The sequence below is a fragment of the Bos grunniens genome, chromosome 2 (assembly GCF_055505025.1).
Source record: "Bos grunniens cultivar Pamir isolate PY7600 chromosome 2, Bosgru_T2T1.0, whole genome shotgun sequence".
NCBI classification, from domain to species: Eukaryota; Metazoa; Chordata; class Mammalia; order Artiodactyla; family Bovidae; genus Bos; species Bos grunniens.
The window spans coordinates 44,658,060-44,709,386 of NC_141166.1; the positions used below are offsets into that span (position 1 = coordinate 44,658,060).

Below are 51,327 nucleotides of genomic sequence, written 5' to 3' on the forward strand. Positions count from 1 at the left end.
GGAAATCATACATATATATTAAATAGATGGACAAATGACTAAATTCAATGAGGAACAGATGATTCACAAAACTTGAAAGTACCTCCCTATAAACTGTCACTATAAACAGGAAAAGAGTTAACTTTACAGAGGAGAAGCTTGACAGATACCAGCTTAGTCAAGGGATCAAAATGCCTGTTGTCAGTAACATAACAAGTTGAGATTTCGAACCACCTGACAAGATGCAATTAAAAGAAAGTAGCATCGCTTCCCAGAGAAGGCAATGGCAACTCATTCCAGTGTTCTTGCCTGGAGAATACCGGGGACAGGGGAGCCTGGTGGGCTGCCATCTATGGGGTCGCACACAGTCGGCCACGACTGAAGCGACTTAGCAGCAGCAGCATCGCTGATTTTAATTATGAAGAAACACCAGACTGAGCCAAATCAAAGGACCTTCTACAGAATATCTGCTTATAATCTTCGAAAGAGCCAAGGCCATAGAAATCAAGGCTGAGGAACTGTCCGGACCAGAGTTCGCAACAAAGGTGTGACGACTAAATGCAAAGGGAGATTCTGGATAGAATCTTTTGCATAGAATATATTATAAGGATATCTGGAAAAACTTGAATGTGGTCTGAGAATTAGGGGCAGCAATGTAACCATGCAAATTTTCTGATGTTGACGATAGTATTGTGTTTATGGAGAAAAGGGGCTTGTTTGTTACAGGAAATACATACCAGTTGGAGGTGATAGGCTATTAGGTCAAAAACTTAGAACTAATGCCCTATTAGGGCATTTTGGTGGCCTTCCAACTATATGTTTGTGATGGCCTCAATTAAAAAAAAAATGAGAACAGAAAGAACAACTGTTCCAAGCTGTACGACAATCTTTAAGAACGAGGTCAGATTTGCACATGCTGGCTACAGGAATCATTTTCCTCCTCCAAGAAAACAGATATTTTCAGTTGCTGAGTATCAAATGTTTATTCTTCAGCTTCCTAATACTACTAAAATCTATTTCATAATTAGCTCCTCTTCAAACCAGCTTTTATTTCACAGAAATTGTATCCTTTAATAATTCCCTTTGAAACATGCAGGGCTAAGGATGCAGGTGTTTCAGAGTACAACTCAGACAACCAGGAGAAGTGGACCACCTGAGGGCTGTCCTCCCCACTTGACACCCCACGCAGAAAGCCACAAACAATTCTGGGAACACCTCTGCAAAGCCAGCCAGGTTGTCCAACTCAGTAGAACATCGTACTTGATTCAAATTACACATTCAGTACTGTACTGTACATATCCAGCATCACACATGCTTAAAATAATATAAGTATGCATAATGACATCTCAGGTCTCGTTTTTAAAGTAACGATAAGCAGGCAACTACACATTCTAAAACTACTAAATAATCCCTTTTTACCTAAATTGAAAATGTCACATACACATTGGCTGCTTCAGAAGCCTTGGGCATGCAGACAGGAAGTGAAGAAAATATTTCAGCTAAGAATAATCACATGTTATATGTACTTAAGAATCTCTACAGCCAAACTGAAGGCAAAGGAAGACTGTCTTGAAGAGCCAGGGCCAGTTTCCAGGCTGAATGGTTACTAGGAGGGGGGGATCATACAGATGTTTTCCTGACACATCTGTGTTTCATCACAGATCCTGGAGGAAAAGTCAAGCAGACCCACTCTGGTTCCCAGGGTGGCTTCAGCCCCAGGGGGAAGACCACCTGGTTGTCCTGGCTCAGTAGAGTCTCCCAATTCTGGGAATTCCATCCAGGTCTGGATAGCTGCTCCAGGCTGATGGGGGCCACTTCAACCTCTAAAGAACAGCGGCATCATGGCTGAAGCTTGGCAGTGACCTCTAAGAACTGTAGCCTTCTGCTGAATGGATCATGGGCTTTACCTTCCAGGACAATGCTTGACAAAGAAAGATGGTTTTCTTAGTTTGTTCAAAATTTTAGCATGATATCCAAAAACAGGCTGGTTTGTAATTAATAGCACCGTGAAAATATAAAAATAGTAGAAAAAAGTGTCAAAAAATGAATTCACTTTTGATTCTGAGCAGTGCTTCCTACCACTGATGTCAACATGTCAGCAAAGTAAACCATTTGGAAAGTAAACTGAAGGCAAAGTAAATCTTTTTCATAGAATACATTATAAGGACATCTGGAAAATTTTGGGAAATTTGGGAAAATAAGATATCTCTCTGGAGCAAAAATTATGCTTATTTAGGGAGAATACAGGCAAGTTATATTCACTAGACTGCAACTACATATATGTAACTGAGCAGCAGAAGGAAAAAATGTAGACAGTAGCTCCCAACTCTGTATGCCTGTCAAGTAGTTAGGTAGAAGCATTTTTAAAAGGAAAATTGAGGGCAGAAGAAAGCATCTAAATTGTTGGGGCAGTGGTCAACTGGGGTTAAGAAGTTGGAAAAGAGTGCTGTGTACAAACGTATCAGTATGTTATTGTTACACATCCACACCTCAAAAATAAAATAACTACAGTTTTCAAGCATCTTCCTCTACTGCCTGATTATGAAAGGAATGGTCATTCCTACAGAAAGAAAAGGTAGTCTGTAGTGAAATGCAGATAGACTCTGGCTCTCAGCTGCCCATTTGCTTTGCAGATTTGGTACCCCTGACATCTTTAAAACATTTTTGTAGATGTGTTTGTTCTCCTGGCTGGTGCTTTGCTATAAGCAGATGTGAAAACAGGGATTCCATCCCAGTGAGGTCTGTTTGTCGAGCACACATGAGCTGGGCTTTCTATAAAGCTAGTTGCAAGAGGGTATTTGTTTTAAGAGAACTCAACAGTACTAAGGCAGTCTGTTGAAATCCCTATTGACTGACGTAGTCAGTGGTCCAGACTGAACAAAACTCTAGCAGAAGATGTATGTAGTCAAATCAAGTCAGACTCTCTGTGGTCCAGGAAATAGAGAATCTTGCCCTTCAAGTTGTAGAGAACTGGCCAAGGTGGTTCATGCCTGGGTGCCAGGGAGTTCCCAATTACGGGTCACATCTGTAATAGAAATATAGCATAAATTCTTTAAAAGTTCTTTATGTGCCAAGCCCATTCAACAAAACTTCTCCTTTCCTCTGCCTCTTATAAACACACACATATACACACACACACATGCACACACACAGGGAAACATATACCCCTTCTAAACTCTTCTTTATGTTTCAAGATTGAGCACCAATTCTACATTTTCCATGGAGTTTGACCCAACCTCTATTGTAAACTTGGCTCCTACTGCAAACTTTGAGCTCTACCATATTGTTTATATTCAATGAATGAGACAAAGCATCAATTCAGTGAAAATGAAACTTTGGCATTTTACAGAAAATACTAAAATTCTGTCTTAAAGACATCTTCCCTTCTTTTCAAATAAAAAATTAAAATTATAGGCTTCATGTAAAGAACACTCTTCCCTTCCCAAATCCCCGTGTGTCACTGTACCTGTGGGTGCAGGCTTTTTAGCAGTGTTCACCGCTGCCATGAACATATATTCACTGTTAGGGTCATGCACGCTGGTGGGATACTTCTGCAAGAAAAGTCAGAAACGTGGTTTGTCTTCTCCTCGTCCCCATCTCCATTCTTGTGTGTGTGTGTGTGTGTTACTGATTTCTATTCTTTGTTGAAGCAGTATGTGACAAAGTATTAAATGAGACTTAGGCTCTTGACTTTGGGATTCCCTGATAGCTCAGTTGGTAAAAAATCTGCCTGCAATGCAGGAGACCCCAGTTTGATTTCTGGGTCAGGAAGATTCACTGGAGAAGGGTTAGGCTACCCACTCCAGTATTCCTGGGCTTCCCTTGTAGCTCAGCTGGTAAAGAATCCGCTTGCAATTTGGAAGACCTGGATTCAATCCCTGGATTGGGAAGATCCCCTGGAGAAGGGAAAGGGTACCCACTCCAGTATTCTGGCCTGGAGAATTCCATGGACTGTGTAGTCCATGGGGTCGCAAAGAGTTGGACACAACTGAGTGACTTTCACTTTCAAGGGGAACCATATGTGTAAAGGACTTTAAATAAAAGGCTTTCTGCTCGGTATCTTTTCTCATTTATGCCTTTACTTTTCCTTCCGCCATAGACTTAAGACCACAGGACTCATCTTACTCTCTTCCTTCTTTGTCTCTCTTTCCAAATTCCTTTCTGGAAACAAATACACATACTGTATGGCCAATGATCACACTGTGGATGTGCTTGAAGGTGCTAACATCCTTGCATAATACTCAGAATGGTATAATTTCTTTGAGAACCCATTTTGTGATAGATTAAAAAGAATATTCGCCAGCACAGAGAGACTTTCGTTATCGTTCTTTTATCTTTCTGCATAGCTTTTCAGTGATTTTCTTTAAAAGCAAAGAGTCCTAATAACTTACCATGTAAAAAAACTGGCAGTTTCTTTCTCAACTACTGATGGCATCTTCCAAGACTTTCTCACTGATTATTTCTTAATTGACAAGTTGAGGAAAGCTTATAACTGTTTCATCTGCCCTGACTTTGGAAACTTAGAATCAAATTTGCAGTCCACATGGAATAATATTTTTTAAAGTCGGAAGCATGTTTTAAAAAAATCTTTTAAACTTCCTTTTCCCTTTTGGTCTTTCCATGGCCCCTTTCCCTTAGCATTTTGGAATAATAATAATGACATATCTCTCTGGAAGCCACTGAACTCTTCTTGGAATGAAGTGTCTATAAAGTAAATAAGCTTCTGTTCCAAGTTAGTAGTTTAATTAATAGGCACATCTTAAAGAAAAGACATTATCTGTCTGTCAATCAAATTATTCTGGAAAAAGCAATACATACTCTGATGAGTAAAGAACTACTGATATCCCCCAGTAAAGCTAGTGCAAGAAAAGATCGATGTTGCTCACCTTTTTTGTAAGCCAATACATAAGGACACATCCAAAAACGCAGACTGTAACAAAAGCTGCACATCCTATGGGTAACCAGAACTTCAGCTGGCAACAAAGCTCTGATTCTGGGTTGAAAAAAAAGGTTAGTTAGACAAGGAAAAAGTCTCAGAATCAAATTTCCCCTTTCACTGCTGAATTATAAGTTCATTTACTAAATTTAAAAGAGCTATTTAATCAAATAAAGTTTCTATTCAGTACAACCATGAAATGCAGTAAATAGTAAATAAATAATATCATCTCAGTATGATAGCAAGGATCCAAAAATAAAACCAAAAAGACCCCATGTACATATATGTCTACAAATGTGGTTAATGGAAAAGACTTTGCTGTCTATGTTCTTGCAAAACAGTAAGAAAAGTACTGTAGAAAACTATTGTTTTCAATCATCTCACTTAATTCCACACACCCCAACAAAAAACCCAAGCCTTAAACTTTAGGTGAATAGAGGTAATAGCTCTTAAGCCATGGGTTTTGACATTTGTTCTAATTTTTTTCCTGATTTTCAACAGCATGTCTGTTTTAAAGACAATATGACCTATTTCTAACTCAGCAGTTTATATGATACTTGTTTGTTTAACTGTTTTCACAAGTGAGAAAAATGTTAAAATGCATATATACTCTTAAGTCTAGAAGATGAAAACAATATCTTACCATAAATATTCAAATATTCTCTGCTTAGAATATCTACTTGAAAAGGAGGAGGATCAAAAATTGACAATTTGCAGATGTAATAGCTGGCATAAGAACTGTCCAAATTATATAGAAAAAAAGAGACACTATTATTGGATAACTGAAATTTACAGACATTCAGATTCCTGATGGATACTGTGTCTTCATTTCCTTTAGTCTTAGTGAGATCACAGAGTACATTATCCCCTTTCAGCAACTGCATTTTAAATTGTCGAACAGTATCAGGGTATTTGCATAAAATTTGTACACCTCCATTGTGAAATATGAACATCTCAGATGCAGCAGAATCATTGAATTCTCCTGGGCAAAAAAAAGAAAGCAAAATTTTATGATTTTGTTCCTCTAATCATTATATTTGAACACAAAAGTCATCTCTTCATAAAGTCACCATCATTGCAACAAAATGAAAGAACTTCACAACCAAAATATAGAATATTAAGGTAGAACTGTGAATTAGGAAAAAACCTAAACAGAGACTTGTTTATCATACATAAGTACATAATATTTAATATATTAAATAATACGTTTACATAGTATAAATCAAGCAGAAGTGGTTCCTTCCTTTTGGCAGATTTGATATTGGAGACAGATGACAAATAAATATGTAGTCATGCACCATAATTTATGCTAGAAATGGAGTACTATTCAAATATAGGTACATGGGTCCTAATTTTTATTGAAGAATTCAGATAATGCCACTTGGAGAAAGTGACTTTGAAAATTAAAATTGAAGGAGGATTAGCACTTTAGTCAAACAATGAGAAATTCGGGGAAAAACATAGCTTAGGGAAAAAAACTTTTTAAAGCACAAAACAGCTTAAACTAAAAATGAATGATTATGTATAACTATATATTTACACTATATGCTCTAAGAGAGTGAAAGAACAAATGAAAATTATTTTCAAGTGATAGAAACATGTCTTCTCTGAACCTCATCCATTGAGAACTGAATCAAAGTCTGATGATAAAGATAAAGATCCAAATTTTCTATTTACTGTCTCATTTTAATAAACAAATTTGAAGCTTATAGGAAGCCAAAGTTGTTTTTGTGAGCTACATAGGGGATCACAGAAGAAAGAGGCTGAAATGGTTTTGGACCGGTTGCAGATTCTGAGTTATAAGTTCAAACAGCTCTCTGCCTTCCTTTTTCCTTTTTTATTTTTAATATGATTAAATTTCATACTGAAATTGTTTGGAAAAAATTATTACCATGACAGTTGCTAGTTTAAATTTTGAAATCCCTGGTTTTACTCTTGAGAAAACTATGTAACAAGTACAAAGAATTTTTAAGGAAAAAAATTACCTTTTGCTCCTATTCCAGTGAAATAGATATTATCTGTGAATTTTTTGCTCTTTACCTTCCAGATATATACTTATTTTATATAGCAAACGTATTACTTAATGTTCTTCTATTGGCATTTAATATTATAAATGTTCTATTTTTTACATAGTCATAATAATTATCCTTTTTAATGCCTATACAAAAGGCTGAATGTCAATCTAGAATAACTTGTTAAAGCATTCCACTCATGTTGACTGGCTGGGGTTATTTCCAGCATTTTGATTTCATGTAAATATTTCAACATGTGGGAAAAATCTTTTAAAGACTCTAATGACACTCTGCATGGCCATGTTGCTTTTGGGAAGAACTGTTCCACTTTTTAACAGGACTAGCATTATGCAGGAGAATTCACTTGCCACAACTCTGCTTACACCAGTGTGTCAATTTTATTTAAGATTTACCATAGTTACTTACTTTTTTTTAATATCTCTAGGCTTTCTATCTCTCATATTGTTAGGGAATAGATTTTCAACTTGAGGATTTGATTGTGAAAATATATATGAGTGTTCTATTTTTCAGTTATGGCAGTCCAGATTTTTCAAACTAACTCCCACACCGAAATAACCAAAAATGCTTAATGAAATGCCTAAAATTATTAATTTAAAAGATTAAATGGTGAAAATAAAGAAGAAATTACTAGATTAAATTTAAAGAACCAGAATCAAAGGAGAAAAGCAAAGGTTAGAACTTGCTTTTACTTTGAGAGTGTATGCTGTTCTCTCAGATTTATATTTTCGTTTTCATGTCTCAACTTCCAGAGTCTGAAAGTGAGAAATCTGGTAAAAGACATTTTATCAGATTTCTCCTTAGTAAGGTGAAATCCCCAAGGTTTGCATTCTTGGAATACAGGTAAAGCAGAAGTAAACCAGCTTTCACCCAGATTATGCCCCCCCTTCAAATCACTCCAATGGTCCAGAAAAACCTCAATAACTGAACTTTGTTTAAGGTGATTGGGATTACTATTCAGTTCAGTTCAGTTCAGTCGCTCAGTCGTGTCCAACTCTTTGCAACCCCATGAACCGCAGCATGCCAGGCCTCCCTATCCATCACCAACTCCTGGAGTCCACCCAAACCCATGTCCATCAAGTTGGTGATACCATCTGACCATCTCATCCTCTGTCATTCCCTTCTCCTCCTGCCCTCAATCTTTCCCAGCATCACTGTCTTTTCAAATGAGTCAGCTCTTCGCATCAGGTGGCCAAGGTATTGGAGTTTCAGCTTCAACATCAGTCCCTCCAATGAACACCTAGGACTGATCTCCTTAAGGATGGACTGGTTGGATCTCCTTCCTGTCCAAGGGACTCTCAAGAGTCTTTTCCAATACCACAGTTCAAAAGCATCAATTCTTCGGCATTCAGCTTTCTTTATAGCCCAACTCTCACATCTGTACATGACTACTGGGAAAACCATAGCTTTGACTAGACGGACCTCTGTTGGCAAAATAATGTCTCTTTTTTTAATATGCTGTCTAGGTTGGTCATAACTTCTCTTCCAAGGAGCAAGCATCTTTTAATTTCATGGCTGCAATCACCAACTGCAGTAATTTTGGAGCCCCAAAAAATAAAGTTTGTCACTGTTTCCACTGTCTCCCCATCTATTTGCCATGAAGTGATGGGACTAGATGCCATGATCTTAGTTTTCTCAATGTTGAGTTTTAAGCCAACCTTTTCACTCTCCTATTTCACTTTCATCAAGAGGCTCTTTAGTTGACATATTATAATAAAAATCTTGAAAACAACCAGGGGAAAGAGACTGACTTTTTTTCTAAAAAGCAACTGTTAGACTGACAGGTGGTGTCTCAAGATCCACAATAAAAGTTATGATACAGTGGGATTACATCTTATATCTTTAGAGTACTGAATGAAACTGTCAACCTAAAATAGATTGTCTAGGCAGACAGAAAATGTATATGTAACGTGAGACTTTGATAAATGAAGTACACATGTTGTGATTTCTTAATAATGACCAAAAGAATAGAAACAGACCATAAAACCCAAATGAATGTCACAAAATTTAGTACGATGCTTCTGTACAAAGGGGAAGAAGAGTTGGGATCAGGAAAGAAATACAGAGCGGAAAGCTGTCTGTGTGCTGACAGTGTTTGACTTCTGGACCTGTGGTAATTGTGGGAGTAAGGTAGTATGCTAAGTCACTTCAGTCGTGTCTGACTCTGTGCGACCCCAGAGATGGCAGCCCACCAGGCTCCCCCGTCCCTGGGATTCTCCAGGCAAGAACACTGGAGTGGGCTGCCATTTCCTTCTCCAATGCATGAAAGTGAAAAGTGAAAGTCAAGTCGCTCAGTTGTGTTCGACTCTTAGCGACCCCATGGATTGCAGCCTAACAGGCTCCTCTGTCTATGGGATTTTCCAAGCAAGAGTACTGGAGTGGGGTGCCATTGCCTTCTCCGAAGGTAGTATGCTTAGTAGTTATTCATTAAATTGCACATTTTATTTTTTCACTTTTCTGAATAGATGCTTTGTTCTAGAAAAAAAATGGTTTCAAAGTACAAAAAAGAAAACTAATGCTTGTTTCATTTAAAAACTTGAGGGTAAATATAAGCAACAGGCAAAGGGGGAAAATTGATCACATGAGAATAGGTGCAATCTACATTAGATTAAAATAAAAGATGATTTGCATGGGGACTTATTTGTCTGAAAGTAAATTATGTTGCACTACTCTTGCTTTGATGCAGAGATAAAATCAGTGAGCTGGTTCACAGTTTCTTTAGAAATGTTCACAGCAAATTTCCCAAGGACTTTAGAATGGCAGTGTGTAAACCACAAAGGAATCTTGGAACAAAAGTGTCTGCAGCCACCCTTGTGCTCACCCAGACACAGATGCACTTCTATTTCTGAAGATGATTCTGTCCGCACCTTTTCCTCCTTTTATACCCACACTATGACCTATAACCCAACACAACATGAAATATAATGGTTGGTGGTGCAGAGTGAGAGAAGTACAATGCAGTGGTTCCCAAGGAAACCAGAGGAAAATTCTGGCTTTGCCATTCGCAAGTCTCTGTAACAAGGATCCCTCTCTAGACTGTAGTTTCTTCATCTGTGAAATAAGGAACTGGGACCAAGACATCTTAAAGTCCTTTCCAACACTTACTGTCTGTGGATTCAGGATGAGAACATAACCAGATGAGACCATGAACAACCAAGAGAGATTACTTTGCTATTGAATTCTTCAGAGGAGAAACCATGTTTCCATAATCCTCTCTCTGTTTCAGCATCTTACTGGGCTATTCCAGGAAGTCAGGAGAAATGAAAATTAATGAGACTATCTTCCTGACCTATAAAGCATTTAGGTATGGCTAGGAAGACTCTTGAGAGTCCCTTGGACTGCAAGGAGATCCAACCAGTCCATTCTGAAGGAGATCAGTCCTGGGTTTTCTTTGGAAGGAATGATGCTAAAGCTGAAACTCCAGTACTTTGGCCACCTCATGTGAAGAGTTGACTTATTGGAAAAGACTCTGATGCTGGGAGGGATTGGGGGCAGGAGGAGAAGGGGACGACAGAAGATGAGATGGCTGGATGGCATCACCGACTCGATGGGCACAAGTTTGAGTGAACTCCGGGAGTTGGTGATAGGGAGGCCTGGCGTGCTGCGATTCATGGGGTCGCAAAGAGTTGGACACGACTGAGCGACTGAACTGAACTGAACTGAACTGAGGAAGACTACTCAAGTTTTTCTTGAGTGACAGTGCTGAGGGTGTGAGCTCGGGGAGTAACTGCTGCTGCTGCTGCTGCTGCTGGTAGGTTGCTTCAGTCGTGTCCGACTCTGTGCTACCCCAGAGATGGCAGCCCACCAGGCTCCCCCATCCCTGGGATTCTCCAGGCAAGAACACTGGAGTGGGTTGCCGTTTCCTTCTCCAATGGATGAAAGTGAAAAGTGAAAGTGAAGTCGTTCAGTTGTGTCCGACTCCTAGCGTCCCCATGGACTGCAGCCTACCAGGCTCCTCCGTCCATGGAATTTTCCAGGCAAGAGTACTGGAGTGGGGTGCCATTGCCTTCTCTGCGAGGAGTAACTGGAGATCCCAAATTCTCATATCTAGAGACACTTTTTTTATTGGAGTATAATTGCTTTAGAATGTTGTGTTAGTTTCTGCTGTGCAACAAAGTGAATCAGCTATATGTATGTATATATGTATATGTATCTATATATCCTTTCCTTCTTGAACCTCTTGCCCACTCACCCGCCCCCCTCGGCACCCACCATCTCACCCATCTAGGTTATCACAGAGGGGAAAAAACCATCACCAAAAAAATCTACAAACAATAAATGGAGACAGTGTAAAGACAAGGGAACCTTCTGCTAGACACTCTTAATTATTCATTTTATCAATTTTAATATATAAATTGCCTGTCACCTTTTTATTATTAAATGTGGTGGTAAGAAGCCTGACTTAAATGTCCACATACCCAATGCTTGGAGGATGAAATTGCAACCTACTCCAGTATTCTTGCCTGGGAAATTCCATAAATGGGGGAGTGTGGTGGGCTACAGTCCATGCGAGCTCAAAGAGTTGGACATGATTGAGTGACTAAGTGTGCAGACACACCCAACACTTAAACCTTCCATCTGGAAAACCATTTAGTAACTCTTAATCTGCTATTTGAACTTTTTCAACTACAGGAATCAGATAGGGCATGTAATCAATTGCTTCACAATTGCTCTGGATCCTGTAGAACCTCAAATCTCTCATCACAAAATCTCCTCATTCTTTGATGGCATTTGAAAAACAGTATCAAAAGGAGGTCATCCCTATAATCATGACTAAAGCATTTAATGGATATACAGACAATTTAAGAAAAATCTGAATATTTTAGTTCCTTATAACTATAGAAGCAGCTAGAATCTTTTCTCCACATTTCCCAGATGTTATCTTCAAGTCTGGTATTCAACCAGGAGTACTGGTACAATAGCACCAACTTTTATAGTCAGTGTCTGCTTTGATTGGGCATCACATCTCTTTGGTCAGTTCTCCTGCCATGCCAGTGGTGGAAAATTGTGACCGTCTTCCTCATCAATGTCTTTCTTCTCACATACCACATTTTAATATAAAATCATCCTCTAAAGTAGTCTCTTACACTCTCTTTGATATGTTCCTCACACTTGCTAAACCACCATCTCCATTCCCCAGTATGCATAAGTTCTCATATTCACTGTCTGCGCATGTTTCAGGCATCCTGTAAACAGCTCCACCTTCACACTTGTGTTTCCTGTAACATGATTCAACGTCTGCCCAGTATCAGACACAGTCAAACCTAGCAAACATACAAATCATACAGCAAGTCCAATTTTTCCGTTTACAGTCAACTGATGACCCAGACAGATTAGATTGTCTGTCTAAGGTCACACAACCTCTTGGGCACATGAAAGATTTGGGGTACAATCTGAGGTTGAAGTGCCACTAGCAACAACCAGAGAAAGTATAATGGAAGCAGGCAACCACAAGAAGCTTTACAGTGATCACTTCAGACTGAGTCTTAGAGGATCACTGTTGAAATCTGTCTACAGGAAGAAAGTCTAATTTCCTGCACCTCTGTTTTAAATCCAATAGAATCTACCCATTTCTCCATCTAAACTGCTATTGGTCCAAATTAGCAACATCTCTCTCTGGCATGATGAGAGCTTCCAAACTTTCTGTTCTCACTCGTGCACATTCACCATCCATGCTCCTCAGGGAAACCAGAATAATCTTCTTATGTACATAATCCGATAGAGCACTTGCACTGCTAACAAAGCATCCAGGGCCTCCCATCTCAGTTAGAAGAAAATCTAACTCCTTACACTGGTTTCCATGACTTGCATGATCTACCCTGTCTTGCTAACACTATTTAATACCAGTCACTCACTACACTGCAATCACACTGCTCTTCTTTCTATTCCTCAAACATGAGAAGTTGGACTCCAGGGCTTTAAATTTCTTGTTTCTTTGTCTGAAATGTTATCTCTTATTTTCATATGGCTGCTTCTTACTTCTCCAGCAACCACTGACCACTCAATCCAAGTGAAAGTGTTAGTTGCTCAATCATATCTGACTCTTTTTGACCCCATGAACTGTAGCCCTCCAGGTTCCACTGTCCATGGAATTTTCCAGGCAAGAATACTGAAGTAGATGGTCATTCCCTTCTCCAGGGGATCTTCTCAACCCAGGGACTGAACCCAGGTCTCCCACATTGCAGGCAAATTCTTTGCCATCTGAGCTACCAGGGAAGCCCCATTCCAAGTCATGTTCTAGCATATTACCTGAGATAAAGTATCATTATCTGATTTGTTTGTTTACTTGTTTATTACCCAATAATGTAAGCTTTAAAACCAGAGACCTTGTTGATTTTATCCAGTGATCCATCGCAAGTATCTACAATAGCACCTGGTATGTAGTAAGTCACAATAAATATTTATTGGATGGATGGTTGGATGAATATGTAGAGCTCAGTGATATAATAAATCTAGGGAGATAAAGCATAGAATATTAAAGAACCAAAAAGGCTCTTAGAAATGATCCAGTTAACCCTTTCATTTTAAATTTAAATTTATCAAGCCAAACTGGGGTCAGAAAAGTGAGTATATTACCCAGGATTACACAGCTCATAGTTGGGACATGATCCTAGGGTTGTCTTTCCTCTGCAGACAAGTACATGCAAATACCCAATCAAGTACAGAAGATACCTCCTCAACTGGGATGTCAGATTCTAATGAATATTACCTGAGTATTAAAGAAGCATGTTCTTTAAGTACTATAAATATCTACCAGGTTCATAAAGACTTATTTGTAGGTGTGCATCTAAGTTGCTTCAGTCATGTCCAACTCAGTGCAACCCTATGGACCGAGCCTGCAAGGCTTCTCTGTCCATTGGATTCTCCAGGCAAGAATTCTGGAGTGGGTTGCAATGCCCTCCTCTAGGGGATCTTCCCAACCCAGTGATCAAACCCAAGTCTCTTAAGACTCCTGCATTGGCAGGTGGATTCTTTACCACTAGTGCCACTTGGGAAGCCCAGAGATTTGTTTAGATGGTTGACTATTCTCTTGGTTCTTGTATCTACAGAGAGGAAGACAGATTTAAACCTGGTTATTTTTGTATCCTCCAGAGGGCAGAATCATTAAATTTGCCCAATGGATGTCTATGATAGGTGCCTCTGAACCAATAACTGTTCTAATACACCCAGATGTTTCATAACTAGAGCCTGTTAATGATTTGTAATAGAAAGTGAAGTCACTCAGTCCTGTCTGACTCTTTGCTACCCCATGGACTGTAGCCTACCACGCTCCTCTGTCCGTGAGATTTTCCAGGCGAGAGTGGGTTTCCATTTCCTTCTCCAGAGGATTTCCCAACCCAGGGATAGAACCTGGGTCTCCTGTATTATAGGCAGATGCTTTACCATTTGAACCACCAGGGAAGATATTTGTAATAGAAACACAATGCTATCACATTTAGCACTTAATGCATTGTTAAAAACACAAATAGGATAATGCTCTCTTGAACTCTGGTGATGAGTTTTAAAATCTGGATAATAAGACTTCGTTTTTGTTTTGCTACCATATCTGTTCACTTCTTGTTGCTACTCCTAGATTATCAGTACTCTAAAATATAGATACTATACTTAATCACATTGACCACCATGTCTAAAGGGTTCAGTCTTTCCAACAGAGGTTCAAACCTGTTCACTGCTGCTAGCTATGATTTTTATAACATTATCATTGATATTAGTAGACTAAGGTTTTAACAGTAAAATCAAAATCTTTGTATTAGATGATTTCTTTAGATCTTCAAACATTTCAAAAGATAAAATCATTTGCATCTTCTTTTAGGGGCAGCTATTAAGAAAAAGCTCTGAAAAAAAGTTCACCTGAGAATTGCACTATGGTTCAGAAGTTTATTTGCAAACTGATTCTTTTAATATCTGAACTATTTCATTTCTTCAGTGTCAGATTGTCTTGTTAGAACCTGTTCTGCCAGGACTCTTTATAAGGAGTCATATTATACTTGTTTGAAAGTCTTTTGGCAAAAACACTTTAAAAACCCACACAGTGCAGAGGGTGCGAGACAGATCAGCAATTTGACTTAACTCTCCTTAACTCAGACTTTTAACCACAAACCTCCACAAAGATCTGAGTGATAGAAAGATAAGAACTCCTGAGTATGCAATTATTGATAGGCTTATTAAAAATATTTTCTGTAATCCAATAACGATAATCTTTAGCTTAGCATAGCACACAAATGTGACATAAGATGCAAAGTGCTAAAAATGGCAATGTTTATGTTAGGGTTTTGTTACGTTTGGGCTTTTACTAAGAAATTCTAGCATTTATAAAATGTGCTTTCTACCACTTTTTTTAAACTACCACTTTTTTTAAACGACTCATAAGAACACTGTCATTTCTTATACACCTACCAGCTAAAACTTTTAGAATCCTGATTAGCAGATTTTAATATATGCATTATTTCTGCTGCTGCTGCTGCTGCTAAGTCACTTCAGTCGTGTCCAACTCTGTGCGACTCCATAGACGGCAGCCCAACAGACTCCTCCGTCCCTGGGATTCTCCAGGCAAGAGTACTGGAGTGGGTTGCCATTTCCTTCTCCAATGCATGAAAACGAAAAGTGAAAGTGAAGTCGCTCAGTCGTGTCTGACTCTTAGCGACCCCATGGACTGCAGCCCACAGGCTCCTCCGTCCATGCGATTTTCCAGACAAGAGTACTGGAGTGGGTTGCCATTGCCTTCTCCAGAAAAACAGCTGCTGCTGCTGCTGCTAAGTTGCTTCAGTCGTGTCCGACTCTGTGTAACCCCATAGACAGCAGCCCACCAGGCTCTCCCATCCCTGGGATTCTCCAGGCAAGAACACCGGAGTGGGTTGCCATTTCCTTCTCCCATGCATGAAAGTGAAAATTGAAAGTGAGGTCGCTCAGTCGTGTCCAACCCTCAGCAACCCCGTGGACTGCAGCCTTCCAGGCTCCTCCATCCTTGGGATTCTCCAGGCAAGAGTACTGGAGTGGGTGCCATTGCCTTCTCCAATATTTACCTTATTATTCAAAGGCATCCGTAATCTAAAGTAGAGATTTAAATCAGTAGCAAGGGTAGGCAAAATAAGCCCAATCCAAAGTCTTAACATTTGAAGAAAAGGAAGTAAAAAAATTTAAGAAAAAAAGGAGAAAGTTAAAAAGCCAAAAGTGTGTGTGTGTGTGTGTGCGCGCACGTGTGCATACTGACACAAGCATAGATTGTGTGAATTGCTTTTTTCTCCAAGGAACTCTGTAGAGGAGGTAAAACAACCTTTGGTGTTCCAAAATGTGTAATGCTTTTAAATGAAAGATTGGTTTTCTTCTAGTGAAAACTGATGGGAAAATCCCAGAGATGTTATAAACTTTGTCGTGATATTTACAAGTAATTAAAATAAACTCTACTCTCTACTCAGTAACCTTTATCTCCAGCCCACCGTTCCCTTGGCTTAGTTCCTTCTTTCCGGCTTCCTTTCAACATCTTTCTCAGGATGTGCCTGACACATCAAGAGTAACATTTCCAGACTGAACTCAGCATTCACTCACCAAACCCAAACAAGTCCTGTCCTTTAAGGAGTTAGGACCTCAGTCTTCCTCAGGTCTCCCTCTCTCTGATCTGCCTCTCTGACTGTCCTGATCCTATTAGTCACCAAGTCCAGTTGCTCTCAAATTCAGTTGCTCTTCTGTATTCCTATCACCAATCCAGGACTATTTCACAACTTCCCTCATGTGTGGAAGCATCTTCTTGACTGGCATTCTCAACAGCCTCACTCCCTCCAAATCTAGCCTCTATACCTGCTTCCAAAATTGTGTTACTAAAAAGCATGCTACTTCCCGGGTTAAAAATATCCATTACCTTGTTGCTTATGAGGTTAAAAAAAAAACAATTTTCTTGGCATGATACAAAACCCTTTCATGATATTAAGGACCATATAGCTTCAAGCTGCACTATACATTTTGGCCATTCCTTTAACTTGGTTACCTCTATCCCCATAGACTAGAATAGCCTATTACCACTTTATTTGCTTAGAAATCCTTGTTCATCCTTTAAGAACAAGTTTAAACTGGTCTCAGAGACCCCTAGACAAAGATTCCCATCTCTATGCTCTCAATTAATCTTTGTTTACATTGATATGTTTATAATATGTATAAGCTTAGATCATAATTATTTTTGTCTATCTTCCTCATTTAACCAATAGCTTTACAAGTATAAAGATTGTATCATGGTCACTTAAATAATCCCAGGACCTGGAGTATATTAGATACTCAATAATAATGAATGAATGAGCAGATGGATATGAAAAATGAGCACGATTGGTAAATGTCCTTCATTGGGGTGAGGAGGTGATCAAGGAAAAGAGAGCAAAAGATCGTATTTACTAGATAATGGAGAACACTTATTTCCAAGTCCAAAGGCAAAGGCTCAGACTGAATGACTCCCAACTAATTCTCTGAAGCCCAGTGGTTCTGGAGTTATACAAATATCTAAGCCTTCCAAAGCTTCCAAATAATAATAATAATAATTGCAACTTATAAGCATTGCATGTTTCTCATGTATTAAGGTTTTAGATACATTACATTCAATATATCATTTGATGTTTATAACAGTATTTGACATCAGATTTTCTATATTTATCCCTATTTTACAGATGAGGAAACTGAGGCTTGAATAATGGGCCCAGAATGAGGTAGAGCCATGATTTGAACCTAGACAATCTGAAACCAGAGTCACCCTTCCTAAAGAGCCCCTTAGTCCAATAATCTAGCCCAACTCCCTAATTTTATAGAAATTGAAGGACAGAAGCTAAAGAGACTTGCTGAGAAAAAGGAAGAAAAAGAAGTTCTTAACATTAACCTAGATTTAGAAGTTATTTTCAAGTATTTCTTTTCCTTCAAGATGTATTAGGTATATAATTGTTCCAAATACTTAAAGTGGTGTTTATGTTGGTGCCAAGGGGACATTTCATGCACAGATGGGCTTGATAAAGGACAGAAATGGTATGGACTTAACAGAAGCAGAAGATATTAAGAACAGATAGCAAGAATACACAGAAGAACTGTACAAAAAAGATCTTCATGACCAAGATAATCACGATGGTGTGATCACTGATCTAGAGCCGCACATCCTAGAATGTGAAGTCAAGTGGGCCTTAGGAAGCATGACTGAACAAAGCTAGTGGAGGTGATGGAATTTCAGTTGAGCTATTTCAAATCGTGGAAGATGATGCTGGGAAAGTGCTGCAGTCAATATGCCAGCAAATTTGGAAAACTCAGCAGTGGCCACAGGACTGGAAAAGGTCAGTTTTCATTCCAATCCCAAAGAAAGGCAATGCCAAAGAATGCTCAAACTACTGCACAATTGCACTCATCTCACACACTAGTAAAGTAATGCTCAAGATTCTCCAAGCCAGGCTTCAGCAATACGTGAACCATGAACTTCCAGATGTTCAAGCTGGTTTTAGGAAAGGCAGAGGAACCAGAGATCAAATTGCCAACATCTGCTGAATCTTTGAAAAAGCAAGAGAGTTCCAGCAAAACATCTATTTCTGCTTTATTGACTATGCCAAAGCCTTTGACTGTGTGGATCACAATAAACTGTGGAAAATTCTGAAAGAGATGGGAATACCAGACCACCTGACCTGCCTCTTGAGAAATCTGTATGCAGGTCTGGAAGCAACAGTTAGAACTGGACATGGAACAACAGACTGGTTCCAAATAGAAAAAGGAGTACGTCAAGGCTGTATATTGTCACCCTGCTTATTTAACTGCTATCAGAATATATCATGAGAAACGCTGGGCTGGAAGAAGCACAAGCTGGAATCAGGATTGCCAGGAGAAATATCAATAACTTCAGATATGCAGATGACACCACACTTATGGCAGAAAGTGAAGAGGAACTAAAAAGCCTCTTGATGAAAGTGAAAGAGGAGAGTGAAAACGTTGGCTTAAAGCTCAACATTCAGAAAAGTAACATTCATGGCATCTGGTCCCATCACTTCATGGGAAATAGATGGGGAAACAGTGGAAACAGTGTCAGACTTTATTTTTTGGGGCTCCAAAATCACCACAGATGGTGATTGCAGCCATGAAATTAAAAGACGCTTACTCCTTGGAAGGAAAGTTATGACCAACCTAGATAGCATATTCAAAACCAGAGACATTACTTTGCCAACAAAGGTCTGTCTATGGTTTTTCCAGTGGTCATGTATGGATGTGAGAGTTGGACTGTGAAGAAAGCTGAGTGCCGAAGAATTGATGCTTTTGAACTGTGGTGTTGGAGAAAACTCTTGAGAGTCCCTTGGACTGCAAGGAGATCCAACCAGTCCATCCTAAAGGAGATCAGTCCTGGGTGTTCATTGGATGGACTGATGCTGAGGCTGAAACTCCAATACTTTGGCCACCTCATGTGAAGAGTTGACTCATTGGAAAAGACTCTGATTCTGGGAGGGATTGGGGGCAGGAGGAGAAGGGAACGACAGAGGATGAGATGGCTGGATGGCATCACCAACTCGATGCACATGAGTTTGGGTGAACTCTGGGAGTTGGTGATGGACAGGGAGGCCTGTCGTGCTGTGACTCATGGGGTCGCAAAGAATCAGACACGACCGAGCGACTGAACTGAACTGAACTGAACTGATGTTGGTGCCACGTATGTTTTATATGATTGAAAAGGTTATTATACACCAAAAAATACATAAAATTATTTATTGTATATGAAATTACATTGTGTTTAATACACTCATTTCCCTAGACAGCCTTAAACCATTGTGTGTTGAGCTGCCTTGTGTACTTGAACCTGCAACAAAGTCTGGGTCCTTGCTCTAATGAGGTCTAAATTCTTGATAAGTATTGTAACTAACTTGCCTGTAGAAAAGTAAACAGATATATTCACATCTATAAGAAACTCTCATAGTTAAATAAGTGCGAACAGGAACTCCAAGAAGATTTTGCTTCAGTCCTAAATAGTACAAAATGAACAAAGCTTGAATTTGAGAATGGTAGGCTGCAGTCCATGGGGTCACAAAGAGTCGAAGAGTCGGACACGACTGAGCGACTTCACTTTCACTTTTCACTTTCATGCATTGGAGAAGGAAATGGCAACCCACTCCAGTGTTCTTGCCTGGAGAATCCCAGGGATGGTGGAGCTTGGTGGGCTGCTGTCTATGGGGTCGCACAGAGTCGGACACAACTGAAGCGACTTAGCAGCAGCAGAGGTTTATTTCTGTTTCTTGTTGTTTTTTATGAATGAATTTTTTTGGCTCTAAGTCATAGGAGAGTATAATTGCTGGCTATAAAAACTTTGATGTCTTACACTTGAAGAGGTTCCTTCTAAGTGATCGTCTGTTGCTTGTTGGAAGTGCCATGTCTATGGCAGTACACTCAGACAAACAAAAGACACTATCAGAACTAGTGGTTGACTGACTCAAAATTCTTGAGTCCATTACTTTCCTTAAAGACAACCTGATTCTTCTTGGCTTTTCTTCATGCAAAGTAGATCCAGACATCAGTATGTCTGCAAGAGTCAGAGGAGGTTCATATCCTGATTTCTGCCTCTCTCTAAACTTGCCTGTCTGTTTCAATCAACCATACAGGCCAGACTAATGGGAAAAATCACTTGTTGACTAACAGCTCTCATTTGTGTTACATATTTTTTGCATACTTAAGTTACAAACTCCAAAGTGTAATTTTGAATTTTCCTTAAAAGGTGTTGAATGCCATATTCTTATTTTACTTAGAATGACCAAAATATGTCATTTAATAGACTCAATTTATTAGAATAGAAGTAGCACAGAGATGCCATTTATGGAGTAAACGTGGCTTTTTATTCAGGCATTGAAGACAGCAAATGATGTGTGCTGCTGCTGCTGCTAAGTCGCTTCAGTCGTGTCCAACTCTGTGTGACCTCATAGACGGCAGCCCACCAGGCTCCCCCGTCCCTGGGATTTTCCAGGCAAGAGTACTGGAGTGGGGTGCCATTGCCTTCTCCGAAATGATGTGTAAGTGTATGTGTATATACATGTGTGTATATGTATATGTACGTGTATACATATGTTTATATATATACTGAGCTTTGAAATTTTATCTTTTGCATCTTTTATGTATAAAAGTCACGCTGTTAGGATAGGGAGTCAGCATAAGCTATGGGTTTTGCTCAGTTTACAACTGTGAATACTGAGGCCAATTTTTTTGTCAAGCAAGTCTATGGATACTACAGTGAGCAAAGCTTAGATGAGAACTGAAATCCTCCCTACACATTCGCATTTTGTTTCTACTAAGAAATTGGAATATTCTGCTAGCAATTTAAAAACCAAAATATTCCATTTCATCTGAGGAAGTTGTTAATACCAATTGCAAGTTATGAAAGTCATTTTGTTCACTAATTATGAAACAACAAGGATCTCAAGACCTTCATGAAAATAATAAGCATTTCTAGAAAGAAGGAAAAAAAGACAAAGATATGACTAAACAACCACGGGAAGAGAAAAATATCCCAAAAGTTTAAAATAAAGAACTGAAATCTTCAGTTTGAAAAGACTCACTCAGTCTCAAACAATGTTAATGAAAACACTCACAGAATTAGGCATATCCTAGTGGAATTCCAGATTCCAATAAGTCGCTCAGTCGTGTTCAACTCTTTGTGACCCCATGGACTGTAGCCTATCAGGCTCCTCCGTCCATGGGATTTTCCAGGCAAGAGTGCTGGAGTGGATTGCCATTTCCTTCTCCAGGGGACCTTCGCAACCCAGGAATCGAACCCGGGTCTCCCGCATTGCAGGCAGACACTTTACAGTCTGAGCCATCGGGGAAGCAACGAGACTCCAGAGAAATTTTTTTAAGCTACTTGCAAAGTAATGAGAGTCAGACTAGCATGGAACTATTTACCCACAACTCTAGAAGCCAGCAGACAGTGAATGAATATCCACAGACAATTAAGAGAAAAGAGGACAGATCAGGAATCTTATTCCCAGGAAAGATATTAGTTATTCATCAGAGTAAAAGGAAAACATCTTTACCCATGCTGGAATTCAGAGACTTCAAGGTATCTGAAGAAAATAATAGAAGTCTTCTGAACATTGGATAAGAACAGGGATGACAAGGCAGGAGCAGATGGCAAGACTGATGCTGCCATTGAAAAGAGGTGATGTGAGTATAAGGAGAGAATCCTTCAATCAGAGGAGAATTTCTGTTAGAGAAAACTTAGCAATGATCTGCAACTACAAGTTTTCATTTATTTCAACAAAACCCACATATGGGGTGTGCATGCTAAATCACTTCAGTCATGTCTGACTCTTTGTGAGCCTATGGACTGTAGCCTGCCAGGCTTTTCTGTCCATGGGATTCTCCAGCCAAGAATATTGGAGTGGGTTGCCATGTCCTCCTCCAGGGGAACCTTACTGGTCCAGGGATCAAACTCAAGTCTCCTGTGTCTCCTGCACTTTCAGGCGGACTCTTTACCACTAATGCCACCTGGGAAGCCCCATGTAAGGGGCAAGGGTGCACTAAACAGAAAATATAAGAGTGAAAAGAGAACATTGTGAAGTTCCCATGTCACTGCAGGGGGTGGGGGATAAATATGTCAAGCAAGCCTATTGTCATTATTGATTTTATTATGATTTTATCATTTCATTATTAAATTATGATTTATTATTTACAATAATAAATAGATATTCAATTAAGATGCTCTGAATATGACAGTGACTTAGTCAACCAAGAAGTGTAGCAGACCTTTCAAATTACAGAGGGAAGATTTCCTCTGTAGTCTGGAAAAGAAACTTCCTCATTTCAACAAAAATAAAAGAAAATACCACAACCAAGGAAAATCAAAATAAACATAATGTTGAAGGAGTAAAATCAATATAGGGCTTGCTTGGTGGCTCAGCAGTAAAGAATCTGCCTGCAATGCAGGAGACACAGTAGACTCAGGTTTGATCCCTGGGTTGGAATGATCCCCTGGAGAAGGAGATGGTAACCCACTCCAGTATCTTGCCTGGCAAATCCCATGGACCGAGGAGCCTGGCAGGCTACAGTCCATGGGATCGGAGAGAGTTGGACACAACTGAACAACTGAGCACAAACACACTAAATCAACATAGAGTTATTGTACTGAATGAGAAAATGGCGTGAATTCAACTACTGAAAGAAAAATGGACAATTTGGATTTTTTAAATGTAGCACAAACACTGGAAGGAGGAGGCTCAAAGGTTGCCTCAACTCCTCCCCTGAACACTGGGGAGGAGCAGATGCTGGAGACACCAAAGAGATGGTTTTTCTCTCAGATGATGGAGTTGAGGAACCACTGCTTCAATGCCTAGGTGACAAAATCAAGGCTCAAAATGAGCCTGAGGGTTCCCCTTCCAGCTTCCACCCAGAACACACCATGAGACATGCACATTTATTAAACACCACCTGATCTTGCCCATTCACACTTCACTGCTTTCAAAGTGGTCTTTCCAAAACCAGAATTCATCAGATCACCCACATGGTCTCCATTGCCCATAAGTTCTGGAAAGAACATCTTCTAAATGTAGACAGAAGGTCCCACTTTTCCCAAATGCTTCTACAACAAAGAACCTTATTGTTCCAGAATCATTAAAAGAAGATGATTTTGTTAAATTTTACATTGAGATCAATAGAAGACTGAGAATCACCAAGATTTCTTTCCCTCTTAACTCACCAACCAAATAACAAAACTGGTAATTTCTCTTATTTGAGATTCATGTTATTTCTCCACTACTTCAACATGGTACAGAAAGATAGTGGATATTGGAATCAGATGTATTTGAATTCTAATCTTGGTTCTGCCACTAAATACTAGGTAACCAAACACTTAGCCTTTCCTGAGATTCTTCAAACATTATCTAAGAATGCCTACCTCTTCGTGGGATGAGAAAGCCTACCTAGTTGGGAGGATTAAAAATATGCCAAAGGAAGGGAGCTGCAAGAACTTAGTTGACTGCAGTTTTGGTCTTTACTTTGCATTTAGAGTCTTTAAAACAGTAGTTGCTGAATAAATGGATTGTGATGATACTTTGGATATGATGACCTAAATGGGAAGGAAATCCAAAAAAAAAAAAGAGAGAGAGAGAGGATATATGCATACATGTAGCTGATTCATTTTGCTGTGCAGCAGAAACTAACATAACATTGTAAAGCGACTATACTCCAACAAGAATTAACTGCAAGAAAGGCATAGTGATTGCCTTAAATTAGGAGCATAGATGCTCAAGTTCATTTAATAAGGAATGCCTTACCAATGATAAATCCCTGAACCAGCTGAATCAATTATATAAATTAAAGGAGCAAAACACAGCTAGGAAAAAAAATTGTTAAGCAGTTTACTATCTCCATCTAGCCATTCATGCTCCAATTTTGCCACCAAATAGGAAAACAGCTTGTTGTGTGGCATGGTTTTCTGTGTGATGAGAGGGAATGTTGATTTTATTCCATCAAAATTTAAGATATATATCATTCCAGAAGTACAATGTATTAATCAGCTTAGTCTGACAACTGGAAATAATTCCACCTAGGCTGGATCGATCCTTCCACAGTGGTAACACCATTGTTAATTTGAATCTCCTGAGCATAATACCACCACAAGTACCCAGTCGGGTTTGGCGTACTGGGACACTTTCTAACAGTACAAACAACCCCTTCAATGACTTGAACCAAAGTTCTTGGGAGAAAATCCACAATCCTTCATGTGGCACATAAGGTCTGAATAGTCTAGCTTCTGCTTTCCCTTCCAGCCTCATCTTGCACCATCGCCAACTCTTTCCCTCTCTGTCCTCAGGCACATCCATCTTCTTCCTGCTTTCTGACTTACTTCATTCCTTCCTGACACAGGACCTTTGCACTTACTCTTCTCATGATATGAAATGTCCATGATATGAATGTCCCACCATTCTCCCCATTTATTCTTATTTATCCTGCAAATCTCAGCTCAAGGACCACTTAAAAGACTTGAATGAACCCCACCCCCCACCTGCACCTCCATATCCACCCAGTCTACACAAGTTTTTTTTTGTTACATCCCCTGATGGAACTGAGTTCTGTCTGTAATTGTCATTTCATTCACAAAATTATCTGATTTGCCTCTCGCCAGCCTTTCAGTTAGTTTCATGAGAGCAGGGACTAACCTGGTTTTGCTCATCATTACACACACAGAGGCCAGCACAGTACTGCCTACATGGCAAGTTCTTGGTGCTGAATGAATGAACGGCTGAGTGAATGAATGAATGAATATCGATCCCTGTGCTATTCCCTGTTGCTTGTGCAGCTAAAGGATTTCACTGGCTGTAGAAAAGGTATAGTGGTCCCAAACTACCCTTGGGACCTATAAATAATTCCTCATTCCTCTTAAGAGCTTTGGAGCCACCTTGAGCCACCACAAGCTCAAATATTTGATCAATACACTTTTTTTTTTCTTTGAAGATAAAAATAAAGTCTGCTTTTGGTACCACTGCAAAACATTTCTAAATAAAAGTATACCAACCAAAATTCTGCCTGCACTTTTAGTGTTAGTAAAACTTCCCAAAGTAATATAATTTCACTTTGTTTTTTCCCAACCTTGGGAACATGGCCCAGACTTAAAGATAAAAAGAAAATAATTGAAAACATACCCAATAAGAAGTAGAAGAAACACATATTAATTTCATCGTTGGTAGCATTATTTAAAATATTCAAATAGAGTCTGATATACACCATATCAGAGAAAGAATTGAGGACTTCAGAATGGTTTTTTTTTAGTGTCTTCAGAGGCTAAGGACTGTTTTACATTGTCCACTGATCCTTGGCCTTTCACAAGGACCTTGACATTAGTGCTAAAAAATCCCTGTGGCAGCCAGGGCATTTCTGACAAGACCACCCAGATAAGATTAAAATAAAACTCCTTCTTTTCAAAGCCCTTCCATTTTATTTTCTCCCAGCCAAATGCCAGGCCTACTTAATTTTCATTCTGTTGACACAAGTCATTTTGCCTTTCATCTTCCTCTGAGAACAGTAAGCCACTCTTCTATTTTATCCACTAAAAGTTAACTTCAAGCAGGTAATTTAAAATTTTAATGATCTGATGAGACATTTTTCATCTTAAAACAGTGACATAAATGCTGTTAGCCATGGGCTTGGGCTTTTCTGTAATTGTTCTTACTTTCTAAAAAACAAACAAAAACTTTCTATTTGGTGCCTAACTTTTCCACCTTTGATTTTTCTTAATGTTCACTTGAATTATAACTTAATAATGCATATTCAGTAAGTCACTTACCTGCTAGAATTTCAACTTGGATGCAGAAGAGAAAGAAATACCAGAGGTCTGACTTCATGTTTGCCAGAAGCAAATGCAGTTTTCTCCTTCAGTGTTTAAGCCTGACAGTGAATTCACGTCCTTAACTGTTTTCTATTTGCTGGAAAGGAAGTGGGTTTGGTGGGGGTTGATGTCGTGTCACACTTACCATCAAGGCAAGGAGGTGTCTCTGAAGTGATGTCAATGTCAGTGGCATTATTGCTCATGGAGGTTAAGTTTAATTCATGGATTATTATAATTTGTTATATTTATGTATTTGGCTGCACAGGATCTTAGTTGCAGCACATAGGATCTGGTTCCCTGACCAGGGATTGAACCTGGGTACCTCCTATATTAGCAGCATGGCTTCTTAGCCACTGGACTACCAGAGAAGCCCCTTACTCCATGGATTATTGATGATTTGGAAGACAAAGGAAAACTTTGCCCTCATTTCAATTCCAAGAAAACAAATGAAAGAGACAACGGCTGCTATTTTCAGAACCACCCTATTCCCTCTGAATGAATAGTTGTTGGGTATAGCATGACCTAAAATTAACCATATGATAAATAGCATGTATTTTGATGCATTTCTATCTTATGCTATTTGCTCCAGAGATAGAAAACCTTTGAAGTAGGACAAGAAATACATAAAATTACTACAAAACTTCGGGCTTCCTTGGTTGCTCAATGGTAAAGAATCCTCCTGCAATGCAGGAGACATGGGTTCAGTCTCTGGGTCAAGAAGATTCCCTGGAGGAGGGCATGGCAACCCACTCCAGTATTCTTGCCTGGAGAATCCCATGGACAAAGGAGCCTGGTGGGTTACAGTCCACAGGGTCACAAGGAGTCAGACATGACTGAGCAACTAAGCACACATGCATGCACTACAGAACTTTAAATAATGATATCTGAAGGAGCAGCAACACAGAAATCTAAGAAAGAATATTTTTTATGGCATTCATTGTAGATGGTAATTTTCCAAGTGATAGAGTCAGTTTTAATCTAACTTAAACCTTGCCTACTGATGAAAGTGAAAGAGGAGAGTGAAAAAGTTAGCTTAAAGCTCAACATTCCGAAAACTAAGATCATGGCATCTGCTTCCATCACTTCATGGGAAATAGATGGGGAAACAGTGGAAACAGTGTCAGACTTTATTTTGGGGGGCTCCAAAATCACTGCAGATGGTGACTGCAGCCATGAAATTAAAAGACACTTACTCCTTGGAAGGAAAGTTATGACCAACCTAGATAGCATATTCAAAAGCAGAGACATTACTTTGCCAACAAAGGTCCGTCTAGTCAAGGCTATGGTTTTTCCAGTGGTCATGTATGGATGTGAGAGTTGGACTGTGAAGAAAGCTGAGCACCAAAGAACTGATGCTTTTGAACTGTGGTGTTGGAGAAGACTCTTGAGAGTCCCTTGGACAGCAAGGAGATCCAACCAGTCCATCCTAAAGGAGATCAGTCCTGGGTGTTCATTGGATGGACTGATGCTAAAGCTGAAACCTCCAGTACTTTGGCCACCTCATGCAAAGAGTTGACTCATTGGAAAAGACTCTGATGCTGGGAGGGATTGGGGGCAGGAAGAGAAGGGGAGGACAGAGGATGAGATGCCTGGATGGCATCACCGACTCGATGGACGTGAGTTTGGATGAACTCTGGGAGCTGGTGATGGACAGGGAGGCCTGTCGTGCTGTGATTCATGGGGTCGCAAAGAGTCGGACACGACTGAGCGACTGAACTGAACTGAACTGAAACCTTGTTTTGCAGAATATAGCAGAGTCTGTGCTAAGTCGCTTCAGTTGTGTCCGACTCTTTGTGTCCCTATGGACTGTAACCTGTCAGGATCCCCGGTCCATGGGATTCTCCAGGCAAGATTACTGGAGTGGGTTGCCATGCTCTTCTCCAGGGGATCTTCCCAACCCAGGGATCAAACTCACATCTTTTATGTCTCCTGCATTGGCAGGTGGGTTCTTTATCACTAGTTCCACCTGGGAAGCCCCAGCAGAGTCTGTAGAGAAAAGGGATTCTGAATCTATGGCCTCAGATGAAGGCAAGAAAGCTGAAGAGCCTTCCCATAGTGTCTCTCTGTGCAAGGAGATAGAGTAGACAACAGTAATAATAATATAAAGAGTTATGTTTATATGTATATAAATGTTTATATGAAATGTGACATGTGCTCTGTCATGTTCAGCTCTTTGTGACCCAAGGACTATAGCCTGCCAGGCTCCTCTGTCCATGGGATTTTCCAGGCAAGAATTCTGTAACGGATTGCCTTTACCTCCTCCAGAGGCCTCTCCGACCCACGGATCAAACCTGCATCTCTCTAGTCTCCTGCATTGTAGGTAGACTCTTTACCTGCTGAGTCATCCAGGAAGCCCCTTTGTATGAAACAATGCATGTTAATGCAAAACATATAAAATTAAATGTAAAATATGTATTTAATATGTATAAAATATGTAAATACAGCTAATATTATGTTTTTTCACATTGATTTATGTGGATTATTTGCTATATATTTATATAATGTTTTACACATGTATTAATTCATTTAATCCTCTTAACCATCCGATTAGATGGGGACTACTATTTGGAGAAGGAAATGTCAATCCACTCCAGTACTATTGCCTGGAAAATCCCATGGACAGAGGACCCTGGTAGGCTACAGTCCATGGGGTCACAAACAGTCGGACACGACTGAGCGACTTCACATTCACATTCACATTCACACTAATCCTCCCATTGTACAGATGAAGAAAACTGAGGCACAGAGTGGTAAAATATGTGGCCCAAGTCATTTAGTTAGTAAGTGGCAGTGCTAGGATTTGGAGCTTGTGGCTTCAGAATTCTCACTCTTAACCAAGCAGGTGAACCCAGTCATGCCAAGGCCTGCCAAGCTTAACACTCAGAGGTCTGAACCAGCTTCCAGAATGCTGGATTCAGGCTGGGTTTCTAGGGAGTAACAGGGCAGGATCAACCCTCAGTCTACAGAGTTGACACCCAAGTGAGGTGCTGGAATCCACTGGGCAGGGCAACAAAGGGGTCAATCCAAATGTCCAGGCTCTGAAGCAGAATCCAGGATAGACTATAAGAAAGCAATTAAGGATACTGGACCAGAGTCAAGGGGTTCTAAAGGTAAGGTAGGAGGCTGTTCCTATAGTGATTTCCAAGCTGCTGAGGCTTCCCAGATACATTTTTCAGGGCCCCTGAGCCTCCATGGTGGGTATGAAAGATGCTATTCGAAGCTGATTAGCACCAACGGGGCCACAGGTATCTTGGGAATCTGCTACCCCTGTTTCCTTCCTTTCCCTTCTCTCTATCCCAGACAGCATTGCGGGCAGATTCTTCACTGTCTGAGCCACAGAGCAAGACCACAACTAAGTTAGAAAAAGTCAGTTATTCTTCCCTGCTGTCTCTGAGGGCAAGGACTCCAGTACAATGTCAGTGGGACTCTTGATGCTGTCAAGGACAGAGAGAAAGGAAAGGAAGGAGATACAGTTTACTGGGGCTTCGCAGGTAGCACAGTGGTAAAGAATCCTCCTGTCAACGCAGAGGACACAAAAGACACAGGTTTGATTCCTGGGTTGGGACGATCCCCTGGGAAACGGAATGGCAACCCACTCCAGTAATCTTCCCTGGAGGATTCCATGGACGGAGAAGCTTGGCAGGCTATAGTCCATGGGGTCGCACAGAGTTGGATTGCTGCTGCTACTGCTGCTAAGTCGCTTCAGTCGTGTCCGACTCTGTGCGACCCCATAGACGGCAGCCCACCAGGCTCCGCCATCCCTGGGATTCTCCAAGCAAGAACACTGGAGTGGGCTGCCATTTCCTTCTCCAATACATGAAAGTGAAAAGTGAAGTCGCTCAGTCGTGTCCGACTCTTAGCGACCCCGTGGACTGCAGCCCAACAGGCTCCTCTGTCCATGGGATTTTCCAGGCAAGAGTACTGGAGTGGGGTGCCATCGTCTTCTCCGACAGAGTTAGATAGGACTGAGCAACTAACACTTTCACTTTCTTTTCCAACCTAGTTGTGGCCTTGCTCTGGAACTAAGAATGGAGAGACTTTACTTCATTTGATAAAAGCTGCTACAAATTCGAGAGTTCAGATGCAGTTGCACAGAGGAAAATGGGGGTGGGGGATCTAATAATGAACATTTATTGAGTAGCTGGGGATTCCCAGGTGGCTCAATTCCCAGGTGGTAAAGAATCTGTCTGCCAATACAGGAGATGTAGGAGACATGAGTTCGATCCCTAGGTTGGGAAGATCCCCTGGAGAAGCAAATGGCAACCCACTCCAGTATTCTTGCCTGGAGAATCTCCTGGACAGAGGAGGCTGGCAGGCTACAGTCCATGGGGTCACAAAGAGTCGGACATGATTGAACATGTGCACAAACAGTAAGTATTCAGTTCATTGGGTTCAAAAGGTTCATTGGGTTTTTGCATAAAATCTTATGGGAAACCCCCAAATGAATCTTTTAGCCAATCCAATGCTATGTACCAGACACTGTGTGCCACATGAATTATCTCACAACTATTCTCTAAAGTATATCTCATTATTATGCCCATTTCCCAGATGAAGAAACTGAGATTTAGAAAGATTAAATAAGTAGTCCAGGATCACACAGCTGATAAGTAATAGAGTCAGGTCAAACACAGACAACAAAATCCTGAATTCTATACTCTTAATTACCACAATAGGCTCACATGCTGGTCTTCATTTATCTGGCCAGAAATTACTGGTAACATGAATTTTTGGCTTCAGATTTTGGTGGAAGACACACACTTAGGTCCTTGATGAAGTTCCCAAATATCTGAATGCAAAAGAGATTTTCTATAAAAATTGAGATGCAATGTTTCTATCTCAAGGGGAGAAAAGTTACCCAAACTATGGTTGGGTTCTGCTTTAGTTCAACTGAATATGCATATTTTCATTTGATAGGAATCTGTTTGCTTTTTCCCAACCAAATGACTTCTCTGTTTTAAGATTCTTGATTGAAACTGAGCTTGAAGCAAAGCAGGCGTGGCATCAACGATGTAGACGGTACTCATATCAAAGGCCCCTCTGAGGGATCTTTCCCTCACCTCCTCATCTCAAAAATCTCAGTTCAGAAAATAATTACTTGTGGTTTTAATTATTCAGAACTACTTTTCAAGTGCCTGGAAAACAAACTGGGCAGAAATTTCCATTCACCCCACAGGAAGAACTCTTTGTTTGCTTTTACTTTTTTCACTTTTTCATTCCATGACTTAAGAGGGTTTTGATTTGTGTGTGCAGATGCCTAGCATGCGGGTGGGAATGGAAAGTCTGTTACATTAAAGGTGCCGTGTTTATTATTACTTGCTTTGCGAGCACTGGGGTTGGGGAGACTATGTGCTTGCTTGTTTGAAGTTCTGCAGGTGAATACCTTTCTTTTGCTTTGCTTGAAACTTATTGAAAGCAACAATCACAGGTGTAAGACAGCCCACACACCAAGGCCAGTGAATCTGAACAGTGGGGCTGAAAAGGACCCCCAAAGTATCTCTGCTTCATTTGAACTTGGCTTGCTCATCTGAAACAGAAAAGCACTGGAAGAGAAGCATTCTTCCTAATCGAAATTATTTCTCCTCCTGTGTCTCCAGTTGTTGGGCAACGCCGTCGTACAGTCAGCTGGGAACCTGCATGTCAGCCCTCTCTGCTCCACTATTTCACCAACAAGCCCAGTTATTCTACTTTCTTGCTCTCTTCCACATTGTTTTTCTTCCTCGCTTGTCTCCAGCATCTCTCTCTGGATCTTTCTGTCCCACTCTTGCCTGGTTTCAATCTGTCTCCACACTATACCCAGAGTAAGCCATCTTTGTAAAATGTAAATCTGATACAGCTGCTTCCCTGATTCTCACTCCCCCCTAGCCTCCTGCCAGCCTTAGATAAGGCCCAGGCTCCTTACAATACCCTTTACAACAGGGTTCCAGTGCAGTGCCATCTCTTGCCACGTGTCTTCTTTCTTCCTCCTGCACTCAGTGCTTCAGCCACACTGAATGACATATCATTCTCCAAGTTCCCCAGCAAACTCTTCCTCCAGCCACCAGGAGCCTCTTCTTGTCCCCACTTCCTTCGTTCCCACCCCAGCCTCCCTTCTTCTGCCAAAATCCTACCAAACTTCAAGTCTTTGCTTACATGTCCATCAATTTATCGAAGAAGCCTTTCCTGACCCATTTACTCCATAGTTAGAGTCCATTGGGTGGCTTTTCTGCATCTGCCTAAATTCCCTCTGTATCCCTCATCCCAAGACTCATTACACTAGTGCAGTGGCCTGTTTGCTTCCCTGCTGGACTGTGAGCAGCATCAGAGCAAGGACTGAGATATATTGTCTTCAGCCATATCCTCATGGTCTCACACAGTGCCTGGAGCTGACTAGATGCTCCATAACTATTTATTGAATGAGTGAGAGTTTGAAGAATCCTCGACTTTTGAAGAAACTATATTACCTCAGGAACCGTCAGCAATATTGCTCTTAGAATGATTATCTGAGAGCAGAAAGTTAGCAAGATGTGTTTGTATTTCACATTGAAATTAACTCAGTAATATAATAATCATCTTGATTTATCTCTTTTAACTGATCATTTGTCCATCCCTAATCATTAAACAAATAAACATTTCATTTTAATAGCAAAATAATAGCTTCTCATTTAAAAGTTACTAATTCATCCCTAAAGCCCTGAAAACTAAAAGTATATTTCAGTTAATGGCGAAAAAAATCAGTGTAAGATGTGACTGTGAAAGTGAAAGTCACTCAGCCATATCCAACTCTTTGCACCCCATGGATTATACAGTCCATGGAATTCTCCAGGCCAGAATACTGGATTGGGTAGCCTTTCCCTTCTCCAGGGTATTTTCCCAACCCAGGGATTGAACCCAGGTCTCCCCCATTGCAGGCGGATTCTTTACCAGCTGAGCCTCAAGGCAAGCCCAAGATGTGACTATAATGTGATATAATCAATATTTTTGACAACAAAATAAAACCCCACTTAGTCACTTTGGCCTCCATTCTGATAATGGTGCCATTGTCCCAAACATCACAAAGCACTTCTCTAGATCCCAATTCCTCCAGAATCTCCAAGCTTATATTTCTCTCAGTCCCACCTTTCACTCTTGGGTGGCCTTCTATAGCTCCTTCCCTTCTGTTTATAAGTGTGCTAGAATCGCTTCAACCATTAACATATATGTGCACATTTCTTCTGACCATACAGCCCCAGCCATTGACTTCTCTCTCTTCTTTCTTAGTAAAAAGACCTCACTCAGACTCACTCAGTCCCTGTCCTTCTCTAATTCCTAGATGTTCCTCAATCCACTGTTTGTTGGTTTCTGTCTCTATCATGTCATTGGAACTGCTCTCCCTAAGCCTACCCCTGACCTCCACATTGCCAGCTCCAAAGAGCACTCTCCCTCCTTCCTTTCCTTGACCTCTCTGAGTCATTTGATGCCATGCTTACTTTGTGTTGATGTTACACTTACTTTATGTTGAAAACGGTACCATCTGGTCCTGATGAAATTATCAGAACTAAAAATATTCTGATATATTCTGTGTTGAATAAGGTCTAACTCTCAGAAGGAAACTTTAACCTTCCTAATTTCAAACAGGTCATCACAGCCTACCTGTGGTCTGCCTCAAAGTGATTGGTCAGATCATTGCTCCTTACTTTTTAACTTTCATCTCTCAGACCCTTTTTTCCTGTGCCAGTCCTTCTAATTCCTCTCTCCTCCTCAATGTTGATGTTGATGTTGACAGTCCCCAGAATTTGAGCTTCATCCTCTGCTGTCTTCATTCGAAATACTCCACCTAAGTGACCAAGCAGATAATGTCACTGTTATTTTAAAAATTAAATGGGCTAACATACCAGCACCATTTTTCTTGTGTGACTTTTTTTCTTTGAGTGGCTTGACACAATAGAAACTTATTGGCTCGCAGTTACAGAGGCTAAGAGTCTAAAATCATGGTGTCAGCAAGGCCATGCTCCCTCTGAGGCTCTGAGTAGAACCTTTCTTTGCCTCTTCCTGGCTTCTGGCAGTTGCCTGTATCCTTGGTGTTCTTGACTCACAGTTCCATCACTCCTGTCTCTGCCCCTTGTCCTCACATGGCTAGCATTGTTGAAAGGAGTACATAGTCTTTCCTGAAAGACTGAAATTCAAAAGATTTGCAAGCTCATGTGTATACAAGGAGGCCGGCAGATAAAAGAAATGAATGAAGTGGGCCTGGTAGAAGGCAATAGGGAGTGATGGAAACTGGGCCACACAGGAGAGGACGTGGGAGAAGCAGCCAATCAGATCCATTGCTACAAGGAAATACAACTCCAGTAGCCATAGCTTCTGCTTTTTTCCAAATATGTGTATGGAACTCCAGTCTTTGTAGGAAACGTCCCAATTTTAAAATTTTGCAACTTATTCAAAAAATTTAAAATCCATTATGAGTGAGCACTCTGGGGGCGGGGTGAGGGGGCAAACAATACATATCTGAAGATCCACTTTGGTTTAACTCCTCCTCTAAAGGATAACACTCAGTTCGCACTATAAACCCAGGCATACCAAGTCAGAAGACTTGTTCTAGACCTGGATGTGTCACTCAATAACTGTGTGGCCCTGAGCAACAGGCCTAATCTTTTTGAACACAAGTTTACTAATTTATAACCTCAGAGGATTCTTATGAGAAAAAGATAATGGATATAAACGCTCTTAAGAACTGTTACATGATACCAAAAAATCTAGTTACTATAATTTTTAAATTGCATAACTTTTTCATAAGTGTTAGATATTTTTTAAATATATCATATTTTGACTCATCTTGAATTCTTATACATAGGATCTGGATTGTTGACCCTCTTTCAAAAAAATAAGACCTTCTTTGAATGGCTAACTCAGAGTAAGATTTTAATAACCTCTTCCCAGTAATTGATATATTTTTAGAATATTAAAAGCTTATGAAATTCATTCCATTTCAAAACTGTTCTTTTTTCTTTGTAAGCACCTTGAGAGCTTTCTTTGTAAGCACCAGGTCTTCCCTGGAGGCTCACCTGGTAAAGAATCCACCTGCAATGCAGGAGACCTGACTCCGATCCCTGGGTTGAGAAAATAACCTGGAGAAAGGAAAGGCTACAATTCCAGTATTCTGGCCTGGAGAATTTCATGGACTGTATAGTCCATGGGGTCACAAGGAGTCCGACTCAACTGAGTGACTTTCACTTTCACTTAAGGGCAAAGGTCACCTCTTCTCCAGTTTCTATGTAAAACCTAAATACCCTTCACCCAAGGGGCTCAGCTAAGCCAGAATACAGCAATGGAGCTTGATATCAATGGACACTACAAAGAAGTCAAATTACATTAGTTTTCCTTGGTTGGGCTTTGTGTGAATGGATGACACCTACTGGTATAAACTGAAAATTTGCTTTTTCTTTTTAAGAACTAAAATAAATGTTCACCATTTAAGCCAAAATGAAGAAAAGAAATGAAAAGAAAACTATATCCATTAGAGTTCAACACTTTCAAAATGTAATTACCAGAAGTACAAGTCAAGGATTCCATAGAATCATGAGAAAATGTCTTTAGAGTAAGTGAAAAAAGCAAGATATATGTATTACAGGAGTACAAAGTTAATGTTTATTTTTATATAAAAATTTACAAAGAAAAAAATAGAAAGTATACATTAAAAGTTGAAAGGATAGGCGCTAGAATGTTAATTTGCTTGTATTACAAATGATTAGTTTTCCTTTGTGTTTTTCTGCACTTTTGCAAATTTCTCCTATGACCATATATCATTCACATAACAGAAATAAACAAGCACAGTGTGTGTGTATATATGTGTGTGTATGTGTATAATTGTTTCTTTCCTAAAAGTTTTATGAAATTACTTCATGTATGAGAAAACAAAATGCCTAAGACAAAAAGGATGAAAGTGATTAAAAAGCTTAATAAAAAGCTGTAAATTTTGGCCAGGCAAGGCCTCTGATTTGTTTCTTTTTTTAAAATATCCCAAGTGATTTTCCAAGTGAAGCTGAGGGTCATTGTCAAATTTTTACAAGTTCTCCCTGTCTAACCTCCCCACCTCTCAAATTCCTTTGGAATTTTGACTTCATACAGGATTGGGTATTCAGACTTCTGTGTTCCTCATTCTGAGCTTGGGAGCATCCTATAGCCTAGCAACTCAAAGCTTTCATAAACCATTTTATTTTAAAAGTCAAAAGAAAGTTTGACGGATATAAAACTAATCCCAAATTTCTTATCAATATTCATCTTTATTTCTTAATTTACTGTTTCATGTTTTGAGTTAACCTCGGTGACTATAAGAAATTAATTTGTGACAAGAGTTTTCCCCATTCTTAAGAGCTGAACTACTTGAGAAGGGGGCAAAGATATTGCAAAGGCTAATTGGGTCAACAGAAAATTAAAAGAGCAACAATAACTAAGATAGGCAAATGAGTAGCTGTTTTGGACTCAGGATAAATCAAGAAAAATCAGAGATGGCAAAAAACATTTGATGGATAAGATGAAGTGAATACCTTGATGATTAAAGTAGGTAAAGGAGATGATAAGAGACAGAAAATATGTTAATTCACATTTGTATGGTACAGTTTGCATGCAAGGTAAGTCACTTCACTTGTATCTGACTCTCTGCGACCCTATGGACTGCAGCCCGCCAGCCTCCTCTGTCCATGAGATTCTCCAGGCAAGAATACTAGAGTGGGTTGCCATGACCTCATCCAGGGGATCTTACCAACCCAGGGATTGAACCTGTGTCTCTTATGTCTACTGCATTGGCAGGCGAGTTCTTTACCACTAGTGCCACCTGGGAAGCCCAATATTGATACCTACACACGCTTTATATGTTAAAAACCAACGACTTGCTGAGAATAGTTGTTATCATTCCCGTGTTGTAGGGATGGAAACCTGAGTCTCAGAAAATTAAATGCTTTGTCCAAATTCTCTAAGCCAGAGTCAAAACCCAACTCATATAATTAATCATATAATTAGATTAGTGTTCTTGTGTTTAGAAAGAAAGAGAGAAACAAAAGTATAGGCCTTACAGAAGATTATTCTGGAATCTTCATTCTATTTCAGTCTCTCAGACTTTATGTTTTCTGATGCCTAAGGAATGCAGTTATAAATAATCTTGGTCTCAGCCTCATCTCACAAGAGTTAGTCACTCAGTCGTGTCTGACTCTTTGTGACCCCAGGGCTGTAGCCTGCCAGACTCCTCTGTCCATGGAATTCTCCAGGCCAGAATACTGGAGTGGGGAGTCATTCCCTTCTCAGAGGATCTTCCTGACCCAGGGATCAAATCCAGGTCTCCTGCATTGCAGGCAGATTCTTTACTGTCTGAGCCACCAGACCCCCACAAAACCACTGGTTATTTGCCAGGTTATAGATTCACTGGCACGTCCAGACGTATTTGATGTTAGCTTCTCATAAGCAATTTGATGTAAAAATAAAAGCAAAGTTTTGATGGGTGGTTGTAAAGCCATAAAAATTAATTTTACATTTTATTATCAAAACTCCCAACTTAAATGATTAGAATTGTGTCATGACAGTTACACTAGGTTTATTATCCAGACGCTGTGAACCTAGCCTGAACCCTCCCTCAGCCAGAAGATGAGCAGTTTCCTCAAATGGCACACTGAATCAAAATCTTCAGGAAGCAGGGGTGAGGACTATGAGGAAGTTGTCAGAGTGATACTAAAGTTCATCCAAAAGAAGAAATGTTTTTAGACTAGACTTGCCATATATTAAAACATACTATTAAGTTATAACAATTAGATCATTTTATACTGGCACAGGTACAAAGGTAGACAATTCAATGGAAAAGAGTACATATCCAGAACTAGGCACTTGTGAATATAAAAATTTAATACATATTTTAAAGCAGAAAAAAGTGCTGAATGAAGAGATAAACAGATTGTAAATAATTCATAAAAGTTCTATTTTTATTCTTTAAAAAACATTAACTTGAGCAAGACTATCTTAGCATGAGGAAAAGAAAACATATGTACACAATGTTAGAAGAAAAGACAGATACAGATGAGATTTTTTTTTTTTAATTTTAAAGAAAATTCATCTAAGACATGTACCTTTTTAAAATATGGTTCAAATGGCCAGTTTTCTGGGATTCAGGAAATTGGAACAAATAGAAAACTGAATAGACTTATAACCTTGGAAGAAAATGAAAATGCAACCAGGGGACTAGCCTGTACAAAAGGGCTGAACCCCATCTGTTGTACAAGCAAGCTGTTCAATGACTTTAAAAAGTAGATAACGCTCAAGCTCTGGACCACTTGAGATACAGACTGAAGATTTTCAGTTTGTTTTGTGAAACTGAGAGAATGCTGGTAACAAAATCAACTCAAGCAAGGTCCACAGACCAAATCTCATTTATGAGTATCGATACAAATGCTCCAAGCTAAGTACTAAAGAAATCTAACCCAGTGGTTTATTAAAGGAATAACTCACCAATTGGGATTTACTCCCTAAATGCAAGAATTTCTTAATATTAAGAAATCTAAATCTCATTAACTAAAAGGGGGGACATATACAATCATCCCAATAGACGCTGAAAAGAACTTCAATGGATTCATGTTTTTAAAAAGAAAAATTTGAGAAAAAAAAAAGAAAAATCTGTTACTAAAGCAAAACTAGAAGGATGCTTCTTAGCCAGATGAAAAGTTTCTGCCTCATATCACTAGACATTATCATCTTAGTTACAAAAAAGCTGAAGGAATCCCCTAAAGTTTGGAGGAAAACAATATGCCCATGGGTTTTCAATATTCAGTAAGACATTTGAAAGAAACAAGTGCTATATATTTTTTAAAAGAGGAGAAACAATCATCAGATATATGTTCCAATATAACTGATTACTAAGAAAATCCAAGAGAATAAACTATAAAGGTGTTTTGATTAATAAGGAAGTTTAGTAAGGCAGCCAAGAACAAAATGAACATAAGAAAAACATATAGCTTTCTATATGTTATGAGAAAAAAAATGAATGTTTGAAAACTTCAAGGGAAAAATAACAATAAATACATACAGTCTATATCAAGAAAGCTATGAAACTTACTAAAACATAACAAAACGTTTGAATAAATGGAACAGCACACAATCCTTCTGACTGGGAAGACTCAATGTGATAAAAATAGGAATTCCCTCCGAATTAATTTATTGTTGTTGTTCAGTCACTAAGTTGTGTCCAGTTCTTTGTGACCCCATGGACTACAGCACACCAGGCTTCCCTGTCCTTTGCTATCTCCCAGAGTTTGCTCAAACTCATGTCCACTCAGTTGGTGATGCCATCCAACCATCTCATCCTCTGTCATCCCCTTCTCCTCCTGCCTTCAATCTTTCCCAGCATCAGGGTCTTTTCCAATTTGTCGGTTCTTTTACTAGTAAGCAAAGAAAAACAAGATACGTGAAACCATGACATACTCTTTTGTTCTACCCAGTAGTACAAAATACTTTCAAAAAGTATTTAAATAATTTTTAAAAGATATTAATAATATGTTGAAGGTATTAAATAAAATCTAATGTTCAGTTTTGGTAAGAAAATGGGCACTTTTTCCACAGCTGGTGGAAGTGAGCATTGACACAACCTTCTGAAGGGCAATTTGATCATAAAATCAGGTCTTAAAGTGCATCACACAATCCCATGCTCAACCAGCATCTTTCCAGGAAGCCTCCTCTTCCATTGTATGAGACCTTTCCCAACAGGTCAGGACCCTCAGTGAAGCTACAGTGGACTCCAGATCCAAATACAGATGTGCATCTGCATTATAAATTATGTCTTCATAGCCATGTATCAATATAGTCAGCCAAATGATTGGATGAATTTTATTCTTTAATTATTTAGTGTTGGGTGGAAAAATCCTGAACAATAATGTGGCACAATATATACCTACTTCATCTTTGAAAATCTGCTCTGGAAATAGCCTTGGAAACACATTTATGGCCTGAAAGAAAATAATAGCAAAACGAATAGAAAATGTAACAGGAACTATTCTGTGTATCCTTCCCAGACTGAGTGAATGAGGCTCTGGAATACAGTTAATGTAGCTTAAAGATTTATAGGAAACAAGAGCAATTTCTAAGCACACTGTATCTTTCATCACTCCAGTAGCCTTGTTGATATTCTTTAAAAAAAAAACCTAAAAATTATTTGTTACATATTTCTCTGGATGGCCCATAACTGAATTTTGCATTATTTTAGCAAATAAGTGATATTCTTTATAACTGATAGGTGACATCTATTCTCAAGAAAAAAGTGCCAGCTCGCAGCCTGTAAAGTATCTTATTTTTCTGCTAACAAACGTATTTTCAATGACGCTAATCTACCCACGCCTGCAGTGCAACGTGGAATTGAATCCATGCCACTTGATGATAAACAAGATGTATAGAACTCAACATAAACAAATATGTTTGCCAGAAATTTCCATTATAAGTGACAGAAACTCAAACTGACTTAAGAAAAGGAATTGTGGCTTATGTGAAAATTATAAGCCATAATGAAACTAAAACTAAGTTCAAGGGAACTTTAGGTACAGCTAGATCCAAGAATCTATCTTTATTTGTATCCCCTTTCTGCTGTTTCCTGTGTTGGCTTCACTATGAAGCAGTTATTCCAAGGAACACTGAGCTTACAAACCTGTGTTTGTAAACCTTGCAAACCTGACAGCGTATAAAGGCTATATTGTACTAGCAGAAGCCCTACATCTTATGCATGAGGCTGTTATGGAACACAAGAATGTTTTTGACATAATCCCTTTAGCAAAGGAGATGCAGAGCTCTGTTTGGCTAAGCTTAGTCATGTGCCTATTCCTGGAGCCCAGGGACAAGGTCAGCCCCATCCCCACCACTTAAACCAAGAGTTAGGGAAAAATAGCCCCTGGAGAAGGCAATGGCACCCCACTCCAGTACTCTTGCCAGGAAAAATCCATGGACGGAGGAGCCTGGTAGGCTGCACAGTCCATGGGGTCGAGAAGAGTCAGGCACGACTGAGCGACTTCACTTTCACTTTTCACTTTCATGCATTGGAGAAGGAAATGGCAACCCACTCCAGTGTTCTTGCCTGGAGAATCCCAGGGACAGAGAAGCCTAGTGGGCTGCTGTCTATGGGGCTGCACAGAGTCGGACACGACTGAAGTGACTTAGCAGCAGCAGCAGCCCCTAAAGGCTCATCACAAGCGCTTCCCTTGTGGCTCAGCTGGTATAGAATCCGCCTGCAATGCAGGAGACCTGGGTTCGATCCCTGGGTTGGGAAGATGCCCTGGAGAACGGATAGGCTACCCACTCCAGTATTCTGGCCTGGAGAATTCCATGGACTCTATAGTCCATGGGGTTGCAGAGTTAGACACGACTGACTTTCACTTTCACTTTCAAAGGCAAATCAAGGTACTGTTAGCAGGAAAGAGGAAAAGGAATGTAGGTCAGACAAAAACAGCTGAAGTCTGCACAGACACAAACAGGAACATTCTTCCTACATCTTGATGCTGGAAATAAAGTAAATGCCCAAGACACAGTATGAAAACTCACTGTGGTAGGATATATGACAAAACTTTTAGACTAAATAATTGACAGTGATTAAGAGAAGCTTTTTCTTAAGTCATTTCATCAGTCAAAATAGAGAAGGAGAAAAATGGGGGTGTAGGATTAGCACTCATCCTTTGACTGTTCCGAGGCCTTGAATAGTTTGCCTCATGTGTGTGTGTGCTCAACCACTTCAGTCATGTCCGACTCTTTGCAACTCTATGGACTATAGCCCATCAGGCTCTTTGTCCATGGGATTCTCCAGGCAAGAACACTGGAGTGGGTTGCCGTGCCCTCCTCCGGGGATCTTCCCAACCTAGGGATTGAACCCACATCTCCTGCATTGCAAGTGGATTCTTTACCACTGAACCACCAGGAAAGTCCCAGTTACCTCATATGCAATAAGAAATGAAACATGTGGAGTGAGAATGACTTTTTCACCCTGCTCTGAGCTTTGGGAGGCTGACCCTACAGACCACATCAACTTCCTCAACTTCTGGCTTCCAATTGCTTGCAGCTGGGGGAAACAGGAGGGTGGGAGGAAAGTGAAGCTTAGTACTTATTCCCTAGACTACCTCCCTTCAAACCCATAGCTTCTGTCTGGGAGCCCTCCCACAGCTACCCCCGGCTACCCTAGCTCTGCTGGGTTCTGGTGAGCACTCCTTCCCCTTGACCTTCAGATCTAGAGGTGGTAATGGCTTCCTGCTGTTGCTTGCCCTGGGATATTTCTCCATCTCTAATGGTTTTCTTTAACCCTGCTTACACCTTTGCAAATAGTCTCTTTATTAAACTTTCCTCTATTACTCTTGCTTGAGTTCATTGCCTATTTCCCTTGTGTGTCTGTTGGGGGATTTGTGGGGGGTGGGGTGATGCCCCCATTGATCTGAAAACCAATCTTGTAAAGAGATGAATTTAGTAGGTGCCTTGCTACCTATTGTTATTTCAGGGGTGAGACAAGGAAAAAAAAATCTCACACACTCACCACACACACAGCTGTTGATGTACTCATTGACGGGTGAATTTCCTTTAAGTGGAGACAAAGCCTTTCATTACACTATCTGGAGATGACATACCATGCAAATTGCTCTGAGTTAAAATTGCTTCATTATATCAGATTCTTTCTCCAGAGATAGCATAACATTAAATGAAGAGAGATAGAACAGTGAGGCAGAAAGTCTGATTAGTATAAACAAGATGATGACAACATAGTGGAGAAAGGACTCAGAAATAAAAAGACTGTGGGTATACCAAAGACAGACGTTTTCAACTTGTAATTTAGAAAGCTAGCTCTAAAGCTAAGCATCTCTTCTCTACTACCTCCCAACACCTCGGAACATGACTGTATTTGGAGACAGGGCTTTTAAAGAGGTAGTTAAGGTAAACTGAGGTCAAATGGGTGGGCCTTAATCCAGTATAACCAGCATCCTTATAAGAAGAGGAAATTAGAGCACAGAGTAAAGAACCTGTGAAGACACAGAGGAAAAAACAGCCATCTATAAGACAAGGAGAGAAACCTGGAGCAGATTCCTCCTTCATAGCCTTCAGATCAATCCAATTCTGCCAACACCTTAATCTTACACTTCTAGCCTCCAGAATTGTGAGAAATTGCTATTGCTTAAGCCACTCAATCTATGGCACTTTGTTATGGCAGCCCTAGCAAACTAACACACTCACCTCCAAGACTCCTAAAGTAAAGATTTCTAGGGAAAAAAGTCTCCTCCATCAGATCAAGAAAACCAAATCAATCCATTATGTTAATATCATGAAGCTGCAACTTATATATATATATAAATCCTCAGGTGACTTAGCCATTTTCTTGCCTATCTAACCATCAGTATATGCCACCAGATCCATCATCTGGGGCAACAGAATTGTCAGTGCATTTGTTTGTCAGATGTTTTGGGGAATTAGACGATGATTGGACTACTGCCCATCCTACCAAATGTTGGGATAAACCTCCACTTCTAAGCGAGGACTTGGCATGCTAGGACTTAATGTGTTATCTCTTCTCCCACAATGATATTAGACAAAAATATTTCGGATAAAGATGTGTGGAAATTCGACTGATATGAAGAGTAAGAAATAAAAGATTAAAATAAGGTAAGAGCATTGTATTGCAGAGATCAGTTCCCTACCCAATCACTAGCTGTTGCTCCCCCAACAAAGTATATTTGTAATGCTTTTTCTAAGACTGCTGGGTCTCCTTGAGGCCATACCTTGACCTATCCCTACCCCGTTACTTTACAGGATATGCTTGCTAAGGATTAGTAATCTATTTATCAGGGCATCCCTGGTGGCTCAGCTGGTAAAGAATTTATCTGCAATGCTGGAGACCTGGGTTCAACCCCTGGGCTGGGAAGATATCCTGGAGAAGAGAAGGGCTACCCACTTCGGTATTCTGGACTGGAGAATTCCATGGACTGTATAGTCCATGGGGTCGCAAAGAATTGGACATGACTGAGAGACTTTCACTTATTTACTTAGTTGGGTTTGGGCCACTGCCCCACATGAACAACAAAAAGTCTAAACAGCAATGGAGAGCAAAGCCGAGAAAGAGCCCCGGGCAATCACATTTTTTTTCTCTCTCTCCATAGGAATAAATACTGCCAGGATGCCCCCTGCTTCTATTGCAATTATTAAGAAGTAATAGAATTCTCTTTTGAAATGTGTGCTCAGAAACCCATCTCATTAGAAATGAATGTAGAAACATTAAGTAGGTTTGGGCCGAGGAAAAACAAACTCAAAGAAAATCAAAACCAAATTGCTGAAATGTTAGAGATCTCAGCATCAAAAATGGAATGTCATTTGTGACGGAAGCCTTAATAATGGAGTCATTTGTCCTATACCGTCTATTTAGTTTCAAGCTCCAGAGCTGTTCATTTTTATTTAATTTAGTAAGGCTTCCTCTTCTTAACAACAGTTTATATGAGTGAGTTTTTTTATTCCTTCCAAATATATAAAATTCGAATTTCTGTTGAATTCTTAAATGTGATGTTTATTATACCCCCGTGCCCAGGAATTTTTCCAGTGGAATACAACTTGATTTCAAAACAGAAAAACTGGATTTCCTTCTCAGATTCTTATTGGCTCCAAACTCTGGAGAAACAGTGCTTCATCCAGAGGGCCTAGGGCCTGGTACAGGGATGAAGAGCTGAGCTTCTGAAGCCAGGCCTTCTGCCTTTGAACTCAAGCTTCCCACCTTAGATGGGCTTCCCTGATGGCTCAGATGGTAAAAAAATCTTCTTGCAGTACAGGAGACTTCAGTTTGATTCCTGGGTCAGGAAGATCCCTGGAACAGAGAATGGCTACTCACTCCAGGTTTGCCATTCCCTTCTCCAGTGGACCACATTGAATGGACCATCAGAATGTGCTTCACTGGGAAAGGGAATGGCAAACCACTTCAATATTCTTCCCTTGAAAACCTCATGAACAGTATGAAAAGGCAAAATGATAGGATACTGAAAGAGGAACTCCCCAGGTCAGTAGGTGCCCAATATGCTACTAGAGATCAGTGAAGAAATAACTCCAGAAAGAATGAAGGGATGGAGCCAAAGCAAAAACAATACCCAGTTGTGGATGTGACTGGTGATAGAAGCAAGGTCTGATGCTTTAAAGAGCAATATTGCATAGGAACATGGAATGTCAGGTCCATGAATCAAGGCAAATTGGAAGTGGTCAAACAAGAGATGGCAAAAGTGAATGTCGACGTTCTAGGAATCAGCGAACTAAAATGGACTGGAATGGGTGAATTTAACTCAGATGACCATTATATCTACTACTGTGGGCAGGAATCCCTCAGAAGAAATGGAGTAGCCATCATGGTCAACAACAGAGTCCGAAATGCAGTACTTGGATGCAATCTCAAAAATGACAGAATGATCTCTGTTCATTTCCAAGGCAAACCATTCAATATCACAGTAATCCAAGTCTACGCCCCAACCAGTAACACTGAAGAAGCTGAAGTTGAATGGTTCTATGAAGACCTACAAGGCCTTTTAGAACTAACACCTAAAAAAGATGTCCTTTTCATTATAGGGGACTGGAATGCAAAAGTAGGAAGTCAAGAAACACCTGGAGTAACAGGCAAATTTGGCCTTGGAATATGGAATGAAGCAGGGCAAAGGCTAATAGAGCTTTGCCAAGAGAACACACTGGTCATAGCAAACACCCTCTTCCAACAACACAAGAGAAGACTCTACACATGGACATCACCAAATGGTCAAGACCAAAATCAAATTGATTAGATTCTCTGCAGTAAAAGATGGAGAAGCTCTATACAGTCAGCAAAAACAAGACCAGGAGCTGACTGTGGCTCAGATCGTGAACTCCTTATTGCCAAATTCAGACTTAAATTGAAGAAAGTAGGGAAAACCACTAGACCATGCAGGTATGACCTAAATCAAATTCCTTATGATTATACAGTGGAAGTGAGAAATAGATTTAAGGGACTAGATCTGATAGATAGAGTGCCTGACAAACTATGGATGGAGGTTCGTGACACTGTAGAGGAGACAGGGATCAAGACCATCCCCATGGAAAACAAATGCAAAAAAGCAAAATGGCTGGCTGGGGAGGCCTTATAAATAGCTGTGAAAGAAGAGAAGCGAAAAGCAAAGGAGAAAAGGAAAGATATAAGCATCTGAATGCAGAGTTCCAAAGATTAGCAAGGAGAGAAAAGAAAGTCTTCCTCAGTGATCAATGCAAAGAAATAGAAGAAAACAACAGAATGGGAAAGACTAGAGATCTCTTCAAGAAAATTAGAGATACAAAGGGAACATTTCATGCAAAGATGGGCTCGATAAAGGACAGAAATGGTATGGACCTAACAGAAGCAGAAGATATTAAGAAGAGCTGGCAAGAATACACAGAAGAACTGTACAAAAAAGATCTTCACGACCCAGATAATCACAATGGTGTGATCACTCACCTAGAGCCAGACATCCTAGAATGTGAAGTCAAGTGGGCCTTAGGAAGCATCACTATGAACAAAGCTAGTGGAGGTGATGGAATTCCAGTTGAGCTGTTTCAAATCCTGGAAGATGATGCTGTGAAAGTGCTGCAGTCAATATGCCAGCAAATTTGGAAAACTCAGCAGTGGCCACAGGACTGGAAAAGGTCAGTTTTCATTCTAATCCCAAAGAAAGGCAATGCCAAAGAATGCTCAAACTACCGCACAATTGCACTCATCTCACACGCTAGTAAAGTAATGCTCAAAATTCTCCAAGCCAAGCTTCAGCAATACGTGAACTGTGAACTTCCAGATGTTCAAGCTAGTTTTAGAAAAGGCAGAGATCAAATTGCCAACATCTGCTGGATCATGGAAAAAGCAAGAGAGTTCCAGCAAAACATCTATTTCTGCTTTATTGACTATGCCAAAGCCTTTGACTGTGTGGATCACAAGAAACTGTGGGAAATTCTGAAAGAGATGGGAATACCAGACCACCTGACCTGCCTCTTGAGAAACCTGTATGCAGGTCAGGGAGCAACAGTTAAAACTGGACATGGAACAACAGACTGGTTCCAAATAAGAAAAGGAGTACATCAAGGCTGTATATTGTCACCCTGCTTATTTAACTTATATGCAGAGTACATCATGAGAAATGCTGGGCTGGAAGAAGCACAAGCTGGAATCAAGATTGCTGGGAGAAATATCAATAACCTCAGGTATGCAGATGACACCACCCTTATAGCAGAAAGTGAAGAGGAACTAAAAAGCCTCTTGATGAAAGTGAAAGAGGAGAGTGAAAAAGTTGGCTTAAAGCTCAACATTCAGAAAACTAACGTTCATGGCATCTGGTCCCATCACTTCATGAGAAATAGATGGGGAAACAGGGGAAACAGTGTCAGACTTTATTTTGGGGGGCTGCAAAATCACTGCAGATGATGATTGAAGCCATGAAATTAAAATGCACTTACTCCTTGGAAAGAAAGTTATGACCAACCTAGATAGCATATTCAAAAGCAGAGACATTACTTTGCCAATGAAGGTCTGTCTAGTCAAGGCTATGGTTTTTCCAGTGGTCATGTATGGATGTGGAAGTTGGACTGTGAAGAAAGCTGAGAGCCAAAGAATTGATGCTTTTGAACTGTGGTGTTGAGAAGACTCTTGAGAGTCCCTTGGACTGCAAGGAGATCCAACCAGTCCATTCTGAAGGAGATCAGTCCTGGGTGTTCTTTGGAAGGAATGATGCTAAAGCTGAAACTCCAATATTTTGGCCACCTCATGCAAAGAGTTGACTCATTGGAAAAGACTCTGATCCTGAAGGGATTGGAGGCAGGAGGAGAAGGGGACAACAGAGGATGAGATGGCTATATGGCATCACCAACTTGACGGACATGAGTTTGGGTGAACTCTGGGAGTATGTGATAGTCAGGGAGGGCTGTCGTGCTGTGATTCATGGGGTCGCAAAGAGTCGGACACGACTGAGCGACTGAGCCGAACTGAACTGAACCCACTCCCGTATTCTTGCCTGGAGAATGAATCCCAAGGACAGAGGATCCTGGTGGGCTACAGTCCATGGGGTCACAAAGAGTCGCACACAACTGAGTAACTAACACACGTGTTCCCACCTTAATAGCTGTAGGCTCAGCAGGCAAGTGCCTGAACTTCTGAGTTCAACTTTCTCATCTGTAAAATGAAAATAATAATACTATCTGCCTCGTTAGTTTGTTCTGGTAATTAAATAAATTAACCCAAATAACCTATTTCCACCTATAATGTTTTATTTGCTCAATTTTAGCTGCCTCTGGGGTTTAAAGTTGCAGAAACAGCTCATGACTTCTCACCTATTCTCCACACTGCTTGGCTCAGCCTCCTATTTCAGTCAAATGGCCAACGGAAGGACCGGAGGTATCTGTATGACTTGCACGGTGACCCGGTGGTTAGCTGGTAAACACATCAAGCTGTCTGTGGTGACAGTGGTGAGGCTTTGTGACTCCAGCTTTCTCGGTGGGTTTTGTTTTGAAGATGCAGAGGTTGCTTAATTAGCTCTAAAAAGAACCACTTGAAACTTTCTCTTGCTTGACCTGTAAAATTCAGCCAAAACTAAAGCGATTCCCTTATTATGTGTGCTCCAAGCTGAATATAGAAAGAAGACAACTAAGGTGAAATTTGAGAAAAGAGGAGGGGTGTGAAGAAAGCTAAGTGCAGAATTTGATGTTATTTTCAAGTCCGAGGTGGAAAGTTTTCTTATATCATCTCGTGGGAAAAAGTCTTATATATTCTTATAGTATCTAGTGGGGAAAAGTCCCTTGAAGCTTCCCTCCTAATCAAACTCCATCCATAATGATAGAGGAGAAGGAAACAAAAATCAGTTTTCCCTTAAATAGTTTCCAAGTTGGCCGTTCAGTTTGATATATTTAACTTCACATTGACAGAGTTTTCCCTAAATATGCCCAGAATTTAATGAAATAATACCAATTATTTAAGGACATCAATTATCCAAGCCAGATTCATTTTGATGTCCCATTTGTGCCTAAAATAGATAAAGTAGTGTGCAGGACAACCTGGAAAACCCACCTGTCTTCCCCAGAATGTTTAAGAGCATCATGAGCAATGCTTCTCTCTATGAAGCATAGTCCCTTCCAGTTGGCCAGAACTGGAAACCAGAAATGGTTAAAGTAACCTTAAAGGGATTGAAAACATCCAGAGAAGTTTTTGCATATATGTGCTTAGTCGCTCAGTCCTATCCAACTCTGTGTGACCCCATAGACTGTAGTCCACCAGGCTCCTCTGTCCATGGGGATTCTCCAGGCAAGAATACCAGAGTGGGTTGCCATTCCCTTCTCTAGGGGATCTTCCCAACCCAGGGATCGACCCGATCTCCCGTATTGTGGGCGGATTCTTTACCGTCTGAGCCACGAGGGAAACCACCGGGGAAGGTCCTCTTTTGGAGATATCAGAGGATGCTGAAAGCACAAGATGCCTGATATAGCACCCTGATTGGTCAGCTGGCAGTACATGCCCCATCAGAGGTGAGCAGTGATTGGAGGATAAGGACAGCCAGAAGTTTGAAGGGAGATAAGAGAGGAAAATATGAGAGGGAGCAGAGAAAGGACTTGAGGGATAAGAAATAAAAAGAAAGGGGAAGGGAGACACAACAGTCAGAGGAAGAGAGAACTGCGAAAAGGAAAGCGATGTTTCTAGGGAAAGATTTTAACAAGGAAACATTTATTGAGAACAACCCATTCCACTTCTGCAGGCTTAACCGTCTTCTTAAAGGCTTGGATACGGTAGCACCTCTGAAACGAAGCATTGATACCCAAATTACAAACCTTCTTGTAGTCATCATTTTATTTTTTGGTTTTGTTTTTGCTTTGGGTTTTTGTTTCTGCTTTCATTATTTCCCAGTGCCACTTGGACTGTAATTACCTTGACATTAATATTTTTACAAAATTTGCCCTTTTGTTTATATTTTTATTTAAAAGTTAAAGAAAGTTCGTACAGGTAATTAAATGGAAAGATAGTATTATTTGCCGTAAGTAAAAGGTGATGAGATAAATAAAATAGAAACAATGCATTAAATTCTAACTAGAGAGTGGGAGAGTTTGAGATAAGCGAATGTTAGGGAAGTGGTGAAGATATAAGGCTACTGAATGAGACTTTGTCCTTTGATGTAATCAAAAAGAATGAGAGAGAATGAAATGGGAAAAAATTATATTCTCACTTTGTGAGTCAATGTGATTTTATGTCATTGTTCAAGTTCTATCTGAATTCATTTTTTCTCATACTCTCCAAAACTAGTGGTATCCATCACACACTTTGAAAAGCTTACAAAATGCTGTTTTGTTATCTAGAAGGGACCTTGCTCTTTATAAATTGATACATTTTCTCCTCGAAGAGCCATCAGTATCACCAGACTTTAGTTAACTTTAGCCCCTCTTCTAGGAGTTAATCACCTTTGGGAGTTCTAAGAGTATATGATAGGAGGAAATCCAGATCAGAGCCGGGAGATGTACCACCCCAGAGAACCACTGCGAAGTAGCCACTGGGCACTGGATGACATCTCATCCCTGCAGCCACTCTTGCACTGTCCAATATGGCAGCCTCCAGACCACATGGTTACTGAGTACTTGAAAACTGCTAGTCCAAATGGACATGCACTATCAGTGTAAAATACACACCAAATTATTTTAAGACAGTAACCAAAAAAGTTAAAATCTCATTAAAATAATTCTAAAATGAATACATGTTGAAATAATAACTTTTTGGATGTATTAGGTTAAATAAAATATGTTACAATACTAAACTGACTTGTTTCTTTTTAATTTTTATATTATTATATTTTGAACCACTTTCAGACTTACAGAAAAGTTGCATATTTGTACAGTGTTCCCAAATATTCTTCACCTAGTTTCCTCTCAACTCAGTATCTTCTGTAACTACAGTACAATTATCAAAAGCAATAAATTAGTGTTGCCATAATACCATAAACTAAACTGAAAACTGTATTCAAATTTCACTTTTTTCCACTGATACCCTTTTTTTTGTTGTTGTCCCAGAATCCAACCCAAGATACAGCATTAAGTTTAGTTCCCTTAGGTCCTCCAGTCTAGGACAGTTCCCTGGT

General features: G+C 40.0%; 1 protein-coding gene and 1 long non-coding RNA gene across 6 annotated transcripts; one reads left to right on the forward strand and one right to left on the reverse strand.

Annotated features, from left to right (window-relative positions):
• Nucleotides 1-936: 936 nt before the first annotated feature.
• ICOS (inducible T cell costimulator) lies at nt 937-43,176 on the reverse strand. Of its 3 annotated transcripts, XM_086344569.1 has the most exons (7): nt 42,741-43,175; nt 33,901-34,040; nt 26,207-26,345; nt 5,559-5,897; nt 4,866-4,972; nt 3,446-3,530; nt 937-3,004 (listed from the first exon to the last, which is right to left on the reverse strand). In XM_086344569.1, the coding sequence occupies exons 3-7, from the start codon at nt 26,262-26,264 to the stop codon at nt 2,964-2,966; spliced, it is 630 nt and encodes a 209-aa protein (XP_086200695.1). In that variant the 5' UTR covers nt 26,265-26,345; nt 33,901-34,040; nt 42,741-43,175; the 3' UTR covers nt 937-2,963. The 3 variants fall into 3 exon arrangements, with proteins under 3 accessions (XP_086200695.1, XP_086200706.1, XP_086200717.1); XM_086344580.1 differs by lacking the exon at nt 26,207-26,345 and having other exon boundaries at nt 42,741-43,176; XM_086344591.1 differs by lacking the exon at nt 26,207-26,345 and having other exon boundaries at nt 33,857-34,040; nt 42,741-43,176.
• Nucleotides 42,322-51,006, forward strand: LOC147377994 (uncharacterized). 3 transcript variants are annotated; one of them, XR_015143437.1, is made up of 4 exons: nt 42,322-42,410; nt 43,785-43,858; nt 48,499-48,707; nt 50,646-51,006. It is a non-coding gene; the product is annotated as an uncharacterized LOC147377994 (long non-coding RNA). The 3 variants fall into 3 exon arrangements; XR_015143439.1 differs by having other exon boundaries at nt 48,499-48,608; XR_015143444.1 differs by lacking the exons at nt 48,499-48,707; nt 50,646-51,006 and adding an exon at nt 44,353-45,604.
• The last annotated feature ends 321 nt before the right edge of the window (nt 51,007-51,327 follow it).

What these genes read in the sequence shown, in the direction of transcription:
- ICOS (XM_086344569.1), bottom strand. Translation starts at nt 26,264, where the DNA reads ATGAAGTCAGACCTCTGGTATTTCTTTCTCTTCTGCATCCAAGTTGAA. An exon ending in CCAAGTTGAAATTCTAGCAG is followed by an intron (nt 5,898 to 26,206) that starts GTAAGTGACTTA and finishes TTTTTTGCCCAG; the next exon opens with GAGAATTCAATGATTCTGCT. An exon ending in TAAAAAGCCTGCACCCACAG is followed by an intron (nt 3,005 to 3,445) that starts GTACAGTGACAC and finishes TTTCTATTACAG; the next exon opens with ATGTGACCCGTAATTGGGAA.